The sequence below is a fragment of the Chlamydotis macqueenii genome, chromosome 8 (genome assembly GCF_036417535.1).
Source record: "Chlamydotis macqueenii isolate bChlMac1 chromosome 8, bChlMac1.mat, whole genome shotgun sequence".
NCBI classification, from domain to species: domain Eukaryota; kingdom Metazoa; phylum Chordata; class Aves; order Otidiformes; family Otididae; genus Chlamydotis; species Chlamydotis macqueenii.
Window position 1 is genome coordinate 3,051,619 of NC_141563.1, and position 70,790 is coordinate 3,122,408.

Below are 70,790 nucleotides of genomic sequence, written 5' to 3' on the forward strand. Positions count from 1 at the left end.
CACAGCAGAATCCTCTGCTCCCCATTGCACCCTCAGCCAGCAGAACCCAGAGCTCAGCCAGGGAGCTGCATGACAGTCTTTCTGGAAGAACAGAGTTTTTGGGAGGGGGGTGAAGGTTCTACAAGAAATTGAATAAGATTTTCTCAGAGGTTCTATTACCTCTTTTGAGGCTTGATCCTCTTGTGACTGAGTCTTGTACCAAAGTGTGTCAGATGTGACCTGTCCAGCAGCAGCTCCTCAAAAACCTTTACTGTTTTGTCTTGCTTCAACAGGCCCCCATGTTCAGAGAAAGGAAATGTTCAACAGCAGCTCCATCACTGAGTTCCTCCTCCTGGCATTCGCAGACACACGGGAACTGCAGCTCTTGCACTTCTGGCTCTTCCTGGGCATCTACCTGGCTGCCCTCCTGGCCAACGGCCTCATCATCACTGCCATAGCCTGCGACCACCGCCTCCACACACCCATGTACTTCTTCCTCCTCAACCTCTCTGTCCTTGATCTGGGCTGCATCTCCACCACTGTTCCCAAATCCATGGCCAATTCCCTCTGGAACACCAGGGACATCCCATATGCAGGATGTGCTGCACAGGTCTTTTTTTTTCTCTTTTTTATATCTGCTGAGTACTATCTTCTCACCATCACGGCCTATGACCGCTATGCTGCCATCTGCAGACCCCTGCACTATGGGACCCTCCTGGGCAGCAGAGCTTGTGTCCACATGGCAGCAGCTGCCTGGGGCAGTGGGTTTCTCCATGCTCTGCTGCACACTGCCAATACATTTTCACTGCCACTCTGCCAGGGCAATGCTTTGGACCAGTTCTTCTGTGAAATCCCCCACATCCTCAAGCTCTCCTGCTCAGACTCCTACCTCAGAAAAGCTGGGCTTATTGTGTTTAGTCTCTGTTTTTCATTTGGCTGTTTTGTTTTCATTGTTGTGTCCTATGTGCAGATCTTCAGGGCTGTGCTGAGGATCCCCTCTGAGCAGGGACGGCACAAAGCCTTTTCCACGTGCCTCCCTCACCTGGCTGTGGTCTCCCTGTTTGTCTGCACTGCCATGGTTGCTTACCTGAAGCCCCCCTCAATGTCTTCCCCATCTCTGAACCTGACAGTGACTGTTCTGTACTCACTGGTGCCTCCAGCAGGGAATCCCCTCATCTACAGCATGAGGAACCAGGAGCTCAAGGATGCCCTATGGAAACTCATGCAATTGATGTATTTTCACTAACAACAACCTACCTCCCCTTCTCTGCACGTTTCTTAGAGGTTATCTTATCTGTGATAATTCTACTTCTGTATGATTTTCTATGTTCTATTACCTCTTTTGAGGCTTGATCCTCTTGCGTCTGAGTCTTGTACCAAAGTGTGTCAGATGTGACCTGTCCAATAGCAGCTCCTCAATAAATTATATGTACCGCCTGCAGTGACTGACGGCTGGGTACTTCTGCCAAAGTTGCTGCCAAAAAAAATTTCCAAGGAATTGATCTTTTAAAGAACCTTTGGGCTTTGTGTTCTCCTGGTGTTTTGAGTTATGCTCACAGTAAATTGGGTTCAGCTGGACCAAAAATTGTGGTTTTAAAAGCTCTTTTCTTGGAGTCCAATGACAGTGGAGACGGTGTATGGGCTCCCTATTATCTCCTCAGGCTGCATCATGTATGACTGCACTGTTGGCATGTTCAGTCTCTCTGTAAATTAGTTTAGAGAGGTCAGGACAGGATGGAGACTCACCAAGTGCCTTGGGCTGGGAGTGAATGGTGACTCAGAAGGTGAAACTCCCTCAAAGGTGAAATTTCTCACAAGTGAAGCAGTGAATCAAGGTTCCCACAAACAAGACTCTCCAGTGACATCGGGTCAGTGCCAAACAGGCACAGGGAGGTGAGACTGGAAAGATGTGGGAGCCACCTAAGGAGCCCGAGGGCCAGGACAGCTCAGCAGCAGAGGACCAGCCCAAGGCATTTTAATAACCTCTCTGGTGGTTTTCGGGAGGAGTCCATGAACCTCAGACATGGTGAGGAAGTTGATGAAACCTCTCCAGAATTCAAGGTCAGATGCAAACTCCAAAGTTTCTTGGAGCCTTAATGGGTCCCACTGGGGGACATTACTGACAAAGCCTCCCTGGGGCTGGTGAGAGCAGAAACCTGGAGGCAGAGGTGACAGGCAAAGGCAATGTCGAGGTGGCTCTGATGCTGAGTGAACCTGGGTGTGTCACATTAAGCCAAAGTGTCTCCAGCCCTAAATCCCAGCCCCTAGGAAGGGAGATGCTGTCCCTCACAAGTGGCTCAGGGCTCTTCCTGGGGCACTGTGATCTGGGAAGCTGTGGTGCCAAGGGCAGGACTATGGTACGACACCTCCCAGGCTGCTGGATATGGACAAGGAGGCAAGGACGCCCTAATGCTCTAAGGATAGGGTGTCTCATAGCCATCAGTGGCAGACACAACAGCCATTGACAACGGGAAAAAGACCTCATCATTTTGGGGGACTTTAAGCCTTTCCACGTCCCCCTGCCATCTCCACCACGGGCTGCCCTACAGCATTGCCTCACCTCTGCCTCCTTCCCCACAGGCTGTGCACATCCACCCTGCTACTGCACCTCCCTCTCACCTGAGCATCTTCCTTCCTTTACTGATATCTCTCTGTCCTCCCTGGCCCTCCCGTGAAACACAGAGCCTTGGGCTGATCCAGGGTGACCTGCTGCACAACAGCACTGCTCTTGAGTGACATTTCTTTCTCCTTATGACCACTCTGGACCTTCCAAGATGAACATTAGGGCATTATTTCTTATACTGTATTGCACTACAAAGAACAGCACCACCATCTCTGAAACCACCCTTCAAGAACTCTCAGGCTACTCCTGTATTCTCTGGAGCATCCAGAACTTTGGGCCAAAGAAGCCCTTGTCTTTCAGCTGTCTCACAAAGGTCACATGCACCAGGTCCCAAACACCTTGGCAGCAGACCTTCTCTGGACACTCTCCAATTCCTTCCCACTTTAAAATGGAGATCCCCACACTGGGACACACCTCTGTGTGTGGGGCTACACAACTTCTGAGATGAGAAGGATGTTAACTCAGGTTGTCTGGGTAGCCCATGCTCCTCCTTAATACAGCGTCATATGCAGCTGGCCTTGTTCATGGTGAGCGTGCACCACTGGCTCCTGTGGTGTCCCTCATAGTGTCCAGACCCTTCTCCTCAGGGTCCGTGTCAGGTCTCAGCCTGTCTTTATGAATTTGGTTAATCTCTCCCCTTTGCAGAACTGGACACTACTCCTTGTAAAACTTCCAGAGGTTTCTGTTGGCCCAATCCCAGGTTTTCTCAAGGTTCCTCTGCACTGAGCCAGCTGTTCATGTTTGTGTGCAGATGGCTCACCATGATGGTGGTGTCTCTCACAAGGTAACAGCAGCAGGAGTTGCAGGGCACTACAAATAACACCTCCGGGAGAAACTGTGGGGCCGGGGGGATCTACAAGTCACAAGGCCACAGATGTGTGCTCGGAGGGGAAGTTGCCCTTTATGGGAGAGAGCAGCAGGGGGGCCTGGAGTTCTGCCTGGGGACAATGAGTCATCTGAGAGCTGAGTGGTCAACATGAGAGGGCAGAACAACATGGGCAGCATTGTGGTTGGTGGATGTCTGGTGTGACGCCGTGATCAGGAAGAGGAAGTAGATGAGGCCTTCTGCAGAAAACTACAAGTATCATAGAATCATAAAATCATAGCCTATTTTGGGTTGTAAGGGACCTTTAAGGGTCATGTAGTTCATCCGTCCTGTAAGGAACGGGGACATCTTCAACCAGATCAGGTTGCTCAGTGCCCTGTCCAAGTTGGCCTTGAATGTTTCCACAGATGAGGCATCTACCACCTCTCTGGGCAACCTGGTCCAGTGTTTCACCACTCTCATTGTAAAAAGAAGCCTCATGTTTGCAGGCCCTGGTCCTCATGGCAGACCTGAACTATCCCAGTATTTGCTGAAGGGGCAACATAGCAAGGAGGTTTTTGGAGCACATTGACAGCGTCTTCCTGACAAAGGTGACAGAGCAGCCAGTGAGGTGAGTTGCCCTGTGGGACGTCATACTTACAAACAAGGAAGAGATGGTCAGAAATGTAGAAGCCAGGGGTAAGAAGGTAGAGGTTCCTGAAAGAAAGGGACAAGGCCAAGAGCAGGGCTTCAGGTCAGCAGGCTCTGGCCTACTGAGGGACCTGCCATGATGAATCCCATGGGATATGGCACTGCAGAGAAAAAGGGTGCAGAGAGCTGTTGGATGGTCAAGGGTCTCTCCCAGCTGCAGAACAGCCCACCCCAAGAGACAGGAAGTCATGCATAGTTGTCAGGGGGCTGGCATGGATGAGAAAGGACCTCCTGATTAAAACAAAGCATGAAGAGGCAGCACAGAGAGGGTGGAAGCTGACTGCCTTCCAGCCTCAATGGTTCAGAAATTCTGGGCTGGAGAGAGCCATTTGTGTGTGTGTGTGTGTGCTTGTGTGGGCATGGGGGAACAGGGGGGATGAGGGGATCCCAGGGCTAGCTGCTGGATAGACAGAGGGTCTAAAACCAGCTCCTGGAGGGAACCACACTGTGTGTGTGTCTGCAGAGTGCTATGAACATTTCCCTCCCTTTCATGTCATTGAGTCTTTACAGCATGAAGCTGTATTGATGTTCTTATGAGAGAGATATTTCACGTTGTGTACTGGTCAGTGTGCAATGTATGCTAAACAAAAGACAAAACCACAAAATGAAAAATACACCTCCCAAGAGGAGCTCTCACTCCTGTGGTGTGAGGAGGATGGAGGGCTTTGAGGGGAGGATGTCACAGACTTGTACTACCTACGGTGAGGTTTATCAGAAGACACTTTGGTGAAAGGCAGGAGCACAGGAGGCAAGGAGTGAAAAGAAGAGATGGTCAGGCTCAATATAGGGAGACACTGTTGCAACACGTGGACAGTGAGACATGGGAAGCCATTTCCCGGAGAGTGTGCGCTTCAACCATCCCTGGAAGTTTCTCATACCCGTCTGCATAAAGCCAAGAGCAACCTGGTGTGATCCTGCTTTGAGGAAGCTGTTACTCCACAGATATCTTGACATCCTTGGCCTCACCTTTAATTTACTGGCTCATTTTCCCCCTCACAAGTTCTTCACTGTTACCATCCTCACGGCTTCCAAGACCTCTAGCCTACCCTGCCTGGCTGAGATGGAGTTAATTGTCTTCATAGCAGTCCGCGTAGTTACAATTTGGGGATCTGTGACCAAAACAGTGTTGGTAATGCATCATTGATTTAACTGTTGCCGAGCAGTGCTTGCACAGTGCCAAGAATTTTTCTGTTCCTCACACTTCCCTACCTGGAGGTGGGCAAGTAGTTGAGAGGGGACACAGCCAGCACAGCTGACCCCAACTGACCACGGGGATATTCTGTACCACATGATGTCATGCTCAGCAATACAAGCTGGAGGAAGAAGGAAGAGGCAGATATTTTGAGTTTTGTGCTGGAATCCTGCTTTCCTGAGCACCTGTCTGCCAATGGGAAGTCATGAATGAATCCCTCGGTTTATTTTGTTTCTGGGCACAGCTTTTACTTTATTTGTTCAAGTTTCATCATCTTGACCCAGGAGTTTCTCTCACTTTGCCCTTTCTGATTCTCTCCTCATCCCTCAGGAGAGACGAGTGAGCGAGCAGCTGGATGGGGGCTTAACAGCCACGTTATGGACGTATTTCTGTTTTCACTTCAAAGAGTAACAGTACCATGCTCTACAATTTCTTCCCCTTCTTGATGATGATAAATGTAATTTCTTTACTTTTATTCCTGTCATGCCTTCTTACTTGACTGGGCAGCTGTAACGTAACAGAGTTTAGCCTCTGGTATGGAGTTTTTAGAACAGTGCTTTTCCTCTCACTGCACACTCTGTGTTATAATTTCATGGTAATACCTCTCAGACAATATTGCCCCTCATTCCTTTCTGCTCTCTTTCATCCTTATTTGAACTTTGTGTGAGAGGAGTTTATTTTGCTACCCAAAAATGTCAAGGGACATGTCTCAAACTGGTGAAAAGCACAAAGAAGGGCAAATATTCATGGGATGGACACTGGTACACCACCATTAGCTTTGGAGCTCTGAAGACCTAACTTTTCAGCAGAGTGTCTGGAAGGTCTGAGACCCCTCTGTCTGCTCTGTATGTCAGTACTGAAGAAGATATTACTGCAGTCAGAGGTGTTGTTTTGATTCTCTTCACAGACTAAAGCACCACATGGGTCAGCAGATATTTCAGGACACCTCAAGAGGCATCATAGTCCTCTGGACTGAAAAATGGAGTCTCAAATGTAATGGCATCCCAACACTTGTGTTCAGGGATCTGATCAAAACACCCATCTCCATTTCTGTCATGGTGGTTCAGTTTGCTCAAGTAACCCTTGAGTTGATCCTCATCCACCACTGGTTGTTCACCTCTATAGCAAGAGAACCAACAAACCATAGCCTTCAACACAGAGGGCATCCTCCATGCTCATCCTCCCTGACTGTCTCTCCAGCAGAGCCTCTATTCCTGCATTGCAAAACCCCATGTGAGGAAGCTGTCCCACCACATCTCATTTAATCCTAAACCACCACAGTTGTGTGACAAGCCCTGGGGCTCCAGCTCCTCCTGCCTGTGACCCATCTCCTCCTGGCTGTGCACATTTGGGCCGTAGCGGCTCAGCCGTGGCACCAGGGTGGAGTGCGGACTTCTCAGAGGGAAACCTGAGCAGTGACCCTGACCAGCAGACCGTTGTACATGGAGCTGTGCTGCGCTGCACGTGCAGCCTGGCCTTCACGCCTGTGCTGTGCAGAGCAGAGCCTTTGGCTGCAGGACAACTTCAGCAGCTCATTGTCACAGCGGAGCCTGCGGGCAGCTCCCCCTCAGCGCCGGCCCTTACGCCTCCTGCATGGCCTTGCCTGTATCCAACAATGCGGGAAGGTGTTCTCATGAGAACATCATTTCTGTCTGACTGTAGAGATGGTGAAAAGAGTTTGGCTTTTGAGAGGCATTCCTACAGTAGCTTGATCACAACAGAGGAATGTCGTCTATGGGTGAGGTCTGCATGGCATGCTGTGTGTGGGTCAGAGTCCTCTTCAGTGCCTCATCCCCTGCAGTTCCCACCATCTGGAAGGGACCTAAGGAGGTGACATGCAGGCGCCTATTTAATGACCACTTGAAGAGAGGCAAGAGGAATCCCACTTCCTGGGCATTTGTTGCAGGCATGGGAGGGAGCTGAGTCTCCTTCCAGCCCCAGGAACACAAACTGAGGAGAAGATGCATTCACAAACTCAGTTGAATCCCTTCCCTCAGCAAAGGTAAAGGTGATCCCTGCCCATCTCTATCTGGGTGTCCTGCCTAACAATGTGCCAAGAAGAGTTTATATTTACAGAGACTCTGTCAGTAAAAAAGGAATTACACTGCTGAAAATCAGTCTCTTTCCGCAGCTGAGAGAGGAACCATCAGTGATGGCTTCAGGCTGTTTCCCAGCAGGTTCCCCTGCAGCCCCAGGGACAGCTGGAGGGAGCCCAGAGGGGACAGAGAAAGTGCTGCCTTGGGCTGGGCCTCTGCTGCTGAGCTGGGCCGGGCTCCTGGGATGCAGGGAGCTGCTGGTAACAGGGCAGCGCTGCAGAGAGACAGCTCTGCCCAGGAGCAGCTCCTCTGCCAAGCGCAGCAGGGCTGAGGGCTCTGCCTGCAGGAGCTGAGGGGAGAGGAGCGAGGCAGAGAGAGGTGAAAGGCAGCCTGGGGTGGGAGGATGCCGAGACCTTGGTGATGGAGAAATCTTCACAGCCCTGGATATGGTAGGTCTCTGGATGCAGGGCAATGCAGCTGGAGGGACACCCAAAAGCTATCCCAAAGCATATATGATCTTCAAGGAGGAGTCTCTCATTTTCTCCAGAGCAGAGAGGAGGACGTGCTGCAGAGCAGGAATTCCCTGCCGCTCTGTCAGAGGGACAGAGCATGACGGCTGCCTTCTCCCAGGGATGGCTGCAGGGTGTGAATGTGTGTGTGCAGCCAGGGGTGCCCAGGGCTGTCCTTCAGAGCAGGGTCCCTGCGCCCCAGGGGCTGTGTGCTGGGGCAGGGACTCTGCCTCTGCCAGGCTCAGCACTCAGCCTCCCTTTGTGAGCTCCCCACGGCGCTGGGGAAAGAAGCTGTGGGTGGGAGGAACAACTTCTGGCCGAGCAGGGCCCTTCTGCTGTCGAGAGGGTGCTGTGTGGGTCAGGGCTGCTCACAGCTCCACATCACCACTGGGAAACTTCCAAGGGGATGTTTCAAGAGGACGGTCAAGGCAGGGTTTGCTATAGAGATAAAGAGATTTCCTGAGTGTGTTTTTTTTTTTCCTGCTCTGAGGGTAGGGGACAGATAGCAGGTGAGGAGAAGGGAGGGAAAGAAATAGAAAAGGAGCTGTCAAGCTTGGACAAGTCCTTGAGACTCCTGAGCTGTAACTGTGAGTGGTCAGTTGGTCTGCTAAGAGCCTCCTCAAGTGCCTTCAGCCACTCCTCTGCCCACGGACAGCACCAGCATCACCCTTGCTGCACCCAGCAGGGTTGTCCTGCCCTGGCCTTTGGAACCTCCAAACAGGAACAGGCACCCAGCCAGTGCCCTGCAAACAGGCAGGTGTGTGTAGGGCAGGGTGAGTGCACAGAGGTTGGGATGGGGTCTGTGAGTGCTGACAGGGAAAAGAGATCAGACAGGAAAACAGCTGCCAGGAGGAAAATCTCCAGGCATCACAGTTACGATCAAGGACTGAGGGGAAACTAAAAGAAGAAACGTTGTGGGAGGGAGAATTCAGAAATCTCTGTATCATCCCCTCCAGGGCAGACCCCTTCCTCTGAGCAAGCCCCCTGGCCTCCTCTCCCACCCACCCAAGCCTCTGCCCTCAGGGCTGTGGGGTCCCAGCCATGAACCCCCTCCTCTGCAGCCAGAGCTCCAGCAGAGCCGTGCTGCAGCTCTCCAGCCACGTGCCCACGGCCCTCTGCAGAGCACAGGGGCTGAGAGCAGCTGCCCGGCAATGGTGGTGTCAGGGAGGGGGCACGCAGAGCTGGGGGAGGGGGACGCTGTCCCCAGTGCCCGCCTGCCTCTGCCCTGTCCTCTCTCAGCCCCACCCTGGCTGTATTTGCCCTTGTGCCTCCACCTCTCTGTGGTGTTGCTGCTGGGATCTTGTTCTTGCTATCAGGCTGTCTGGGGAGGGGAGTTCCAGCTGCAGAGTCCCCCCCTGATCTTGTGGGTCCTTTCCTGCAGCTGTGTCCATGGGAACAAGTGTCCCAGCTTTCACCTGTGGGGCTGTGGGCACTGCAGGCTCTGGGGCTGGGGCATCAGCTGCTTTTCCCTCAGTGAGATAGAATCATAGAATGGTTAGGGTTGGAAGGGACCTTCAAAGGTCATCTAGTCCAACCCCCCTGCAAGGAGCAGGGACATCCCCAACTAGATCAGGTTGCTCAGAGCCTCATCCAGCCTGGCCTTGAACGCTTCCAGAGATGGGGCCTCCACCACCTTTCTGGGCAACCTGCTCCAGTGTTCTATAACCCGCATCGTAAAAAATTTTTTCCTAATTTCTAATCTAAATCTACCCCCCTCTGTTTTAAAACCATTACCTCTCGTCCTCTAGCAACAGGCCCTACTAAACAGCCTAGCCCCATCTTTGTTGTAGGCCCCCTTGAGGTATTGGAAGACCGCTATCAGGTCTCCCCGGAGACTCCTCTTCTCCAGGCTGAACAGCCCCAACTCTCTCAGCCTGTCCTCATAAGAGAGGTGCTCCAGCCCTTTTATCATCTTCGTGGCCCTCCTCTGGACCTTCTCCAACTGGTCCATGTCCTTCTTGTGCTGGGGGCTCCAGAACTGGACACAGTACTCCAGGTGGGGTCTCACGAGGGCAGAGTAGAGGGGGAGAATCACCTCCCTCGACCTGCTGGCCACACTTCCATTGTGAAAACACTTACATAAATTTTTAGACGTCCTTCTATGCTGTGAGTTTCCCCCAAGCCTGCCAAACTGTCTCTTACCATCTTTGTGTTATCTGAAATTCCCATGGATAAGCACAGAGATGCTATGACCAAAGAAATGCTGTTGAGCTGGGCTAGAAGTGAGGTGCTGAGCCCTCGAGTAAGGGTGAGATATTTAGTGGTCTGCAGTGGATCCCTGTGCTCTCAGCAGTGTCTGCTGGCATCTCACAAAAACACAGCAGTGTACTTGCCCTTAATCTCAGAATGCTGCAAGCCCAGATCACGTGTGACTGATGGACAGAGCAGCTCCCCTCATTCTGCTCTAAGCCAGAGGCAATCCTCTTCATATGCAGGATTCAGTCTGTTCTCCCTGAGTGCAGAAGAAATACTGAGACTTACATGCTAAAACACTCCTCAAAAAAAAAAAAAAAAAGAGGGATTTTTATCAATTTTTGAGTTTCCATCTGCTTTTCCTACCATCTTCATTTCTGAGAACAGGAAATGCAGATGCTGACAAGCCCTTCTGCATTAGGGGTGATTTCATCTGGCAAAGTCAAACACCAGAGCTGGCCCCTGTTTCCACCATTCCCATGAACTCACTGCTGCAGAGCAGCGCTGACACCTGGGCAGCCAGCGGGCAGAGGCCCAGCTCCTCACGGCACATTCAGCCAGCACCAAACCAGAGCTTCAGCAACAGAGATAAAGGAAGGACTTCAGAAATGGAAAAAATTAAAAAAGGGACAGAGTTTTTAGGAAGGGAAGAGTCTGTACAAAATTTCTTTAATTTGGCTCAGAAAAGTCTCTCTGAGTTTGCAATGACTTTTCCTCCTTACAGGGGTTCCCATGCCCAGAGGAAGGAAATGTCCAACAGCAGCTCCATCACGGAGTTCCTCCTCCTGGCATTCGCAGACACACGGGAGCTGCAGCTCTTGCACTTCTGGCTCTTCCTGGGCATCTACCTGGCTGCCCTCCTGGCCAACGGCCTCATCATCACTGCCATAGCCTGCGACCACCGCCTCCACACACCCATGTACTTCTTCCTCCTCAGCCTCTCCCTCCTTGACATGGGCTGCATCTCCATTATTGTTCCAAAATCCATGGCCAATTCCCTGTGGAAAACCAGGGCCATCTCCTACTCAGGATGTGCTGCACAGGTCTTTTTCTTCTTCTTTTTGATGTCAGCAGAGTACTGGCTTCTCACCATCATGGCCTATGACCGCTACGTTGCCATCTGCAGACCCCTGCACTACGGGACCCTCCTGGGCAGCAGAGCTTGTGTCCACATGGCAGCAGCTGCCTGGGGCAGTGGGTTTCTCACTGCTCTGCTGCACACTGCCAATACATTTTCACTGCCACTCTGCCAGGGCAATGCTGTGGACCAATTCTTCTGTGATGTCCCCCAGATCCTCAAGCTCTGCTGCTCAGACTCCTACCTCAGGGAAGTTTGGCTTCTTGTAGTTAGTCTCTCAGTAGCATTTGTCTGTTTTGTTTTCATTGTGGTGTCCTATGTGCAGACCTTCAGGGCTGTGCTGAGGATCCCCTCTGAGCAGGGACGGCACAAAGCCTTTTGCACGTGCCTCCCTCACCTGGCCGTGGTCTCCCTGTTTATCAGCACTGCCACGTTTTCATACCTCAAGCCCCCCTCCATCTCCTCCCCATTGCTGGATATGGTGGTGGCATCTCTGTACTCAGTGGTGCCTCCAGCAGTGAACCCCCTCATCTACAGTATGAGGAACCAGGAGCTGAAAGATACAGTGCAGAAGCTGATTCAATCAGCTCTTTCTCAGAAGCATTGAGCTGCCCATGTCTCTACAGAAGTGCTTGCAAATTCACCTCAGCGGTCTTCGCTTTGGGTATTTTATCTATGCTAAGCATGTTTGTCCATACCTGCATGCACTCCACTTCACCAGAGGCATGGACCCAGCCTGTCTGACCCAGAGGTCTGTTCACGTGTGTCTGACACAAGGAAATTTCTGCATTCTCAGTGTCTGGAGGTTGGACTCTTCTTCCAAATTTGAGGTCAGGCTGAAGGAATTGCCCCCACAGTGCCGTGCTGCTGTGCTGGGGTTCTCCATGGGATGAGGGGAGGAGGGTTGGGGCAAGGTGTTTGAGAATGGGCCAGGCTGAGCCTTAACATGTGGGTGTCTGGTTCCCTTGGAGATGGTGAACGATCGACATTCCACACAGGGATCTGCCTGGGACTGTCAGCCCACGGCTTTCTCACCACAGCCCCTCACTATGCAGAGCAGGGCCTCCAGCTCAGGGCCATGTGGAGAGCACAGGGAGGGGTCAGGGGCAGAAAGTCAGGTCAGCATGGACACACTGCCCTGGAGAACGGCTCTTTGGGGGCAGGGACATTGCTGGGGAAGAGCAAAGGAGCAACTCTGTGCTTCCAGGAGGGGGTCAATGACCAAGAGAAACCTATTTGTGAATGCACCAGCTTGGGGCATCTTTCTCTATTGCTGGGGAGCTGCAGCAGCCTGAGGAGCCCCTGGGCCAGGAGTCTTTTCCTGGGAGAGGGGCTGGCACAGAACAACTTGTTGGCAGTGGACAAGAAGGATGTCTGGGAGACAGGCACAAGGGACACATGGAGACACTGTCCTCTGTCTCTTCATGCCATGGGTGGCCTTCAGCCCTGAGACACCTCTGTTTTCTTCCTTCACTCTCCATGCTTGGATGGACCTCAGGAAACATCCATGAGCATGGAAGAAGCACAAACCTCCTGGACTGAGTTCCCATCGCTGCAGGGGAAGAGGAAAGATTGTGAGACACATGGGAGTGCAGGGATGCAGTGGGGGTGTGTGGCAGTGTGTGTGTAAAAGAGAGGAAGAAGATGTGAAATGGTGAGGGGTGGGAGTGTGTTATGCTCAAATGAAATATGATCAGTTTTGATGTTGAGGCAGCAGAGGAAGGAGGATGTGCGGTTCAGGGCTGGGACACGGAGCTAAAAAGAGGAGTCAAGAGATTCAGGGCTTGGCATCTTTAGTACCTGACGAGCATTAGCAGGGCTTTGGAAGAAGCTGCACGGGTGATGGGGACCTCACAGCCATTGTGAGTTCAGTCAAACTTGGGACAGCAAGGGGTCAGAGTGAGGTGGGGAAGCAGGGGTGGAGATGGTCTCTTTGTTGAGTCTGCAACCCCCCAACAGAACTGAAATAATTTTCCTTTCTACTCTGGCTGCTGTCTCTTCCAATCAGGCCCCTGAGAAAACATGAGTTCCTTACAGCCACAAGGCTTTTTTCCCATTCCCCACTCTCCATAGAGGCTGGGAGGTGTCCTACTGCTCTCCTGCACTCAGCATCACACACCTTCACTTCTCAGTGCTCCCAGGAATGGCTGTCAGCATCCCATGAGGAAAAGGATGCCCCTGCCCAGGGTATGGGGTCACTACAAGATCATCCTGCTCAATGGAACATGTCAAGGGCTTTCACAGTCGCCTTAACACTGGATTTTCAACCTGTAAGCTGTGCCTCTGACTTCCTACTTCACCAGCTCGCAGGGACAGCAACCTTATCTCCTCATTCCTTCATGGGCTCTTCAGTGATGGCCCTCAGTGGTGCCCACTGACATTCCCAGAAACGTGGTTTGCTGCTGACTTTGACTGCTCTAGAGGCCACTTGAATCCACTTTCGGTGCCTGCAGTTCAGGAACTTGGCAGCAGAGGGCTCATTAACATGCAAAATGCCCTAACAAGCCAAGTCTCTGGACTTAATTCAATTCCTCCGTTCTTAGGTGGCTAATTTGAGAGGCTACAGGAGTGTAGTCAAAGTACAAAGTTCTCAGTGATCAATGTCAGTAAGAAACAATTTATTCTTTACGCACCATGCCATTTTTTCTGCTTATGCATTACGTGCCATCAGCAAACTCCTATTGATACTGATCTGGAGTCCTGATTGAATCTGAATATGTACGGAAGTCAAGACCCTGTATGTCAGACACTCTATGGGCAGTCTTCATCCCCATGTACAACCTCACATGTCTCTCCTCAGCCACCTGGGACTGGCAGCACCTCTGTTCAGATCAGAGCTTTCTCCACTCCAGCCTGTAGCTGCCTGATTTCACCCATTGACACCAGTTTCCACTTGTTTTACTTGGGGAATGACGTGCCCCTGGATACAGAATGATGTTTCTTAATTATAAAGAAACCGAAACTAAATGAATTTCTAGTTCAATTTGAAAAAAAAAATGCACTCCTCTGCTGTATATTAAGCCCACCTTACCTCCTCTGAAGTTTGCTTTCCACCGTGCATGGCCTTAGACCAAAGGAAAATACATTTTGTGCCAAGCACAGAGCCCAGGAGCCCCCAAAGCACTCCCTGGCCTGGACGCAGTTTGTCCATATTTGCTCACAGCATGTCACACTCTGAAGCCATGAACTCCCTCAATTCACAGAGGGAAGCAAAGGGACAAAGTGAGTGAAAAGCTCTTTTTTGAACAGCCTGCGCTAATCGCAGCAGATCTGGGCTATAGAAATGTCTTCAGGCAGGCTCTGCAGCATCGAGACCCACTCATTTCTCATTCTCCTCCAACACTGGACAGCTCGGGTGCCATTATTCATATTTTCCCTTCTCCTCAAGGGAGAGAAATGAGTTGTCTCAACTGAGATGCTTTGGCCTACCCTGCCTGTCCACCATCTCCTGCTCCAGAAATGCTCCCATCAGCCCTGGGTCACATTTCCCAGTCCCATGTGGGGGCTTCAGGTGCCCCTGGGTGTCCTGGAGGCAGTGGCCACCTCTGTGTGGGCAACTGCATCAACCCCTGTATGACGGTATCAGGAAGAACTTGAATCATGTGCAGAAGAGACATCATAGTAACAAATGTGTAAGAAGACTTCATTCTGAGAACTTGGACACTGTTCTGTAGAGTCTCATATTTCTTTTTCATCAACCATGGACAACAACGAACAAGCTGTTGACACGTTCCCTCAAGATTTTCCCTCAAGATTTTCCCTCAAGATTTTCGCTCTGTTTTCTTCTAACTGGTACTATTTGAGGTTTCTCAAGTAACCTCTGATCTGATTCCTATCCATCATTGGTTGTGTTCCTATAGAGTCCTGCCATGAGGCACAATGGCTGAGGAGAATTTGTTGGTGAAATACGAGGCAAAGAGGACATGGAGTATCTCAGATCTATCTCCACCTACTCTTACTGAATTCAGCAGGGTCCACATATTATCTTTATTTCTTCTTTATTTTTTTCTAAACTAGTCACATCTTATTATAATGCCCTTGAACTGCCTTTTGAATTTCAACAGAGTTTTGAAACAGATAATACCTGTGCTTGGAGGATGCTGTCCTTCAAGACCAGGTACACTGAGCTTTGCTGTCCATCAGTGCTGCTGACCATGAGATCCCCACTAAAACTCCCCACAATACGCCAAATTCTGCTCCACTGATGAACAGAATCTGCAGACTTCTACTGTTGTTCCACACTCCTCCGAGCACCTCAGATCTCACTGTTTCAGGGTCACAACAGCCAATCTTCACACCACTGACCAGCTCCTAGTTCTCTGTAAATAACACATCCAGGTTTGCATTGCCCTTGTTGACCCATCTGGCAGCTGTGACAATAAGCTGTCCTAAAGCCACCTGGAGTGTTTGCATGCTGCTGTGTTCCTCTTCCAGAAATGCCAGGATCATTAAAGTCCCCATGGAGGCCCGGGCTCCTACATCCAGAGACTTCCATGGGGTGCTTAGAAAAGATGATGACAGTTACTCCATGGATGACTGTGGCAGTTACTCCACTGAGCCCAACATGAGCCAGCACATTGTGCTTGCGGCCCAGAAAGCCAATCACATCTTGTGCTGCATCAAAAGAAGCATGGCCAGCCCGTCAAGGGCGGTGATTCTCCCCCTCTACTCTGCTCTCATGAGACACCACCTGGAGTACTGCGTCCAGCTCTGGTGACTCTAACATAAGGATGTGGACCTGTTGGAGCAAGTCCAGAGGAGGCCACAAAGATGATCAGAGGGCTGACACACCTCTTCAATGAGGACAGGCTGAGAGAGTGGGGGCTATTCAGCCTGGATAAGAGAATGCTCTGGAGACACCTTCTAGCAGCCTTCCACTACCTAAAGCAGGCCTACAAGAAAGTTGGAGAGGGACTTTTGACAACGATATGTAGTGATAGGACAAAGAGTAATGACTTCAAAAGAAACGGACTAGCTCGAGATGAGATATAAGGAAGCAATTCTTCACTACATGAATGATGAAGCACTTAAAGAGGTTGCCCAGAGAAGCTGTGGATGTCCCCTGCCTGGAAATGTTCAAGATCAGGTTGGTCGGGGCTTTGAGCAACATGGTCTAGTGGAAGGTGTCCCTGCCCAAAGCAGTGGAGTTGGAACTAGGTGGTCTTTAAGGTCCCTTCCAACCCAAACCATTCTATGATTCCTAAAGCAGGCCTACAGTCAGCCTCAGCTCTGTGCCTGGCAAGGTCATGGAGTAGATTCTCCTGGAAACCATGCTAAAGCACATGGAGAGCAAGGAGGTGGTTGGTGACAGCCAACATGGCTTCACCAAGGGCAGATCATGCCTGACCAATTTGGTGGCCTTCTATGACAGGGTGACAGCATTGGTGGACAAGGGATGAGCAATGGATATAAGCTACCCGGACTTGTGCAAGGCATTTGACACTGTCCCACACGACATCCTTCTCCCTAAACTGGAGAGATATGGGTTTGATGGACGGACCACTCGGTGGATAAGGAATTGGCTGGTCAGCCACACACAGGGAGTGGTGGTCAACCAATGGCTCAATGTCCATGTGGAGACGTGCCGTGAGTGGCGTCCCTCAGGGGTCCATGTTGGGGCCGGCCCTCTTCAACATCTTCGTCGGCGACATGGACGGTGGGATAGAGTGCACCCTCAGCAAGTTCGCCCATGACACCGAGCTGTGCGGTGCCGTCGACACGCTGGAAGGGAGGGATGCCACCCATAGGGACCTTGACAGGCTGGAGAGGTGGGCCGGTGCCAACCTCATGAAGTTCAACCAGGCCAAGTGCAAGGTCCTGCACCTGGGTCGTGGCAATCCCAGGCACAAATCCAGGCTGGGTGGGGAATGGATTGAGAGCAGCCCTGAGGAGAAGGACTTGGGAGTGCTGGTGGATGAGAAGCTCAACATGAGCTGGAAATGCGCACTTGCGGCCCAGAAGGCCAACCGCATCCTGGGCTGCATGAAGAGGAGCATGGCCAGCAGGTCGAGGGAGGTGATTCTTCCCCTCTACTCCACCCTGGTGAGATCCCACCTGGAGTACTGTGTCCAGTTCTGGAGCCCCCAACACAAGAAGGACATGGACCAGTTGGAGAAGGTCCAGAGGAGGCCACGAAGATGATAAAAGGGCTGGAGCACCTCTCTTATGAGGACAGGCTGAGAGAGTTGGGGCTGTTCAGCCTGGAGAAGAGGAGGCTCCGGGGAGACCTGATAGCGGTCTTCCAGTACCTCAAGGGGGCCTACAAGAAAGATGGGGAAAGGCTGTTTAGTAGGGCCTGTTGGGATAGGACGAGGGGCAATGGTTTTAAGATAGAGGGAGGTAGATTTACATTGGATATTAGGAAAAAATTTTTACACTGAGGGTTTTAGAACACTGGAACAGGTTGCCCAGAAAGGTGGTGGAAGCCCCATCCCTGGAAACATTGAAGGCCAGGCTGCATGAGGCTCTGAGCAACCTGATCTAGTCAGGGATGTCCCTGCTCCTTGCAGGGGGGTTGGACTAGATGACCTTTGAAGGTCCCTTCCAACCCTAACCATTCTATGATTCTATGATTTGGGAGAATACACGGTATAATGGCCAGAGTCCCGGCAATGCAAATACAAGTAAAGGTAAATATTTCTTCTCCACTCATTAATATACTTCCTGGAAATTCCTGTTCTTGCATGGTGGAAAGACATCATCATTTTAGGAAAAGGATTCAATTATCTCAGCTGTTATAAAGGTATTCATGTGACTTTTAGAAGTTAGAAGCAGTTCTTCCTCCTTCCAGGCAGAGCTCAGCTGTCTGACCAGGGACATAAAGTGCCCCTTGTAGAGGCCCCAGTGTAGCTGAGGTGTTTGCCTGGGACTGGTCGCTGTCAGACAGGACAGGAGGTCTCCTACAGAAGAGCAGGGTGCCTTGTACACTGACTGCATGGGCCAGGCAGAGGGTCCCAGGGCACCTGAACTGGCACCAGGCGCCTGTGTCACTGTACCTGAAGACATCTGTGTCCCTGTAGCTGCATCCCAGATCAGTTTTGGAAATGTCTTTTCCTTCTAAAAACAGAAAACAGTCACAAAATCCCCCCAAAGACTAGTATGTTAAATCAAAATGAACAAAACCAAGGAGAATAAGAACACAAAGAATTTAATAAGATGAAAAGCATATTAAAATATTTCTTCACTTTAGATCTTTGCGTTTACTTCTTCATTGTTTCATTGTTCTGTAAAATTTCCTGCACATTTCTGCACAATCAGGCCTGCAGCATTAATTGATAGAATTTTGTTTCAAGCACAGACCCCAGAGCTCCCCAAAATCTTCCTGTCTTTCTCTGGCCATGCCTCTCCTCACTCATGGCACAGAGTCACAGCAAGGTATCGAGCTCTCTCAGCTGATGGGGGGAAGCAGTTTCAGTGAAACACTCTAATTTTTGGATGACCGTTTCTGCACAAACCTCATCATAGCTGTGTTACAGTGACTTCTTAAAGGAGCCTGTAAGGCATCTGGTCATTCTCTCTTTTCATTCCCTGCAAGATTTCACCTCCCTGTGTGCTTCTGTAGATATAACAGGTATAAATACAGAGATATGCAAATACATATGCATATATATTTATAGACTTGTGTATAAAGACAGTTATTTTGTTCAGAGAAACTACTACATCTATATTGACATAATTCATGTTTCTTCTTCTGCCTCTTGCTCCTTCCTTCCTTCTCTTCAGTATCATTGACTTTGTGGGGAACTCAGGGTGTACAAGCCATCTGAACATCACCTAGGTCAGCTCGATGGACATGAGAATTCTCAGGAGTTCCCTCTCCATCTGACATCATCCACAAACAAGCTGAGTGTTTACGCTGCTCCCTTGTTCATCAATAAAGATATCTACCAGTGTTGCCCTAGGTGTTGGTCGCTGATGGAGGCCACTATAACTGGTTGTACTGTGACTGCATGGCTCAATCAAGTTTCCACCTACCTATGATCCATTCACCCACGCCAGAGCTCAGTGGTTTGGATACAGAGAGACCAGGGGGCCTGTGTTAAAGGCCTTAGTAAAGCAAGGGCCCACTAAGTGACATTATTCTTCATGGAGAAAGCAACCAGGCTGGTCAAGGGTGATTTTTATTTGCCCTTGCTGACTCTTCCCAATCTTGTCCATTTCAGGCCTGGAACCTTCTTCCAGGCAGATTTATTCCACCATGTTACCAGGGAATGAGGTGAGGCTGACTGGGCTGTAGTTCTCCAATTCCTCCCTCTGACCATTCTTGAAGATGGGTGAAACATCTGCCTTTCTGCAGTCAACAGCCTTCCCAGAGGGCCCTGAAATTTCAAGGACAGACAAACAAGGACATTGTCCAGCTTGCCCAGCACCCTTGGGTGTATCGTGTCCTTTTCCATGGACTTGTTTTCTCACATGAGTGGAATGTGCCTCACTCAAAAGAGAGAAGCTGTAATACTTTTTCTTGAGGTGAAATAATAATTAGAAAAAGTTTGACATATTGGATGGAATTTAACAAAGTTTAACAGTGGTTTACCAGGACAAGGAAAAGGATAAGGAAGTCTCTTTTGCCAAGTCATGAAGTTCAGAGTGGATCCTCTTGCTTTAGAAACTCCTTGTGAAACCTAGGTGCTGCTAGGTCCAATCTCAGTTTCAGACTTGGACAATGGTTTATGTCTAATGGAATTATCTGTACAAAGTTTATGATAATTAATATTGAGTAGCTACATGGATTAGTAATGTTTCATTAGGATTAATTCAGCATGCTATCAGTCACTTAGCAGGGATCCTTCCTCAGTAAGGCATCTCCCCTCCTTGGGCAGAGATTTATGCCAAGATGAGATCCCTTACTCTTTTTACCAAAACTAAGATCCCTTAGTCTCAGGTGAGGGATCTCAAACTGTGAGAGGCGTCCCTGCTCAAAGGGAGAGTCACCTGGCATGCAGTCCAGCTGCCATTCAGGGAGAGCTCAAACTGGGCCCATCCTGATGGTAGTATTTATAGAGCAGTTGGCTGCTAGTCAATAGCACAGACAAGATAGACGTCATCATTTTAACTCTGGTGTCTTCTTCTGTACTTTGGTTATCTTGCATTTTTGGGCTTCAAGACCACCTCTCATTTTTTTTTTTTTCTGAGGCACCTTCTCTCCCTTGTGCACGAGCCAGGACCTAACAGCTCGCAGGTTCACTGCAGGCCATGAGTTATCCTTAGTTGACTGACTTAGGCTCCTCAGTCAACCCAAACTAGAGTACAGCTAGGGGTCCAGTGAATCCATCACAGAGACCTTGCTAGTGAAGACAGAGGAAAAAAAGACACAGGGTACTTCAGACCTAGCTCATCTACTCTTCCTAAATTTGAACACAGTGTAACCAGTCGGTCAGAAGAAGTGATTATCCTGCTGTATTTAGTATTGATACGGCCTCACCTTGAGCACTGTGTAGGTGTGGGGCCCACAATTTAAGAAGCATTTTAAGGTACTTGAATGCATGCAGAGGAGGACAACATGGCTGGAAGGCATGTCCTATGAGGAGCGGCTGAGGACAAACTAGGTTTGTCTAGTTTGGAGAGAAGGAGGCTGAGGAGCGACCTCAATGCTCTTTACAGGTTCCTGAGGAGGGAACGTGGAGAGGGAGGTGCTGAGCTCTTCTCCCTGGTATCCAGTGACAGAGTGTGTGGGAACGGCTCAAAGCTGCACCAGGGGAGTTTTAGACTGGACATTAGGAAGAATTTCTTTTCTGAGAGGGTGGTCAAACACTGGAACAGGCTTCCTAGAGAGGCAGTTGATGCCCCATGTCAGTGTTTAAAAGGCATTTGGGCAATACCCTAACAGCATGTTTTAACTTTTGGTCAGCCCTGAAGTGGTCAGGTAGTTGGAATAGATGATTGATGTAGGTCCCTTCCAATTGCAAAATTCAGTTCCATTCAGTTCAGTTCTGTTCTGTTCTGTTCCATTCTATTCTATTCTAAATTCAACTGTGGCCTACTTCACATTTATTTGGGGTTTTTTTAACTGTTAAGGAAGCAGTAGTAGCTCATCTTGTTGCCCTTTGACATTCCTTGCAAGCTTGAACTTTTGGGGAGCTTTAACTGTCCTAAGATAATCCCTATTTCTCCAGACAACTTTTCTAAACTCCACCTTTGCAGCTTGTCCCTGCTTCCAGCTCCTGCATGCTGCCTTTTGGCACTGCAGCTGAGCCGTGAGGTTCCTGGTTAGCCCAGCCAGTTTCCTGAGATGAAGGCTTGTTTTCCTGAGTATCAGGACAGACCTTTCCTGTGCTTGGAGGAAGATGTCCTTAAAGGACTCTCAGCTGTCATAGATTTTTATCTTTCAGAGCTTCCTCTCCATGGGATCTCCTACAACAACAACCCTGAGCAGGCCAATGTCTGCTTCTCTGAGATCTCAAACCTGAGTTCTCTTGCTCTTCTGTCTTACTTCCCATGTGTCGTAGTTTAGCCTCGCTTGGGACCTTGCAAGAGAAGAGTTTTCTAGCAGAGGTGACTCTGCAGTGCCTTGTGCCAATCTCCAGGAACACAAGGGACCACTAAGAATGTCCCTGGGTGGCAGGGCCTGTGATCCAGCCACGCTGTGGACATCAGTGGCGTGGTTTTTCTTTATGTCATCAGGGACATGGGTAGAGGATAAAGGAGAGGAGAACTGTCAGGGCTTGAGAGCACAGGGACATGAGTGGTGACCCTGGTGTGATGTTCCTCCCAATCCTGCAGTACCCCTGGGTGTAGATGGGATGGATCTTGCATACTTGCCGTGGTGCTGGTGTTCAGATGCTGCACACACCAGGCCCCTTTGGGAGGCTCTGGGGTTTCTGGCCAGCCCCTACTCCAGGGGGACATGGCTTTCCTGGAGGTCCCATGCTGTATTTCCAGCCACAAGCAGTTGTGCTGGGCACCCCAGTTACCAGACATGGCACTAGCGACCTTTCTTATGCCATTGAGAGAAAACCTTGAAATAATGTGAGTGCCTGTGACAGAGGGATGTGCACATGCAGTTTTGCAGTGAGCTGAGTTCTACTGAGTATAGAGGATGGGACCTAGAGAGAGATCTGACTCCCCTTCTGGTGCACTCATCCTTTTGGTCATCTGGAAGTCCAGCAGCTGCCTTGGAAATGTGTCTACCAGATGTTCAGGTGCCCTAAACACTGAATGCAGTCTGAGGTGACAAAGTGACCCCATTCTCACAGCCCCACAGCTGACACTCAGGCAGGTGCAGGTGTCCCATGTGTGCTCCATCACAGCTTACAGAGATGTACACAAGTCTTGGACTGTCCCTGGCACCTCCAGTGCCTAGCAGGTGTTTGTGAGTGAGCTGGTCACTGCCACCATCCATCCCCATGGATGATGGTGGGAGCTCAGGGAAGTGGCTGGCCTGTAGCCCCTATTTTGTGCACACTGAGCTGAGGCAAGAGGATTCCTGACTCCTGTGGGTCTGTGGGTTGTATGGGGCAGAGGTGAACCCCACTCCAGGCTCTGGGCTTCTCACCAGAGAGGAGACACCTGTACAGACTCAAATCCCTGCCCTGCGTGGGTAGAAATGACCCCTGCCTGTCCCTGCTGTGGTGTCCTGCCTGGCAATGGGACAGGGATCGGGGTAAAGGCAGGTGGGCATTGACATCTCTCCTGGATGACAACACCATGGAAGGACAAATCTCACTTCCAAAATCAGTCTTGACGATGTTCAGAGAGGGACACTGATTACTTCACTCTGCATCAGCCTACACTCCCCAGGAGAGACAGGGCTGCCTCCCAGGTGCTGTCAGACCTTGGAGCCCCAGGGACATCTCCAGGGAGACCAGGAGGGCAGAGGAAGTGGCACCTTGGGCTGGTCCCCTGCTGCTGAGCTGGGCCAGGCTCCTGGGACAAATGGAACTCACAGCAAACAGGCAGAACCGCAGAGAGACAGCTCTGCCCAGGAGCAGCTCCTCTGCCAAGCGCAGCAGGGCTGAGGGCTCTGCCTGCAGGCACCGAGGGGAGAGAAGCAACGCAGAAAGGTTAAAGTCAGCCTGGGGTGAGGGAACACTGAGAGCCCACGGGAGGAGAAAACTTCACAGCCCTTGACATATTGTCTGGCTGCAGGTCATTGAAGGTTCAGTTTCTGAGGGATTTTGTAAAGCTGGCACCTCCCCCAGCCTGCGGGATCTGTAAGTACCACTCTCAGACCTTCTCTGCTGTAGAGGAGGAGGAGGAGATGCTCCAGAGCAGGGATTCCCTGCTGCACTGCCAGAGGGACAGAGCACGACGGCTGCCTTCTCCCAGGGACGGCTGCAGGGTGTGAATGTGTGTGTGCAGCCAGGGGTGCCCAGGGCTGTCCTTCAGAGCAGGGTCCCTGCGCCCCAGGGGCTGTGTGCTGGGCAGGGACTCTGCCTCTGCCAGGCTCAGCACTCAGCTGGCCCCGGGAGCTCCCTGTGGTTCTGTGGGGAGAAGCTGTGGGGGCAAGGAGTGACCTCTGTCATAGTAAGGTGCTTCTCCAGTTTGAGGGTGCTGCATGGGTCAGGGCTGCTCACAGCCCCAGATCACCCCATTTACAGAGGGTCCTGTTCAAGAAGGACATAAAGGCAGCATTTATCTGAAAGTGAAATGAGCCTGTGCTTTGTGTTTGCTCTTGTTCTGTTTGGTGGGCAGTGGGAGATGGAAATTCATTTCTCTGCTCTGGAGAAGGCACTGAGACACAAATTCTCATGAGGACTTTTCTGAGCAGCTTCTTAGTCCCTGCATCCACAGAGACGTTCCTGGGCAGTGCCCTGTTGCCAGGTGGTTTCTGCAGGGTAGAGCTGAGCACTCAGTGGGTGAGATGGGGTCTGTGACCACTGACAGAGACACGGGGAGAGAGGAACAGCCTCTGGCAGGGACAGCTCCAGGATGCACAGGGAGGGGCAGGGAGTGTAGGGAGCTGCTCACAGAAATGCACTGCGAGGGGGGATGTAGGCATTTCCCTGCAGGGCAGATGCCTTTCCCAGAGAACCCTTCCGGTCTCCTCTCCCCCTCAGCAGAGCAGCCCACCCTTTAACATCATGGAGACTTGGGTATGAGTTGCCTTCCCACCAGCCCAACCACCACAGAGGAGAAATGCTCAAGTGTCCGACCATGTCTCCTTGTCTTCCTCTATTGACAGGAGTTCTTTGGCATGCTCCTCTCTTCTCCGCGCTCCCTTCTTCTTCCCCTTGGATTCACTGTGTCCTGGTTGAGGGTTAATTGGCAGCTCAGACACTGATGCTGGGGGTCCTCTCATGCAGATGTATCAATGGAGGAAAAGCATCCAAATTGCTTCTTATATTTTGCGGTATGGGAGATGTAGCTTGTGGGGCTGGCAATGATCTGACCCTCCCGTCAGGACATCCCACCACTGAAACATTCAGCTGTTTCCCTGGAGGGTCCTGCTGGATGGAGGCTGCTTTCCCCAAGGGCACAGCTCTACCATGGGCTTTCTGTGAAACATAACTGCCCCATGGAGAAGACACCTCTATGCTGAGGTCACGGAAATGCTACTGGGCATCTCTATGCGGGCAGCTACAATGAGCCCTCTGTGTCCCTGGCTGGGCGAGGAGAGATGAGATCCTGCTTGGGTGCGATGAGATGAGGTGAGGAGTTTGCAGGTCTGCACTTGGAAACTGGACTCCTACGCTCTCAGCAGTGTCCGGATACTTTTTGGGGAAATGTCTGTGTGTGAGCCTCCTCCAGGTCAAAGAGGTGCCAGCACAGGTTGGCTGACACCAGCGCTGACGGACAGAACATCTCTCCTCATCCTGCAGTATGGGACAGTTACTTTGTCTAAGGACCTACAAAATTTTTCTCAGAGAAGTCTGCCCTATTCTGTCTTTACCTTTTCAGATAGTGGCTCATCAAAAATATAAGAGATGTCCAACAGCACCTCCATCACTGAGTTCCTGCTCCTGGCATTCGCAAACACACGGGAACTGCAGCTCTTGCACTTCTGGCTCTTCCTGGGCATCTACCTGGCTGCCCTCCTGGGAAACGGCCTCATCATCACTGCCATAGCCTGCGACCACCACCTCCACACCCCCATGTACTTCTTTCTCCTCAACCTCTCCATCCTCGACCTGGGCTGCATCTCCACCACTGTTCCCAAATCCATGGCCAATTCCCTCTGGGACACCAGGGACATCTCCTATGCAGGATGTGTTGCACAGGTCTTTTTCTTCTTCTTTTTGATGTCAGCAGAGTACTATCTTCTCACTGTCATGGCCTATGACCGCTACGTTGCCATCTGCAGACCCCTGCACTACGGGACCCTCCTGGGCAGCAGAGCTTGTGTGCACATGGCAGCAGCTGCCTGGGGCAGTGGGTTTCTCAATGCTCTGCTGCACACTGCCAATACATTTTCACTGCCACTCTGCCAGGGCAATGCTGTGGACCAGTTCTTCTGTGAAATCCCCCAGATCCTGAAGCTCTCCTGCTCAGACTCCTACCTCAGGGAAGTTGGGCTTCTTGTGCTCAGTGTCTGTTTCGCATTTGGCTGTTTTGTTTTCAATGTGGTGTCCTATGTGCAGATCTTCATGGCTGTGCTGAGGATCCTTTCTGAGCAGGGACGGCACAAAGCCTTTTCCACGTGCCTCCCTCACCTGGCTGTGGTCTCCCTGTTTATCAGCACTGGCATGTTTACCTACCTGAAGCCCCCTTCCATCTCCTCCCCATCCCTGGACCTGGTGGTGTCATTTCTGTACTCGGTGGTGCCTCCAGCACTGAACCCCGTCATTTACAGCATGAGGAACCAGGAACTCAAGAATGCCATTAAAAAAGTGATTTCATGGATGTTTCTGAATAGTGATACACTTCTCATCACTAACCACAGATGACTCTGGTGCTTTGTTTATCATTCTTATTGTCATCATTACCCTTATCATGATCTGTGTTCTGATCATTATCGTTATCATTGTCATTATTGTTATTTCTATCATTTCGATTATCATTATCATTACTGTTATCAAGGATGGAGCATGGAAATTGATTTCTCAGTCATTTTTCAGCAGTCAAACACTTCCTGTCTTTCTTCACAGTTGATTCCCACAATGCCCTAGACAAAACCTGATCTTTTTATTCACTGTATTGGTATCATTATATTGTAGATTGTTCTTATATCTTTTCACAATTTTTTCCCCTCACTTATACTGAGGTATGACCTTGCTTTTTTTTCAGTTTTGAGCCTGTATAAAATTCTACCTAATAGTGGGATAGAGCTGGGGGATAGGTGGGATATGTGTCCTAGCACCTCTGTAATAAAATGAAATCTCCCCACTGCAGTGCCTGAAGGTTGTCCTCTTCTTCTAAAGGTGCTGTCATGAACAGGTCCAAGAAACTGGACTCCAAACAGGTCTGTTGCTCTATGGGTTCAGGAGCAAAAACTTTACAGTGACCTTGTGATCAATGGTTGGGTTTAGAACTCGCTCATCAGTGTCTAATCACAGTGGGGAGAGTGAATGCTCACTGAGGTACATACCTGGGGCTTTCCATATGGCAGAGAACCCCTTCAAGAGGGGAATCTGGAGCTTCCTGGAGAGCCCAGTGGATCTCCTGAAGCAGCATGTGCCTTGGGTGGGCAGTGACTGGCACCTCACATAGTGATGGATTGCCCACGGTGGAGTCATCTCAAGGTAAAGTCCTAAACCAAGGCATCCACAAACAAAGACAGACTCTGCAATTGCACAAGATGCAGTGGGGACCCAGCAGGCCCAGCTTGGAGAAAAGTTCCTATCCCCCTCAATGATTTACCCCTGGATGGATCTAGAGGCACACCTGGATACCTGTAGTGTCTTTGGAAATGCTCCATAGACCTCTAAAACCTGCCATATTCAGCAGCCATGATCCCCACCTCGCTGAGTCTTCTCCTAACCCTGACCAGCATGGCCAGTGCAGGGTCACCTGTCCCCAGGCACCACAGCACATTTCCTCCACAGAACAACATCACCAGCTCAGGGCCTGTGGGAAGCATGCTGGTCAGATCAGCAGAGGTGTGAGGAGAGTTTAGAAGGGAGGCGACTAGTGCTGGAACCTTGTGTGAGAAGAAAAATGCCAGTGTTCAGCAAATCCAAGGCAATGTCCAGACTGTGGGTACACTTGCTCAGTCTGCAGAGCCAAAAAAAAATCTTAGAATCATAGAATGGTTAGGGTAGGAAGGGATGTTTAAAGGTCATCTGGCCCAACCCCCCTGCCAGGGGCAGGGACATCTCCAACTAGATCAGGTTGCTCAGAGCCTCATCCAGCCTGGCCTTGAATGTTTCCAGGGATGGGGCATCCACCACCTCTCTGGGCAGACTGTTCCAGTGATCCACCACCATCATTTAAAAAAAAAAAAAATTCCTAATATTTAATCTGAATCTACCTCCTCTTCTCTTCTCCAGGCTGAACAGCCCCAACTCTCTCAGCCTGTCCTCATAAGAGAGGTGCTCCAGCCCTCTGATCATCTTCATGGCCCTTCTCTGGACCCTCTCTAACTGGTCTATGCCCTTCTTGTGTTGGGGGCTCCAGAACTGGACACAGTACTCCAGGTGGGGTCTCACCAGGGCAGAGTAGAGGGGGAGAATCACCTCCCTCGACCTGCTGGCCACGCTTCTCTTCATGCAACCCAGGATGCGGTTGGCCTTCTGGGCTGCAAGCGTGCAGTGTCAGCTCATGTTTAGCTTCTCATCCACTAGCAGACCCAAGTCCCTTTCCTCAGGGCTGCTCTCGATCCATTCTCCATCCAGCCTGGATTTGTGCCTGGGATTGCCACGACCCAGGTGCAGGACCTTGCACTTGGCCTGGTTGAACTTCATGAGGTTGGCACGGGCCCAACTCTCCAGCCTGTCACGGTCCCTCTGGATGGCATCCCTACCCTCCAGCGTGTCGATGGCACCACACAGCTTGGTGTCATCAGCAAACTTGCTGAGGGTGCACTCTATCCCACTGTCCATGCCACTGACAAAGATCTTAAACAGGATCTGCCCCAATATGGACCCCAGAGGAACGCCACTCATCACCAGTCTCCACCTGGACAGAGAGCCATTGACCACCACTCTCTGATTGCTGCTCTGCTCTCATCTACCAGGCCAATCACTTCATCATACAAGTTTCAGTTTGTTAAGCATGATTTCCCCTTGGTGAAGCCATGCAGAAAACTCCTGATCATTTTATTGTCTTCAAAGTGCCTGGTAATTGTTTTCCAGATTTAGCTGTTCCATCAGCCTCCTAGGGATCAAGGTGAGGCTGACAGACCTGCAATTCCCTGGTTCTCCCTTTGTGCCACTCTTGAAGATGGGTCTGACATTTGCTTTACTTTTGTCTCCAGGCACTTCTCCCAGTCACCATCATCGATCAAAGATTATCAAGGGTGACCTCAGAATGACATTAAAAAGTCACTGTTCCCTGACCTGATACTCTTTTACGAAGGGTGCATTTTCCTTGTTCCAACCTTTCCCACTGGTCTCTAGGACCTGAGATTCGTCAAAGCCTTGCTAGTGGAGACAGAGGTGAAGAAAGTGTTCAGTACGTCCACGGTGTCAATGTCTTGTGTAAGCCAGTCCCTTGATCGTTGAGCAATGGGCCCGTATTTTCCATATTCTTCCTTTTGTCACCTATGTACTTATTGAGGCCATTCTTGTTGTCTTTGACATCCCTGGCCAGACTCAATTCCATTTAGGTATTAGCTTTTCTAAATTAATTCCTGCATACTTGGATGTTTGTTTCTCCTAGTTATTCATCTGTGCTTTCACCACCTACATGCCTCATTTTTGTATCTGAGTCAGCTGAGAGCTGAGGGGTCTGCAGGAGAAGACAGAACATTGGCCAGAAGGGTTGAAGCCAGCTCCTGGAGGGAGTCATATTGTCTGTCTGTCTATATAGGAATAACTTTTTCCACTAACACAGCCTGGCACACCAACCTTCATCAAGTCTATTTCCACTGGTGCTTGTTTTTCTTGCTTTGTATCCTCATTTGCTGTTGCAGAGACGGTTGTCACAATAATTCATAGCTGGGCCAGAAATTAAACTAGTATATCCTTTTATTTTCTATGGTATCCTGAAACTCCTCCTGCTGTTATTGTGTCAGACACACCTGAGTGAGGGTGAGCCATGAGCACACAGACATTAACAGCCGACCAAATGGAGCTTGGGGAACCTTGAGTAACTTGGGGAATTGGCCAAGAGAAACCTCTTGAAGTTTACCAGAAGAAGTAGCCAGTCCTGAATCAGAGGGGAGAATTACCCCATTTATTGGGCCAACTGTAAGCTGACATGCTAAGAAGTGACTCTGAGGAGAAGGCACTGCGAGGGATGCCATACAAGCCAGTGGTGCATGCTCCGCATGAACAAGGCCGGCTGGGGCTGCATTAGGAAGAATGTGTCAAATCAGACAACTTGAGTTACCTTCCCCTTCACCTCAGCACTGGTGTGGCTCCATACACAGGTGTGTCCCTGTCTGCAGTTCCACATTTTGGAGGAGTTGGTTAGAGCTGGAGGGTTCCCAGAAAAGGTCTGCCAAGACGGGCTTCAGAGCCTCAACCATATGTTCTGTGTATAGAGGAAGAAGGACCTGGGCATCTTTGGCTCAGCAGCAAAGAGGCTCAGGGCAGTCTAGGGGTATCCTGAGAGTGCTTGAAGGGTGGTTTCAAAGATGGTGGAGCTTTGCATCACAGTAATAAAAGCATGACAAGGAAATAATGGAAGACGGTGCAACTTAGGACGTTGAGATGAGGGGAATAAAACAAAGAAATATCTCTCCAAGGGTAATTCTGTCTACAACAGGTCACCAACAGAGCTCCTGGACCATCCCATCATTTCGTGTTTCAAGCAACAGCTAGAGAGGATGGAAAAATACCAGTAAGGGCAGTGGGATCCTGAAGTGAGAGAGCAAGGTGGGTAAGCAAGGAAGACTGGGAGCGTGCAGGAAGACTGAGAGCATGCAGGGCAAGAGCTGTAGGTGTGAGACCCTCTAGGGCACTCTGTGCTGGAGATGATTAAGAGCTGTGGAAGGGCGAGAAGCCCACAACAGAGAAAAGGTCTTCCTCCACACTGTCTCTGTTACTGGGACAACCCAGGCCTGTGAGGAGACACCATAACTTGATGGGACCAAGACATGAAGGCCTCCTCACTCCACCAAGGAGAGATTCATAAGCATCGTACCACAGTCCTGCACACAGCATCGCACATTCCCACATCACACTGCCCCAGGAAAAGCCCTGAGCAATGTGTGACCCACAGGATCTCCCTTCCCAGGGGCTGGGGGTCAGGCCATGGCCCTTCGTCTTCATGCAACACATGGAGGTTCACTCAGCATCAGAGCCACCTTTACACGGCCTTTGCCTGCCTCTCATCTCTGCCTCCCATTTTCTCCTCTAACCAGCCCCCAGGGAGGCTTTGTTGGTAACGATCCTCAGTGGGACCCATTAATACTCCCTGAGACTGCAGGGGTTGCTTCTGACATTGGCTTCTTCAGGGGTTTGTCCAGGCTCCTTTCAGTGTCTGAGGTTCATGGCCTCAGCACCAAATGCACCGTGGGGCTCATTAAAATGCAAAAGGCCATGTCTCTTCCAATTATTTTCTACAATCCTCAAGTCTTGGGGAGATAATTGGAAAGGTCTCAGAGTGTAGGTAAAGGGGAAGTTTTCATTGAGTAATCAATACAAAAGTATTTTTTATTTTTAAGTTTCTTTTTTTTTTTTTCAATTTTATTACTTTTTCAGTTGTCAGAAGGAGTGATTGCAGCATTGTCCAGTTGATACAGATTCAGGGGATCTTGTAATGGTATCAGGATGGGTAGGACCAGTTCCTCCTGGAGGTCAGACATGGACAACCTGATTCCTGACCCCCTCAGCACTGCCATTTCTCTCATCACCCCCCTGGGAGTTGCATCACTTTTCCTGACATCAGACTTCTCCACCCAGATCTGCAGCTGGAGGTGACAGCTCCTCTGCACCATCTCACACCTGCTTTCCTGAGAGACCTGGCTGCACACAGGCACAGCAGGGTTTCCTTCATTGCAAACCAACAGAAGGAGAGGATGGTAAAGTTTAATAAACAAGGACCACATTTGGCAAATGTATGCTAAGTCTAAGTTGCCTCCAATGAGGTTCACCACCCACAGGGGATAACCTCACTGGAGATGCTTTTCACAGGTAGATACAAACACAGTGAGGGAGCTGGCTGAAGAGATAATCCTGTTGCTGACAGACAAGGCGAGGCTTCTGACTCCTTGAAGCTTAAAGCAGCACCTGGGTACTTGAGAGGGATCTGATTCTGAACAAGGTGCAAGGGCAGGGGGTAACTGGAGAGCAATGGAAAGGCCGTAGGTCCCCTTATGGCATCTGGGCTCTTGGCTCCTGAACCCTTCCTGCATGCTGCAGCTGCATTTTGCTCTGGAGAAATTAAATAGAGATGGGAGCTTGGAAAAACAATTTTGAACTGGTTTCTTTATTGTGTCTCTCTACACAGGAGTCTGGCTCCATTTGTGCATGAGGTATTTGGATCAAAAATCAGGAAGATATGAGGCCAAGAATAATATTATATAAAATGAATTATAGTATAGGAAGTATAAAAAAAAAATTAAAAAAAAAAAAGAAAAAAGATACATATGGAAAAGTATAGTCCTGGCTATTCATTACACAGCTTAGAGGTCCTATGAAGACAATGAATTAGCATGTGTTCAAATAATTTCCGTAGGGCATCCTTGAGCTCCTGGTTCCTCATGCTGTAGATGAGGGGGTTCACTGCTGGAGGCACCACCGAGTACAGAAATGACACCACCAGGTTGAGAGATGCGGAGGAGATGGAGGGGGGCTTCAGGTGGGCAAACATGCCAGTGCTGATAAACAGGGAGACCACAGCCAGGTGAGGGAGGCACGTGGAAAAGGTTTTGTGCCGTCCCTGCTCAGAGGGGATCCTCAGCACAGCCATGAAGATCTGCACATAGGACACAACAATGAACACAAAACAGACAAATGCTACTAAGAGGCTAAACAGAAGAAGCCCACCTTCCCTGAGGTAGGAGTCTGAGCAGGAGAGCTTGAGGATCTGGGGGATTTCACAGAAGAACTGGTCCACAGCATTGCCCTGGCAGAGTGGCAGTGAAAATGTATTGGCAGTGTGCAGCAGAGCATTGAGAAACCCACTGCCCCAGGCAGCTGCTGCCATGTGCACACAAGCTCTGCTGCCCAGGAGGGTCCCGTAGTGCAGGGGTCTGCAGATGGCAATGTAGCGGTCATAGGCCATGACAGTGAGAAGATAGAACTCTGATGATATTAAAAACAGAAACATGAAGAACTGGACAGCACATCCCTCATATGAGATGGCCCTGGTGTCCCAGAGGGAATTGGCCATGGCTTTGGGAACAGTGGTGGAGATGGAGCCCAGGTCAAGCAGGGAGAGGTTGAGGAGGAAGAAGTACATGGGGGTGTGGAGGTGGTGGTCGCAGGCTATGGCAGTGATGATGAGGCCGTTTCCCAGGAGGGCAGCCAGGTAGATGCTCAGGAAGAGCCAGAAGTGCAAGAGCTGCAGCTTCCATGTGTCTGCGAATGCCAGGAGGAGGAACTCCGTGATGGAGGTGCCATTGGGCATCTGATCCCTCTAGTAACAGGGGCCTGAGGAGGAACAGGCAGGGATTAGTGAGGACTCATTTCTCAGAGAATCCCCTCCACACGGCCTCTGTCTTTCCAGGAAGCCCTTCATGCAGCCCCCTGGCTGGAGCTCTGGTTGATGCTGGCTGAGCGGGCAATGGGGAGCAGGGGTCCTTGCTGTGGGGGAGTCAGAACTACTGTGCAGCAAAAGCACAATAGGAAAGAGGAGTGATCTCTGATTAAAGTTTTTTTTTACATCAATGCGCTTTTCAGCATTTTCTCTGCCAATTCACCTGACTGCCGTACAGAGCTAGGGGAGCGGGGCGTGTGTATTTTGTTCCTGTTTCCCCTCTCACATATGAGAAGGTTTTTATGAAGGTGGACATGCCTGGCATTTCTGCTAGTGCTATCTTTCTGCTACAGTGTGAGTCCTAGGAGGCAGAGGGACAGACCCTTAGTGCATAGAGAGGAGAGCTGCTCTGTCCATCAGTCTTGTTCCCAGATGGCCTTGGCTCACACTTCTTTGGTCTGGATGGTGATCACACTCAGAAGTTCCCCTGAAAGGAAATTGGATACTGCTGAGAAAAGTGGAATCTAGTTTGAAAGTGCAGAGGATCTCCACGCTCCCATTCCTGGGGATAATCTGTGTGCTTCTGGACACCTGGATGCTCTGAAAATGAAGTGTCTTTATCGGAGGGTCAGTCATGTATCCCCATCCCAAGGACTCCATGGCCCATTGCCTTCATATGTTAGAGGGAGGATTGGGCACCTTGGACATATCTGCATGGTAGATTTGCAGGAGCAGTTGCTGAGCTGCTAGTGAAACACCCATCTGAAGAGAGAGAAGAAAAAAAAACCAGCAGCAGCGGGGGCAGGTGGAGAAAGAAGGAGAAATGACACTGTGCATATGCCCAGGGCAGCAAGGCCAGGGAGGGACAGAGGGGTACTCAGGAGTCTCCTGTGCTGGAGCTCTGGCTGCAGAAGAGGCAGCTCCTGCCCTGGATCCCAGGGCCCTGAGGGCAGAGGCTCTGCTGGGTAGTGGGGAGAGCAAGGAGGCTTGATTTGGGAAAAGCAGGTTCAGCGAAGGGCTCATAGGGCAGTGCCCTGTGTTCTTTGAGAACCTATTGATCAGTCACTGTCTTGCAAAAAGCCCCTGGAAAGCAGCTTTCCTTCCAGGTAGTTCCTGTCTGGATGTGGTTCTTGAAAAGTGTCCTGGAAATACCCTGCTCTGAAGGACAGCCCTGGGCACCCCTGGCTGCACACACACATTCACACCCCTGCAGCCATCGCTGGGAGGAGGCAGCTGTCATGCCCTGTCTCTCAGAGAGTTAAGCAGGGAAGCCCTACTCTGGAGCATGTCCTCCTCCTCTGCACTGGACAAACTGAGAGAATATTCCTGGAAGATCATATGGGATAGAGTGCACCCTCAGCAAGTTCGCCGATGACACCAAGTTGTGTGGTGCCATTGACACGCTGGAAGGGAGGGATGCCATCCAGAGGGACCTTGACAAGCTGGAGAGGTGGTCCCGTGCCAACCTCATGAAGTTCAAACAGGCCAAGTGCAAGGTCCTGCACCCGGTTCATGGCAATCCCAGGCACAAATACAAGCTGGGCGGGGAATGGATTGAGAGCAGCCCTGAGGAGAAGGACTTGGGAGGGCTGGTGGATGAGAAGCTTAACATGAGCAGGCAGTGTGCCCTTGTGGCCCAGAAGGCCAACTGCATCCTGGGCTGCATGAAGAGGAGCATGGCCAGCAGGTCGAGGGAGGTGATTGTGCCCCTTGTACTCTGCCCTGGTGAGACCCCACCTGGAGTACTGTGTCCAGCTCTGGAGCCCCCAATGTAACAAGGACATGGACCAGTTGGAGAAGGTCCAGAGGAGGGCCACGAAGATGATAAGTGGGCTGGAGCACCTCTCTTATGAGGACAGGCTGAGAGAGTTGGGGCTGTTCAGCCTGGAGAAGAGAAGGCTCCGGGGAGACCTGATAGCAGTCTTCCAGTGCCTCAAGGGGGCCTACAAGAAAGATGGGGAAAGGCTGTTCAGTAGGGTCTGTTGCGGTAGGACAAGAGTTAATGGTTTTAAAATAGAGGGGGGTAGATTTAGATAAGAAATTAGGAAAAAAATTTTTATGATGCAAGTTATAGAACACTGGAAGAGGTTGCCCAGAGAGGTGGTGGAGGCCCCATCCCTGGAAACGTTCAAGGCCAGGCTGGATGAGGCTCTGAGCAACCTGATCTAGTCTGGGATGTCCCTGCTCCTTGCAGGGGGGTTGGACTAGATGACCTTTGAAGGTCCCTTCCAACCCTAACCATTCTATGATTCTATAATCTTTGGGATATTCCTCCTTTTGGATGTCCCTCCAGTAAAACCAGCTGCATTGCTCTCCATTCAGAGACTTACCGTAAAGAGGGCTGTGAAGATCTCTGCCTTACTGAGCTCTTGGCATCCTCCCACCCCAGGCTGCCTTTCACCTCTCTCTGCCTCGCTCCTCTCCCCTCAGCTCCTGCAGGCAGAGCCCTCAGCCTGCTGCACTTGGCAGAGGAGCTGCTCCTGGGCAGAGCTGTCTCTCTGCAGCGCTGCCCTGTTACCATCAGCTCCCTCCATCCCAGGAGCCCGGCCCAGCTCAGCAGCAGAGGCCCAGCCCAAGGCAGCACTTTTTCTGTCCCCTCTGGGCTCCCTCCAGCTGTCCCTGGGGCTGCAGGGGAACCTGCTGGGAAACAGCCTGAAGCTATCACTGATGATCCCTCAGCTGGGCCTAAAGAGAGTTCTTTCCAGCAGTGTACATTCTCTTATTTCTAGCACTGTATTTTTCTTACCATACTCAGATTTAGTTTCCAGAATCACCTTTTCACAGTTCAGATTTAGGCAGGACAGTTTCCCTTTCTCTTCACCATCAGCTGTATTTTCCACCTGTCCTTTGGGTAGAATGGCACTTGTCCCACATACGTCCTTCCTCTGCCTGACCTCAATCAGGGCAGTTGAATGTGGGTTTGATGGCCAAGCATGGGCTTGTAGTGCTACGCGAGACGCCAGGGCTCTGCAGCACAGCTGCATGCAGCTGGCACAGACAGCAGCGGCCCTGTGCAGGAAGCCCAGCCCCATTCAGAGCAGCGGTGTGACGGGCACCAGCCAGGCCATCTCAGACCAATTCAGTGCCTTTGCCCAGTGACTGAATCCCACCGCTGCAGAGACACAAGGTCTGTCCCTTCTCCATCCACTAGACGGATGACAGCACATGAACACAAAACATCTCCCACGGAGGTCTCTGCAAGTGTTCCGTCACTCTCAAACCCTCCTGGTTCTTCTCTCCCCATCAGTTAACCTTCCCATTGATGATACCATCATGGATTCATCCAACAGGTTTCATAATGTTCCTGTATCACAGGATGTCCTCACCCAAAACCGCTTTCAAAAATCCTCTCTTTCTTTGCTGGGCTGGGCTTCACCTCCAGGCCAGACATGCTCCAATGTCCTCAGGCTGAGGAGCACACTGCTGTGGGAGATAAAGAAGCCATTCAAGTCCTCATGGAGAATTTCACGACCAGTGACCCTGGGAGCACCTGGAAGGGGAGCAAATCAGCATGCCAAATATTGTGGAGGTTGCTGGAGGGTCTTGGGACACTTTGGGAAACAGGTCTCTGTAGATGGGGTGTCAGATGGGCCAACAATGGTGAAACTCATTTGCATCTGTTACTCACCAAGAGGGAAGATCTGGTGAGGGATGTGAAAGCCAGAGTCAGCCTTAGTTGTCATGATCGTTAAATAATTGGGAGTCACGTCCCAGTTAGAATTAGGAAGGAAAATAGAAGCAGGAAACTCATGGGAAAGCTCCATGGGAAAAAAGGAATCGTACAGCAGATGGATGCAGGGTAACTACAGTCCGGTCAGCCTCAACTCTGTGCCTGGCAAGGTCATGGAGCAGATTCTCCTGGAAACCATACTAAGGCACATGGAGAGCAAGGAGGTGGGTGGTGACAGCCAACATGGCTTCACCAAGGGCAGATCCTGCCTGACAAATTTGGTGGCTTTCTATAATTGGTAGACAGCATCGGTGGACAAGGGTCGAGCAACAGACATCATCTACCTGGACTTGTGCAAGGCATTCGACACTGTCCCGCATGATATCTTTCTCTCTAACCTGGAAGGACAACTCAGTGGATGAGGAGTTTGCTGGATGGCTGCACTCAGAGAGTAGTGATCCATGTCCAGGTGGAGGCCGGTGATGAGTGGCATCCCTCAGGGGTCCGTGTTGGGCCTGGCCTTCTTCAACATCTTTTTCATTGACATGGACATTGGTATAGAGTGCACCCTCAGCAAGTTCGCCGATGACACCAAGTTGTGTGGTGCCGTCGCCATGCTGGAAGGGAGGGATGCCATCCAGAGGGACCTTGACAGGCTGAAGAGGTGGGCCCGTGCCAACCTTATGAAGTTCAACCAGGCCAAGTGCAACGTCCTGCACCTGGGTCGTGGCAATCTAAGGCAAAAATACAGGCTGGGCGGGGAATGGATGGAGAGCAGCCCTGAGGAGAAGGACTTGGGAGTGCTGGTGGATGAAAAGCTCAACATGAGCCGGCAATGCACCCTTGTGGCCCAGAAGGCCACCCGCATCCTGGGCTGCATCAAGAGAGGCATGGCCAGCAGGTCGAGGGAGGTGATTGTGCCCCTTGTACTCTGCCCTCGTGAGACCCCACCTGGAGTATTGTGTCCAGCTCTGGAGCCCCCAATGTAACAAGGACATGGACCAGTTGGAGAAGGTCCAGAGGAGGGCCACGAAGATGATAAGTGGGCTGGAGCACCTCTCTTATGAGGACAGGCTGAGAGAGTTGGGGCTGTTCAGCCTGGAGAAGAGGAGGCTCCGGGGAGACCTGATAGCGGTCTTCCAGTACCTCAAGGGGGCCTACAAGAAAGATGGGGGAAGGCTGTTCAGTAGGGCCTGTTGTGTTATGACGAGGGGTAATGGTTTTAAAATAGAGGGAGTTAGATTTAGGTTGGATATTAGGAAAAAAAATATAAAAATGGCAGTGGTGGAACACAGGAACAGGTTTCCCAGAGAGATGGTTGATGCTCCATCTCTGGAAGTGTTCAAGGCCAGGCTGGATGAGCCTCTGAGCAACCTGACATGGTTAGAGATGTCCCTGCTCCTTGCAGGGGGGTTGGACTAATTGACCTTTGAAGGTCCCTTCCAACCCTAACCATTCTATGATTCTAAATACGATTGGTTTTAGGAAGCCCTAGAGTTGACCCTTCCAAGAGAGTTCAGTGGCACAACAATCAGCTGTTCCTACTTCAGGAAAAGTGAAAGAAGAAATGAAGAGAATGTGTGGCCACTGCTGGATTTAGTAAGAGGAGGAATAGATAGGTTTGAGGTACTCTCGGCCTTTGTCTTCTCCAGCAAGGTCTCTCAGTTGCGTGTGCCTAAAAGGCAGAGCCCAGCCAAAACACAGCAGTGGATGGAGATGGAGTCAGAGGTTACTTAGGTAAGGTCAGTGCTTAAGAGTCCGTTGCACCAGATGGGATGAATCCTAGGATGCTGAGAGACCAGGATGATGTCATAGCAAGACTGTTCCGAGATATTGTGTGACGTCATAGTGTCTGGAGAAAGCAAGAAGCAAATCTTGCGTCCATCTTCTAAAAAGACCCAAGGACTGAGCAGGGGAATTCCAGGCTGCAGTGACAGAGGCCAGGAGCTGTGTGGCTGGGCAACAGCTCTGTGGGAAAAGGCTGTGGTGGTCCTTCAGTTTCATGAGGCAAAACATGACCCAGCAGAGAAGGTGGCCAACAGCATCCAGGGCTGCATGAGCAGCACCACAGCCAGAAGAAGTGATTATCTCCTTCTGTTCAGCACTTTTTACACTACATCCAAAATAGTTCTGGTCTAGATGCTGTGCAATGGTGATGAGACCTTGCTGTGAGGAGGAGGTTGGCTTAGAGACCTCTTGAGCTGTCTTGCAGCACAGGTGATGGTGCATTTCCTTCCACCACAGGGCTTCCCTTGACCATGCTAGGGAAAGCACTCTGGTTCCTCATGGCCATGGAAGTGAGCAAACATGACTGGTCAGAAAATCTTTCTTGTCTTCTGCAAGTCACCGCTGCTCACATGCAGAGCTGCTTGGCAGGTACTTCCACACATCCTTGATCATGCTCTTTGCTTCATCTGCTGTTCCCTTTTCCCCTCTTTTCCCCCACCAGCGATCTTCCCTTTGATCATCCTTAGCTCCTCCCATACAAACAGCCCTCCTTTCTTTGCTCTTTCCACACTGGTCTTGGCTTGGCTTGCTTTGTAGCTCTTTCTGAGGTGGTCAGCATGGATAATTCTATACTTGAAAGCAATTTCATTGAATTAATACCTTATTTTAGTATTTGTAGTGCCCTGCAAATCATGCTGTTTTCTTGTGAGAGACACCAAAATCAGGGTGAGCCTGGTGCCTGCAAGATTAACAGCTGTCACAATGGAGCATCAGTCTGGGAGAACCCTGAGAATCTCTGGGATTCAGTCAACAGAAACATCCTGAAGTTCACAAGCAGAAGCAACAAGTCCTGCATTGAGGGGAAAGAATAACCTTGTACCTCAGGGCAGGCTAGGACCTGGCTGTCTGAGCAGGGACCCTAAGAAGGAGGGCCCTGGCCCAAGGAGGGATGCCATGTGAGCCAGTAGAACATGCTCACCGTAAGTGAGATCAGCTGGGTAGGCAGCTGCATTAGTAACCATGTGGCCACTCAGAAAAGGGGAGTTACCATCCCCCTTGACTCAGCACTGTTGTGGTCACATTTTGACTGATGCATACCCCTGTTGGGTTTCCTGCTGTAGACAACTTGGGAGGAACTGGAGAGTGCCCAGAAGTGGTCTTCCAAGATGGAGTCTCGTGTACATGGCCTCTGTGCGGATCCTGAGGGACTTGGGCTTTTGCCTGCTGAGACGATCAGAGGCTTCAGCTCCTTGAACAATGGACAGTGGATGGATTTGTGTGTGTGTATGTTTCCACTGAGAGGGAGTTTGGACCAGCCCAAGGCTTTGTGTGTCAAGGGACAGCCAGGGACGGTGGAGAGAAATCAGTAGTGGTAGTGAGATACTCAGATGAGAACAAGAAGAAGAGGATTAGGTGTCCACAGCTTTCAAGGTAAAAGGTGCAGACGTAGGGCAGCAGAGGACAGCCTGTGCCGGAGATTGTTGAGGGAGCTGGCAATGCTGAATACCCTCATCAGAGCTGACATCTTTCTCTCCTTGGCCATGGCTGTTTTCTGTGCCACCTAGGGGAAACTGACAGCACCAGGGCCTCATGGACTCCTCTTCCCCACTCAGGAGCAGGGAGGTGTCACACTCTGTTCTTGCACTTGGCGTTGCACATCATCCCCACATCACACTGCCCCAGAAAGAGTCTCAAGAAACATGTGAGGGACAGGATCTCCCTTTCCAGTGGCTAGGGGTCAGGGCTTGGCCCTCTGGCTTAATATAACACATCCAGGTTTACTCAGCATCTGTTCCACCTCTACTTTTCCTTTGCCTGTCGTCTCTGCCTCCAGGTTTCTGCTCTCACCAGCCCACAGTGACTTTGTCAGTAATGTCCCTCAGTGGGACCCATTAAGGCTCCAAGAAACTTGGAGTTTGCATCTGACTTTGACTTCTGGAGAGGTTTCATCAACTTCCTCACCGTGTCTGAGGTTCATGGACTCAGCCCCAAACCCACCAGAGAGGTCATTACAATGCCTTGGGCTCATCCTCTGCTGCTGAGCTGCTCCAGGCTCCTGGGACGCAGGGAGCTCACGGCAAGGAGGCAGAACGGCAGAGAGACAGCTCTGCCCAGGAGCAGCTGCTCTGCCAAGCGCAGCAGGGCTGAGGGCTCTGCTGCAGGCACTGAGTGGGGACAGGCAGGGCAGAGAGAGGTTAAAGGCGGCCTGGGCTGAGAGCTCACTGGAGGAGAAACCTTCACAGCCCTCTGCACGGTAAGTCTCTGGCTGCAGGGCAATGAACAGGAGCTTCCTGGAGGGGTCTCGTCCAGCTGCCATAGCCCACAGAGATCTCTCTGCAATGTAGAGGAGGAGGAGGAGGAGATGCTCCAGAGCAGGGATTCCCTGGGTCTCTGGGAAGTGCAGTCCAGTGGGTGGGGATGAAGCTGGCTCTTTGTTAAGGAGCTGACAGCTCTTCCCTGGAGAGGGGAGTGTGGAGATCATCTGCATTCTGAAACTGGGTTCCTCTCTTCTGAGCAGCATCCAGTTCCTTTCAGGGGAAGAGCTGAGTGTGCTCATCCTCTGGCTCAGAGAGCTGTGAGCCCAGGGAAGCTGACAGCAGGACGGATGGACATACTGTCTGTCCTCCCTGTGCACCAAGGCTCTGTCCCTTTGCCTCCCAGGGCTCTCACGATGGCACCTGCAGTGTAGCAGAGATGCCAGGGATGTCTGCCTTCAGCAAACCCTCCTCAGGTGGGACAGGAGGCAGGAACAAAAAAAACATAACCAACCCCCCACAGCTCTGCTCTGCAGCCGGGTGAGTTGGGAGGGACAGTGCTGAAATGTCATTGATTTCATGAGGGGATTTAAACAGAGATCACTGCTGGTTCCTACCTGCCTGTTGGTGCACAGCAGCACTGACTCCTCAGGAGCCCACAGCAGAATCCTCTGCTCCCCATTGCACCCTCAGCCAGCAGAACCCAGAGCTCAGCCAGGGAGCTGCATGAAGGTCTTTCTGGAAGGTCAGATGCTGGGAGGTTGGGAGTTTCGTGAGATGTGGAAGAGGTTTTGCTTAGAGCTTTCTGTCCTAACACTTCACTGATTTTTCCTCCTTGGACAGGACCAAGTTCACAAAGGAAGGAAATGGCCAACATCAGCTCCATCACTGAGATTTTCCTCCTGGCATTTGCAGACACATGGGAGCTGCAGCTCTTGCACTTCTGGCTCTTCCTGGGCATCTACCTGGTTTCCTTTCTGAGCAACGGCCTCATCATCACTGCCATAGCCTGCACCACCACCTCCACACCCCCAGGTACTTCTTCGTCCTCAGCCTCTCCCTCCTTGACCTGGGCTGCATCTCCACCACTGTTCCCAAAGCCATGGCCAATTCCCTCTGGGACACCAGAGGCATCACATACTCAAGGTGTGTGGTCCACCTCTTTTTCTTTGTCTGTTTTATCGCAGCTGATTATTATCTTCTCACTGTCATGGCCTATGACCGCTATGTTGCCATCTGCAGACCCCTGCACTACGGGACCCTCCTGGGCAGCAGAGCTTGTGTCCACATGGCAGCAGCTGCCTGGGGCAGTGGGTTTTTCAATGCTCTGCTGCACACTGCCAGTACATTTTCACTGCCACTCTGCCAGGGCAATGCTGTGGACCAGTTCTTCTGTGATATCCCCCAGATCCTCAAGCTCTCCTGCTGAAATGCTTACCTCAGGGAAGTTTGGCTTATTGTAATTATTTTCTGTTTAATATTTGGCTGTTTTGTGTTTATTGTGCTGTCCTATGTACAGATCTTCAGTGTCGTGCTGAGGATCCCCTCTGAGCAGGGACGGCACAAATCTATTTCCATGTGCCTCCCTCACCTGGCTGTGGTCTCCCTACTTATCAGCAGTGCAATGTTTGTCTACGTGAAGCTCCTCTTAGTTTCTTCCTCATCCCTGGACCTGGTGGTGTCATTTTTTTACTCAATGTTACCTCCAGCAGTGAACCTTCTCATCTGTAGCATGAGGAACCAGGAGCTCAAGGATGCCCTATGGAAAATGGCCCAGTGGAGGTGTTTTCAGTGACAACCATCTGCATGTTGTCAGTTCATGTTTCCCAGAATTTATCTTAGGCCTGCAGACTTTGTTTTTCCGTGGAATAATGCTACTTATATATAATTTTCTAGGTTATAGTACTTCTCTTGAGGCTCGATCCTTGTGTGTCTCACCCTTGCATGACACTGTGTCTGATGTGTCTTGTCCAATAGCAGCTCTTCAATGAAACTAGATCTTCCAGATGTAGTGCCTGGACACTGGGATCTTCCTCCAAAGTGAGTCCCTATAAAATATCCATGGAATCAGTCTTTTAAGGAGTCTTTTCTCCTTGTTTTCCCCCTGTGAGTGGGGTTAAGGTCATTGGGTTCCATTGGAGCAAAAGTTCTCTATTTAAAAGCTCTCCTCTTGTTGTACAATGGTGCATGATCTGACCATTACCGAATCACACTACTTCACATACGTCACAACTCATGGCATAGTGCCATCTTTGTGGAAATGAATTTGGAGGGGCCAGGAGAGGATGAGGACTCACCATGTGCCCTTGAAGGTGGAAGAGAACGGAGACACAAAAAGTGAAACACTCTCGAAAGTGAGGTTCTCTGAAAATGAAAGCACAAAATCAAGGTGCGCACAAGCAAGGACTATGCCGTGCCACAGGAGTCAGTGTGGACCCAGTGGGCATGGGAAAGGGAGACTGGAGAGGTGCAGCAGCTGCCTGAGGAGTGGGGCTGGTGGGGGAAGAGAAGGCAGTAAATGCAGTCAGGGTTAGGGATGACCTACAATATGAATGCAGCAGAGCTAGAGATTAACTGGCCTCCGTTTCCTCTATTCCTTGTGGCCAGCACCAGCCCTGGGGCTGGAGGGAAGGCTGAGCTCATTGTCTGATCTCCAGGAGCTGCTGTGCCCTTCAGAGGGGCTGGAGCTGTGGCTGAGTGCCCAAGTGCTGCAGCGCTCTGTGGTGGGCACCGCCATGGGGCCAGGGGAGGTGAGCAGATGTTCTAGCTCAGAGCAGGATCAGCACAAAAGGGTCACATACCAGAATACTCCACAAACTTAAGTTTCACTCCATTTATTCAAATAGATAAGGTAATAACGGATTAGCAGTGATTATCAACAGATTAACAGCAAGATCCACAGTTGCTGGGGAGCCCTGGTTGCAGCGAGGATTTGGAGAACCTGTCCTGGCAAATGGGACATCCTACACAGCAGTGCATCCATTTGTAGGTGAGGTCTCCAAAGTCACTGGAAGAGGGTCCAGCCTTTTATAGTGCTAAATAAACAATTTTCATTATTCTAAAATGTGGAACCACCTGGTTTCGGTTACCCCATTGGCCCCCCCATCTAGAGCTTGGCCAGAGCTCAAGAGAGGAAACAAAGGAGTTGCTGTGACGTAATGCTTCTCTCTTGCATATTTACTAGGTTTTTTTTTCATACAGAGGGCCAAGGAGTTGTTACAAAATGAGGGAGGAGCAGTGGATACACCAGATGGTGTCGCTGCCATTCAGAGGGACCTGGACAGGCTGCTGAACTGGTCTGTGAGGAACCTCGCAAAGGTCAACAGAGAAAAATGTGAAGTCTTTCCCCAGGAGAGGAATAATCCCAGTACACGCTGCTGTCTGACTGACTGGAAAGCAGCTTTGTGGGACAGGGGGACAACAAGCTGAGCGTGAGCCAGCAGTGCATGGTTGTGGCAAAGATCGTCAGCCTCCTGTGCAGCATTAGGAAGAGTGTTGCTGGAGACAGAGGGCAGTTATCCTTCCCCTCCACTCAGCACTGGAGAGAGCACTTCTGGACTGTTGTGTCCGTTACAGGGCTGCCCAGTAGGAGAAGGACATGGACTTAGTGGAGCAAGTCCATCTTAGGGCTGATGAAGATTATTAAGGGACCAAAGCGTCTCTCCTGAGTTCCCAGAGAAAGATGGGGTTGTTTAGCTTGCAGAGGAGAAGGCTTAAAGGGGGAATCTCATCACTCTGAATGAATGCCTGAAAGGAGGGTACAAAGAAGAGAGAGTTCAGGCTCTTCTCGGTGATATCCATTGACAAAACAAGAGGCAATGGGCACAGTGAAACACGAGATGCTCTATCTGGATGCAAGATAACACTCCTTTTACTGTGAAGGTGGCTGATCACTGGGACAGCCTGCTCCGAGGCATTGTGGAGTCTCCATCCTTGGAGATATTCAAAAGCAAATGGGACACTGTGTTGAGCAACCTACTCTACCTGACCTCACCTGAGAATGGGAGGTGAACTAGACAGAGGTGCCTTCCCACCTCATCTGTTTGGTGATTCTGTGATTCTGCAGTGCGCTGCAATTTTCTGAGAACTTTTCTGTTGTACTTCAAAATCACTTTTTCTCTTGCTGCCCATGGGGCAGAGCCTCCTGTAGAGGATGAACTAATTCACTCTATATCCCTGAGGAGAGGATTCACAGGATCACAGACTGGTTAAGGTTGGAATTGGACTTTTGGAGATCATGTGGTCCAATCTCCCTTCTCAACCAAGGACACCCAGAGCCAGTTGCCCAGAACCATGTCCAGGTAGCTTTTGAAAAGCTCCAAGGACGTAGACCCCAGAACTGCCCTGAGTAACCTGTGCTAGTGCTTGGTCACAGTGAAAAAACATTTACTAATGTTCGGAGAGAGTCTCTTCTGTGTCCTTGTGAGCTCATTGCTTCTGCTCCAGTCACTCAGCATCACTGAAAGGAGCCTGGCTCCATTCACTTTGCCCCTTCCCTTCAAGTGTTTCTAGACAGGAACAAAGCCCTCCCTGAGCCATCTCTTCTTAGGCTAAACGGTCCTGTTTTCTCAGGCTTTGCTCACATGTGAGGTACTCCAGTCCCTTCATCATACTCGTGGGCCTTCGTTTAACTCTCTCCAGTATGCCCATGTCTCTCGTCTACTGGGAAGCCCAGCACTGGACTCAGTACCCCAAGGGTGGCTCACCAGTGCTGCATAAGGGAAGGATGGCCTCTCTTGACCTGCTGGCAATACTTAGTCCAATGCATTCATGGATACCATTCATCTTCTCTGGCCCAAGGAAATGTTATAGAATCATAGAATATTTTGGGTTGGAAGGGACCTTTAAAGGTCATCAAGTCCAACCCCCCTGCAAGGAGCAGGGACATCTTCAACCAGATCAGGTTACTCAGAGCCTCATCCAACCTGGTCTTGAACACTTCCAGGGATAGAATCATAGAATCATAGAATCATAGAATGGTTAGGGTTGGAAGGGACCTTCAAAGGTCATCTAGTCCAACCCCCCTGCAAGGAGCAGGGACATCCCAGACTAGATCAGGTTGCTCAGAGCCTCATCCAGCCTGGCCTTGAACGTTTCCAGGGATGGGGCCTCCACCACCTCTCTGGGCAACCTGTTCCAGTGTTCTATAACTTGTATCGTAAAAACTTTTTTCCTAATTTCTAATCTAAATCTACCCCCCTCTATTTTAAAACCATTAACTCTTGTCCTATCGCAACAGGCCCTACTGAACAGCCTCCCCCCATCTTTCTTGTAGGCCCCCTTGAGGTACTGGAAGACCGCTATCAGGTCTCCCCGGAGCCTCCTCTTCTCCAGGCTGAACAGCCCCAACTCTCTCAGCCTGTCCTCATAAGAGAGGTGCTCCAGCCCACTTATCATCTTCGTGGCCCTCCTCTGGACCTTCTCCAACTGGTCCATGTCCTTCTTGTGTTGGGGGCTCCAGAACTGGACACAGTACTCCAGGTGGGGTCTCACCAGGGCAGAGTACAAGGGGCACAATCACCTCCCTCGACCTGCTGGCCATGCTCCTCTTGATGCAACCCAGGATGTGGTTGGCCTTCTGGGCCACAAGGGCGTATTGCCGGCTCATGTTAAGCTTCTCATCCACCAGCACTCCCAAGTCCTTCTCCTCAGGGCTGCTCTCAATCCATTCTCCGCCCAGCCTGTATTTTTGCCTTAGATTGCCACGACCCAGGTGCAGGACGTTGCACTTGGCCTGGTTGAACTTCATAAGGTTGGCACGGGCCCACCTCTCCAGCCTGTCAAGGTCCCTCTGGATGGCATCCCTCCCTTCCAGCATGGCGACGGCACCACACAACTTGGTGTCATCGGCGAACTTGCTGAGGGTGCACTCTATACCAATGTCCATGTCAATGAAAAAGATGTTGAAGAAGGCCAGGCCCAACACGGACCCCTGAGGGATGCCACTCATCACCGGCCTCCACCTGGACATGGATCACTACTCTCTGAGTGCAGCCATCCAGCAAACTCCTCATCCACTGAGTTGTCCTTCCAGGTTAGAGAGAAAGATATCATGCGGGACAGTGTCGAATGCCTTGCACAAGTCCAGGTAGATGATGTCTGTTGCTCGACCCTTGTCCACCGATGCTGTCTACCAATTATAGAAAGCCACCAAATTTGTCAGGCAGGATCTGCCCTTGGTGAAGCCATGTTGGCTGTCACCACCCACCTCCTTGCTCTCCATGTGCCTTAGTATGGTTTCCAGGAGAATCTGCTCCATGACCTTGCCAGGCACAGAGTTGAGGCTGACCGGACTGTAGTTACCCTGCATCCATCTGCTGTACGATTCCTTTTTTCCCATGGAGCTTTCCCATGAGTTTCCTGCTTCTATTTTCCTTCCTAATTCTAACCTAGAGGTGAGACCCAATTATATAATGACAAGGACAACTAAGGCTGACTCTGGCTTTCACATCCCTCACCACATCTTCCCTCTTGGTGAGTAACAGATGCAAATGAGTTTCACCATTGTTGGCCCATCTGACTCCCCATCTGCAGAGACCCGTTTCCCAAAGTGTCCCAAGACCCTCCAGCAACCTCCACAAGATTTGGCATGCTGATTTGCTCCCCTTCCAGGTGCTCCCAGGGTCACTGGTCGCAAAATTCTCCAGGAGGACTTGAATGGTTTCTTTATCTCCCACAGCAGTGTGCTCCTCAGCCTGAGGACATTGGTGCATGTTTGGCCTGGAGGTGAAGCCCATCCCAGCAAAGAAAGAGAGGATTTTGAAAGCGGTTTTGGGTGAGGACATCCTGTGATACAGGAACATCGTGAAACCTGTTGGATGAATCCATGATGGTATCATCAATGGGAAGGTTAACCGATGGGGAGAGAAGAACCAGGAGGGTTTGAGAGTGACGGAACACTTGCAGAGACCTCCGTGGGAGATGTTTTGTGTTCATGTGCTGTCATCCGTCTAGTGGATGGAGAAGGGACAGACCTTGTGTCTCTGCAGCGGTGGGATTCAGTCACTGGGCAAAGGCACTGAATTGGTCTGAGATGGCCTGGCTGGTGCCCGTCACACCGCTGCTCTGAATGGGGCTGGGCTTCCTGCACAGGGCCGCTGCTGTCTGTGCCAGCTGCATGCAGCTGTGCTGCAGAGCCCTGGCGTCTCGCGTAGCACTACAAGCCCATGCTTGGCCATCAAACCCACATTCAACTGCCCTGATTGAGGTCAGGCAGAGGAAGGACGTATGTGGGACAAGTGCCATTCTACCCAAAGGACAGGTGGAAAATACAGCTGATGGTGAAGAGAAAGGGAAACTGAGCTCTCCCTCTTCTATTCCACGTGCTCAGCTGAACACCTCTGCCCTCTGGCCTGAACATCATGACTAGGGAAAAGTTCGCTTGTCCTGCATGTGGGCTTCTGCTGTCCTTTCACCTCCTCAAAGGGATTCCCCACCAGCCCCCAAGAGACACCTTCAGGTGCTGGCCTGTCTCTCAGCACTGCCTCATGACAGCTTGCAGCCGGCTCCATGCAGAGGGATGCAAGATTTGCTTCTTGCTTCCTCCACTCATTATGACATCACAAAATGTCTCGGAACAGCCTTGCTATGACATCATCCTGCTCTCAGAGCATCCTTAGATCCATCCCATCTGGTGCAACGGACTCTTAAGCACTGACCTTACCTAAGTAACCTCTGACTCCATCTCCATCCACTGCTGTGTTCTGGCTGGGCTCTGCCTTTTAGGCACACGCAACTCAGAGACCTTGCTGGAGAAGACAAAGGCCGAGAGTACCTCAAACCTATCTATTCTTCCTCTTGCTAAACCCAGCAGTGGCCACACATTCTCTTCCTTTCTTCTTGACCTTTTCCTCAAGTAGGAACAGCTGATTGTTGTGCACCTGAACTCCCTTGCAAGTGTGAAAAGCTTTGCACAAGTCCAGGGAGATGATATCCGTTGCTCGTCCCTTGTCCACCGATGCTGTCACCCCGTCATAGAAGGCCACCAAATTGGTCAAGCACGATCTGCCCTTGGTCAAGCCATGTTGGCTGTCACCAGCCACCTCCTTGCTCTCCATGTGCTTTAGCATGGTTTCCAGGAGAATCTGCTCCATGACCTTGCCAGGCACAGAAGTGAGGTTGACCACTCTGTAGTTACCCAGGTCGTCCTTATTCCCCTTTTTAAAAATTGGGGTTATGTTCCCTCTCTTCCAGGCATCGGGGACCTCACCAGACCGCCACGACTTCTCAAATATATAATGGTCAGTGGCTTGGCAACTTCATCCGCCAGTTCCCTCAGGACCCGCGGATGGATCTCATCAGGTCCCATGGACTTGTGCACCTTTAAGTTCCTCAGATGATCCCAAACCTGCTCTTCAAGTACAGTGGGTGGTTCTTCTTCCTCGCAGCCCCTGCTTGTGCCTTCTACAGCTTGGGTGGTGGGACAAGAGCCCTTATCGTTGAAGACTGAGGCAAAAAAAGTCATTGAGTACCTCAGCCTTCTCCCTGTCCTGGGTAACCAGGACACCAGTTCCCTTCTGGAGGGGGCCTACATTTCCTTGGACTTTCTTTTGTCCCCCACGTACCTATAAAAGCTCTTCTTGTTGCTTTTTATATCCCTGGCCAGATTCAGTTCTGCCAGGGCTTTGGCCTTCCTTACCTGATCCCTGGCCACTCGCACAGCCTCTCTGTAGACCTCCCAGGCTACCTGTCTCCATTTCCACCCTCTATAGGCTTTCCTCTTCACTTTCAGTTGGTCCAGGAGCTCCTTGCTCATCCACGCCAGCCTCCTGGCCTTTTTGCCCGACTTGTTCTTCATCGGGATGCACCTCTGCTGAGCTTGGAGCAGGTGCTCCTTGAATGTGGACCAACTTTCCTGGGCCCCTCTTCCCTCCAGGGCCGCCTCCCATGGCACTTGGCCCATCAGGTCCCTGAAGAGGCCGAAGTCCACAGTCTTGAAGTCTAGGGTTGAGAGCTTGCCATGTAGTTTCCTCGCTGCCCCGTGTCGTGGTTGCTGCAGCCAAGGCTGTCCTTTAGTTTCACATCCCCCACCAGCCCCTCCCGGTTGGTGAGCACAAGGTCGGGCATGGCATCCCTCCTTGGCCACTCCTCTAGTGCCTGCAGCAGGAAGTTGTCGTCCAGGCATTCCAGAACCTCCTGGACTGCCTGTGCCCTGCCGTGTTGTCTCTCCAGCAGATATCAGGGTGGCTGAAATCCCCCATGAGGACCAGGGCCTGTGACCGTGAGGCTGCTCCTGTCTACCTATACAGCGCTTCATCTGCTCTGTCCTCCTGCCCAGGCGGCCTGTAACAGACCCCCACCATAACCCCTGTCCGTCCCCATCCTCTAATCTTGACCCATAAGCTCTCTGTCAGCTCCTTCTCCATCCCCAGTGTCGTAGTTCAGCCCCAGTGGAGACCAGACTACGCAGTCTCTCTCTCACTCCCCCCCGCTCTCCGAGAGAATAGGAGGAGATTTGGTAAACAAAAGAAAACCAGGACAAAAAAAAAAAAAACCAAACACATGGGTTGAAATTGAACAAAAGTAAATTAAGCAGTAATTACAGAAGAAAATAAAACAGTAATGGAATACAAATACAGTATAATATCTTAAAACAGGTCTCCACACCCAGTTTCTTCCAAGTAGCAGGGAGATCCCTTCAGCACCCTCCTCGCTTATATACTGAGCATGATGTCAGATGGGATGGAATAGCCCTTGGGCTAATTTGGGTAAATGAACCCCAGCTATTAGCTAATTAGTTAACTATCCCAGCCATAGGGGCTACCAGCTTCAGTTCTCCACCCAGCTCAGGTGAATATTAACTCTATCCTAGCCAGAACCAGGACAGGTAGCTCCTATGGCTAGTGCAAGGTGCTAGTAGCAAGAGCCAGTTCTGGTTGCATCACTGCTGCAATTTTTCCTGTTTTATTAAAGTTCATTCTTTGTTGGTCTAGATGATTTTACTATAATACTTTTGACACAATATCAGTCTCTCAGGGCGTGGAGCAGGTAGAAGCAAGGAGGGAAATATAATAGCTAGATAATGACATACAATACTGTATAGTAACCGACATCAAGCACTTCAAATTATTGGCTCTTTTCACCTAAAATTAGATCTCCTTGAGGTACACATCGGACTTTCCCATCCTCCTGCATTACCCACCAAGTACACACATGTTGGCCCATCTGACACCCCATCTGCAGAGACCTGTTTCCCAAAGTGTCCCAAGACCCTCCAGCAACCTCCACAATATTTGGCATGCTGATTTGCTCCCCTTCCAGGTGCTCCCAGGGTCACTGGTCGCAAAATTCTCCAGGAGGACTTGAATGGTTTCTTTATCTCCCACAGCAGTGTGCTCCTCAGCCTGAGGACATTGGTGCATGTTTGGCCTGGAGGTGAAGCCCATCCCAGCAAAGAAAGAGAGGATTTTGAAAGCGGTTTTGGGTGAGGACATCCTGTGATACAGGAACATCGTGAAACCTGTTGGATGAATCCATGATGGTATCATCAATGGGAAGGTTAACCGATGGGGAGAGAAGAACCAGGAGGGTTTGAGAGTGACGGAACACTTGCAGAGACCTCCGTGGGAGATGTTTTGTGTTCATGTGCTGTCATCCGTCTAGTGGATGGAGAAGGGACAGACCTTGTGTCTCTGCAGCGGTGGGATTCAGTCACTGGGCAAAGGCACTGAATTGGTCTGAGATGGCCTGGCTGGTGCCCGTCACACCGCTGCTCTGAATGGGGCTGGGCTTCCTGCACAGGGCCGCTGCTGTCTGTGCCAGCTGCATGCAGCTGTGCTGCAGAGCCCTGGCGTCTCGCGTAGCACTACAAGCCCATGCTTGGCCATCAAACCCACATTCAACTGCCCTGATTGAGGTCAGGCAGAGGAAGGACGTATGTGGGACAAGTGCCATTCTACCCAAAGGACAGGTGGAAAATACAGCTGATGGTGAAGAGAAAGGGAAACTGAGCTCTCCCTCTTCTATTCCACGTGCTCAGCTGAACACCTCTGCCCTCTGGCCTGAACATCATGACTAGGGAAAAGTTCGCTTGTCCTGCATGTGGGCTTCTGCTGTCCTTTCACCTCCTCAAAGGGATTCCCCACCAGCCCCCAAGAGACACCTTCAGGTGCTGGCCTGTCTCTCAGCACTGCCTCATGACAGCTTGCAGCCGGCTCCATGCAGAGGGATGCAAGATTTGCTTCTTGCTTCCTCCACTCATTATGACATCACAAAATGTCTCGGAACAGCCTTGCTATGACATCATCCTGCTCTCAGAGCATCCTTAGATCCATCCCATCTGGTGCAACGGACTCTTAAGCACTGACCTTACCTAAGTAACCTCTGACTCCATCTCCATCCACTGCTGTGTTCTGGCTGGGCTCTGCCTTTTAGGCACACGCAACTCAGAGACCTTGCTGGAGAAGACAAAGGCCGAGAGTACCTCAAACCTATCTATTCTTCCTCTTGCTAAACCCAGCAGTGGCCACACATTCTCTTCCTTTCTTCTTGACCTTTTCCTCAAGTAGGAACAGCTGATTGTTGTGCACCTGAACTCCCTTGCAAGTGTGAAAAGCTTTGCACAAGTCCAGGGAGATGATATCCGTTGCTCGTCCCTTGTCCACCGATGCTGTCACCCCGTCATAGAAGGCCACCAAATTGGTCAAGCACGATCTGCCCTTGGTCAAGCCATGTTGGCTGTCACCAGCCACCTCCTTGCTCTCCATGTGCTTTAGCATGGTTTCCAGGAGAATCTGCTCCATGACCTTGCCAGGCACAGAAGTGAGGTTGACCACTCTGTAGTTACCCAGGTCGTCCTTATTCCCCTTTTTAAAAATTGGGGTTATGTTCCCTCTCTTCCAGGCATCGGGGACCTCACCAGACCGCCACGACTTCTCAAATATATAATGGTCAGTGGCTTGGCAACTTCATCCGCCAGTTCCCTCAGGACCCGCGGATGGATCTCATCAGGTCCCATGGACTTGTGCACCTTTAAGTTCCTCAGATGATCCCAAACCTGCTCTTCAAGTACAGTGGGTGGTTCTTCTTCCTCGCAGCCCCTGCTTGTGCCTTCTACAGCTTGGGTGGTGGGACAAGAGCCCTTATCGTTGAAGACTGAGGCAAAAAAAGTCATTGAGTACCTCAGCCTTCTCCCTGTCCTGGGTAACCAGGACACCAGTTCCCTTCTGGAGGGGGCCTACATTTCCTTGGACTTTCTTTTGTCCCCCACGTACCTATAAAAGCTCTTCTTGTTGCTTTTTATATCCCTGGCCAGATTCAGTTCTGCCAGGGCTTTGGCCTTCCTTACCTGATCCCTGGCCACTCGCACAGCCTCTCTGTAGACCTCCCAGGCTACCTGTCTCCATTTCCACCCTCTATAGGCTTTCCTCTTCACTTTCAGTTGGTCCAGGAGCTCCTTGCTCATCCACGCCAGCCTCCTGGCCTTTTTGCCCGACTTGTTCTTCATCGGGATGCACCTCTGCTGAGCTTGGAGCAGGTGCTCCTTGAATGTGGACCAACTTTCCTGGGCCCCTCTTCCCTCCAGGGCCGCCTCCCATGGCACTTGGCCCATCAGGTCCCTGAAGAGGCCGAAGTCCACAGTCTTGAAGTCTAGGGTTGAGAGCTTGCCATGTAGTTTCCTCGCTGCCCCGTGTCGTGGTTGCTGCAGCCAAGGCTGTCCTTTAGTTTCACATCCCCCACCAGCCCCTCCCGGTTGGTGAGCACAAGGTCGGGCATGGCATCCCTCCTTGGCCACTCCTCTAGTGCCTGCAGCAGGAAGTTGTCGTCCAGGCATTCCAGAACCTCCTGGACTGCCTGTGCCCTGCCGTGTTGTCTCTCCAGCAGATATCAGGGTGGCTGAAATCCCCCATGAGGACCAGGGCCTGTGACCGTGAGGCTGCTCCTGTCTACCTATACAGCGCTTCATCTGCTCTGTCCTCCTGCCCAGGCGGCCTGTAACAGACCCCCACCATAACCCCTGTCCGTCCCCATCCTCTAATCTTGACCCATAAGCTCTCTGTCAGCTCCTTCTCCATCCCCAGTGTCGTAGTTCAGCCCCAGTGGAGACCAGACTACGCAGTCTCTCTCTCACTCCCCCCCGCTCTCCGAGAGAATAGGAGGAGATTTGGTAAACAAAAGAAAACCAGGACAAAAAAAAAAAAACCCAAACACATGGGTTGAAATTGAACAAAAGTAAATTAAGCAGTAATTACAGAAGAAAATAAAACAGTAATGGAATACAAATACAGTATAATATCTTAAAACAGGTCTCCACACCCAGTTTCTTCCAAGTAGCAGGGAGATCCCTTCAGCACCCTCCTCGCTTATATACTGAGCATGATGTCAGATGGGATGGAATAGCCCTTGGGCTAATTTGGGTAAATGAACCCCAGCTATTAGCTAATTAGTTAACTATCCCAGCCATAGGGGCTACCAGCTTCAGTTCTCCACCCAGCTCAGGTGAATATTAACTCTATCCTAGCCAGAACCAGGACAGGTAGCTCCTATGGCTAGTGCAAGGTGCTAGTAGCAAGAGCCAGTTCTGGTTGCATCACTGCTGCAATTTTTCCTGTTTTATTAAAGTTCATTCTTTGTTGGTCTAGATGATTTTACTATAATACTTTTGACACAATATCAGTCTCTCAGGGCGTGGAGCAGGTAGAAGCAAGGAGGGAAATATAATAGCTAGATAATGACATACAATACTGTATAGTAACCGACATCAAGCACTTCAAATTATTGGCTCTTTTCACCTAAAATTAGATCTCCTTGAGGTACACATCGGACTTTCCCATCCTCCTGCATTACCCACCAAGTACACACATGTTGGCCCATCTGACACCCCATCTGCAGAGACCTGTTTCCCAAAGTGTCCCAAGACCCTCCAGCAACCTCCACAATATTTGGCATGCTGATTTGCTCCCCTTCCAGGTGCTCCCAGGGTCACTGGTCGCAAAATTCTCCAGGAGGACTTGAATGGTTTCTTTATCTCCCACAGCAGTGTGCTCCTCAGCCTGAGGACATTGGTGCATGTTTGGCCTGGAGGTGAAGCCCATCCCAGCAAAGAAAGAGAGGATTTTGAAAGCGGTTTTGGGTGAGGACATCCTGTGATACAGGAACATCGTGAAACCTGTTGGATGAATCCATGATGGTATCATCAATGGGAAGGTTAACCGATGGGGAGAGAAGAACCAGGAGGGTTTGAGAGTGACGGAACACTTGCAGAGACCTCCGTGGGAGATGTTTTGTGTTCATGTGCTGTCATCCGTCTAGTGGATGGAGAAGGGACAGACCTTGTGTCTCTGCAGCGGTGGGATTCAGTCACTGGGCAAAGGCACTGAATTGGTCTGAGATGGCCTGGCTGGTGCCCGTCACACCGCTGCTCTGAATGGGGCTGGGCTTCCTGCACAGGGCCGCTGCTGTCTGTGCCAGCTGCATGCAGCTGTGCTGCAGAGCCCTGGCGTCTCGCGTAGCACTACAAGCCCATGCTTGGCCATCAAACCCACATTCAACTGCCCTGATTGAGGTCAGGCAGAGGAAGGACGTATGTGGGACAAGTGCCATTCTACCCAAAGGACAGGTGGAAAATACAGCTGATGGTGAAGAGAAAGGCAAACTGAGCTCTCCCTCTTCTATTCCACGTGCTCAGCTGAACACCTCTGCCCTCTGGCCTGAACATCATGACTAGGGAAAAGTTCGCTTGTCCTGCATGTGGGCTTCTGCTGTCCTTTCACCTCCTCAAAGGGATTCCCCACCAGCCCCCAAGAGACACCTTCAGGTGCTGGCCTGTCTCTCAGCACTGCCTCATGACAGCTTGCAGCCAGCTCCATGCAGAGGGATGCAAGATTTGCTTCTTGCTTCCTCCACTCATTATGACATCACAAAATGTCTCGGAACAGCCTTGCTATGACATCATCCTGCTCTCAGAGCATCCTTAGATCCATCCCATCTGGTGCAACGGACTCTTAAGCACTGACCTTACCTAAGTAACCTCTGACTCCATCTCCATCCACTGCTGTGTTCTGGCTGGGCTCTGCCTTTTAGGCACACGCAACTCAGAGACCTTGCTGGAGAAGACAAAGGCCGAGAGTACCTCAAACCTATCTATTCTTCCTCTTGCTAAACCCAGCAGTGGCCACACATTCTCTTCCTTTCTTCTTGACCTTTTCCTCAAGTAGGAACAGCTGATTGTTGTGCACCTGAACTCCCTTGCAAGTGTGAAAAGCTTTGCACAAGTCCAGGGAGATGATATCCGTTGCTCGTCCCTTGTCCACCGATGCTGTCACCCCGTCATAGAAGGCCACCAAATTGGTCAAGCACGATCTGCCCTTGGTCAAGCCATGTTGGCTGTCACCAACCACCTCCTTGCTCTCCATGTGCTTTAGCATGGTTTCCAGGAGAATCTGCTCCATGACCTTGCCAGGCACAGAAGTGAGGTTGACCACTCTGTAGTTACCCAGGTCGTCCTTATTCCCCTTTTTAAAAATTGGGGTTATGTTCCCTCTCTTCCAGGCATCGGGGACCTCACCAGACCGCCACGACTTCTCAAATATATAATGGTCAGTGGCTTGGCAACTTCATCCGCCAGTTCCCTCAGGACCCGCGGATGGATCTCATCAGGTCCCATGGACTTGTGCACCTTTAAGTTCCTCAGATGATCCCAAACCTGCTCTTCAAGTACAGTGGGTGGTTCTTCTTCCTCGCAGCCCCTGCTTGTGCCTTCTACAGCTTGGGTGGTGGGACAAGAGCCCTTATCGTTGAAGACTGAGGCAAAAAAAGTCATTGAGTACCTCAGCCTTCTCCCTGTCCTGGGTAACCAGGACACCAGTTCCCTTCTGGAGGGGGCCTACATTTCCTTGGACTTTCTTTTGTCCCCCACGTACCTATAAAAGCTCTTCTTGTTGCTTTTTATATCCCTGGCCAGATTCAGTTCTGCCAGGGCTTTGGCCTTCCTTACCTGATCCCTGGCCACTCGCACAGCCTCTCTGTAGACCTCCCAGGCTACCTGTCTCCATTTCCACCCTCTATAGGCTTTCCTCTTCACTTTCAGTTGGTCCAGGAGCTCCTTGCTCATCCACGCCAGCCTCCTGGCCTTTTTGCCCGACTTGTTCTTCATCGGGATGCACCTCTGCTGAGCTTGGAGCAGGTGCTCCTTGAATGTGGACCAACTTTCCTGGGCCCCTCTTCCCTCCAGGGCCGCCTCCCATGGCACTTGGCCCATCAGGTCCCTGAAGAGGCCGAAGTCCACAGTCTTGAAGTCTAGGGTTGAGAGCTTGCCATGTAGTTTCCTCGCTGCCCCGTGTCGTGGTTGCTGCAGCCAAGGCTGTCCTTTAGTTTCACATCCCCCACCAGCCCCTCCCGGTTGGTGAGCACAAGGTCGGGCATGGCATCCCTCCTTGGCCACTCCTCTAGTGCCTGCAGCAGGAAGTTGTCGTCCAGGCATTCCAGAACCTCCTGGACTGCCTGTGCCCTGCCGTGTTGTCTCTCCAGCAGATATCAGGGTGGCTGAAATCCCCCATGAGGACCAGGGCCTGTGACCGTGAGGCTGCTCCTGTCTACCTATACAGCGCTTCATCTGCTCTGTCCTCCTGCCCAGGCGGCCTGTAACAGACCCCCACCATAACCCCTGTCCGTCCCCATCCTCTAATCTTGACCCATAAGCTCTCTGTCAGCTCCTTCTCCATCCCCAGTGTCGTAGTTCAGCCCCAGTGGAGACCAGACTACGCAGTCTCTCTCTCACTCCCCCCCGCTCTCCGAGAGAATAGGAGGAGATTTGGTAAACAAAAGAAAACCAGGACAAAAAAAAAAAAAACAAACACATGGGTTGAAATTGAACAAAAGTAAATTAAGCAGTAATTACAGAAGAAAATAAAACAGTAATGGAATACAAATACAGTATAATATCTTAAAACAGGTCTCCACACCCAGTTTCTTCCAAGTAGCAGGGAGATCCCTTCAGCACCCTCCTCGCTTATATACTGAGCATGATGTCAGATGGGATGGAATAGCCCTTGGGCTAATTTGGGTAAATGAACCCCAGCTATTAGCTAATTAGTTAACTATCCCAGCCATAGGGGCTACCAGCTTCAGTTCTCCACCCAGCTCAGGTGAATATTAACTCTATCCTAGCCAGAACCAGGACAGGTAGCTCCTATGGCTAGTGCAAGGTGCTAGTAGCAAGAGCCAGTTCTGGTTGCATCACTGCTGCAATTTTTCCTGTTTTATTAAAGTTCATTCTTTGTTGGTCTAGATGATTTTACTATAATACTTTTGACACAATATCAGTCTCTCAGGGCGTGGAGCAGGTAGAAGCAAGGAGGGAAATATAATAGCTAGATAATGACATACAATACTGTATAGTAACCGACATCAAGCACTTCAAATTATTGGCTCTTTTCACCTAAAATTAGATCTCCTTGAGGTACACATCGGACTTTCCCATCCTCCTGCATTACCCACCAAGTACACACATGTTGGCCCATCTGACACCCCATCTGCAGAGACCTGTTTCCCAAAGTGTCCCAAGACCCTCCAGCAACCTCCACAATATTTGGCATGCTGATTTGCTCCCCTTCCAGGTGCTCCCAGGGTCACTGGTCGCAAAATTCTCCAGGAGGACTTGAATGGTTTCTTTATCTCCCACAGCAGTGTGCTCCTCAGCCTGAGGACATTGGTGCATGTTTGGCCTGGAGGTGAAGCCCATCCCAGCAAAGAAAGAGAGGATTTTGAAAGCGGTTTTGGGTGAGGACATCCTGTGATACAGGAACATCGTGAAACCTGTTGGATGAATCCATGATGGTATCATCAATGGGAAGGTTAACCGATGGGGAGAGAAGAACCAGGAGGGTTTGAGAGTGACGGAACACTTGCAGAGACCTCCGTGGGAGATGTTTTGTGTTCATGTGCTGTCATCCGTCTAGTGGATGGAGAAGGGACAGACCTTGTGTCTCTGCAGCGGTGGGATTCAGTCACTGGGCAAAGGCACTGAATTGGTCTGAGATGGCCTGGCTGGTGCCCGTCACACCGCTGCTCTGAATGGGGCTGGGCTTCCTGCACAGGGCCGCTGCTGTCTGTGCCAGCTGCATGCAGCTGTGCTGCAGAGCCCTGGCGTCTCGCGTAGCACTACAAGCCCATGCTTGGCCATCAAACCCACATTCAACTGCCCTGATTGAGGTCAGGCAGAGGAAGGACGTATGTGGGACAAGTGCCATTCTACCCAAAGGACAGGTGGAAAATACAGCTGATGGTGAAGAGAAAGGCAAACTGAGCTCTCCCTCTTCTATTCCACGTGCTCAGCTGAACACCTCTGCCCTCTGGCCTGAACATCATGACTAGGGAAAAGTTCGCTTGTCCTGCATGTGGGCTTCTGCTGTCCTTTCACCTCCTCAAAGGGATTCCCCACCAGCCCCCAAGAGACACCTTCAGGTGCTGGCCTGTCTCTCAGCACTGCCTCATGACAGCTTGCAGCCAGCTCCATGCAGAGGGATGCAAGATTTGCTTCTTGCTTCCTCCACTCATTATGACATCACAAAATGTCTCGGAACAGCCTTGCTATGACATCATCCTGCTCTCAGAGCATCCTTAGATCCATCCCATCTGGTGCAACGGACTCTTAAGCACTGACCTTACCTAAGTAACCTCTGACTCCATCTCCATCCACTGCTGTGTTCTGGCTGGGCTCTGCCTTTTAGGCACACGCAACTCAGAGACCTTGCTGGAGAAGACAAAGGCCGAGAGTACCTCAAACCTATCTATTCTTCCTCTTGCTAAACCCAGCAGTGGCCACACATTCTCTTCCTTTCTTCTTGACCTTTTCCTCAAGTAGGAACAGCTGATTGTTGTGCACCTGAACTCCCTTGCAAGTGTGAAAAGCTTTGCACAAGTCCAGGGAGATGATATCCGTTGCTCGTCCCTTGTCCACCGATGCTGTCACCCCGTCATAGAAGGCCACCAAATTGGTCAAGCACGATCTGCCCTTGGTCAAGCCATGTTGGCTGTCACCAGCCACCTCCTTGCTCTCCATGTGCTTTAGCATGGTTTCCAGGAGAATCTGCTCCATGACCTTGCCAGGCACAGAAGTGAGGTTGACCACTCTGTAGTTACCCAGGTCGTCCTTATTCCCCTTTTTAAAAATTGGGGTTATGTTCCCTCTCTTCCAGGCATCGGGGACCTCACCAGACCGCCACGACTTCTCAAATATATAATGGTCAGTGGCTTGGCAACTTCATCCGCCAGTTCCCTCAGGACCCGCGGATGGATCTCATCAGGTCCCATGGACTTGTGCACCTTTAAGTTCCTCAGATGATCCCAAACCTGCTCTTCAAGTACAGTGGGTGGTTCTTCTTCCTCGCAGCCCCTGCTTGTGCCTTCTACAGCTTGGCTGTTGGGACAAGAGCCCTTATCGTTGAAGACTGAGGCAAAAAAAGTCATTGAGTACCTCAGCCTTCTCCCTGTCCTGGGTAACCAGGACACCAGTTCCCTTCTGGAGGGGGCCTACATTTCCTTGGACTTTCTTTTGTCCCCCACGTACCTATAAAAGCTCTTCTTGTTGCTTTTTATATCCCTGGCCAGATTCAGTTCTGCCAGGGCTTTGGCCTTCCTTACCTGATCCCTGGCCACTCGCACAGCCTCTCTGTAGACCTCCCAGGCTACCTGTCTCCATTTCCACCCTCTATAGGCTTTCCTCTTCACTTTCAGTTGGTCCAGGAGCTCCTTGCTCATCCACGCCAGCCTCCTGGCCTTTTTGCCCGACTTGTTCTTCATCGGGATGCACCTCTGCTGAGCTTGGAGCAGGTGCTCCTTGAATGTGGACCAACTTTCCTGGGCCCCTCTTCCCTCCAGGGCCGCCTCCCATGGCACTTGGCCCATCAGGTCCCTGAAGAGGCCGAAGTCCACAGTCTTGAAGTCTAGGGTTGAGAGCTTGCCATGTAGTTTCCTCGCTGCCCCGTGTCGTGGTTGCTGCAGCCAAGGCTGTCCTTTAGTTTCACATCCCCCACCAGCCCCTCCCGGTTGGTGAGCACAAGGTCGGGCATGGCATCCCTCCTTGGCCACTCCTCTAGTGCCTGCAGCAGGAAGTTGTCGTCCAGGCATTCCAGAACCTCCTGGACTGCCTGTGCCCTGCCGTGTTGTCTCTCCAGCAGATATCAGGGTGGCTGAAATCCCCCATGAGGACCAGGGCCTGTGACCGTGAGGCTGCTCCTGTCTACCTATACAGCGCTTCATCTGCTCTGTCCTCCTGCCCAGGCGGCCTGTAACAGACCCCCACCATAACCCCTGTCCGTCCCCATCCTCTAATCTTGACCCATAAGCTCTCTGTCAGCTCCTTCTCCATCCCCAGTGTCGTAGTTCAGCCCCAGTGGAGACCAGACTACGCAGTCTCTCTCTCACTCCCCCCCGCTCTCCGAGAGAATAGGAGGAGATTTGGTAAACAAAAGAAAACCAGGACAAAAAAAAAAAAAACCAAACACATGGGTTGAAATTGAACAAAAGTAAATTAAGCAGTAATTACAGAAGAAAATAAAACAGTAATGGAATACAAATACAGTATAATATCTTAAAACAGGTCTCCACACCCAGTTTCTTCCAAGTAGCAGGGAGATCCCTTCAGCACCCTCCTCGCTTATATACTGAGCATGATGTCAGATGGGATGGAATAGCCCTTGGGCTAATTTGGGTAAATGAACCCCAGCTATTAGCTAATTAGTTAACTATCCCAGCCATAAGGGCTACCAGCTTCAGTTCTCCACCCAGCTCAGGTGAATATTAACTCTATCCTAGCCAGAACCAGGACAGGTAGCTCCTATGGCTAGTGCAAGGTGCTAGTAGCAAGAGCCAGTTCTGGTTGCATCACTGCTGCAATTTTTCCTGTTTTATTAAAGTTCATTCTTTGTTGGTCTAGATGATTTTACTATAATACTTTTGACACAATATCAGTCTCTCAGGGCGTGGAGCAGGTAGAAGCAAGGAGGGAAATATAATAGCTAGATAATGACATACAATACTGTATAGTAACCGACATCAAGCACTTCAAATTATTGGCTCTTTTCACCTAAAATTAGATCTCCTTGAGGTACACATCGGACTTTCCCATCCTCCTGCATTACCCACCAAGTACACACATGTTGGCCCATCTGACACCCCATCTGCAGAGACCTGTTTCCCAAAGTGTCCCAAGACCCTCCAGCAACCTCCACAATATTTGGCATGCTGATTTGCTCCCCTTCCAGGTGCTCCCAGGGTCACTGGTCGCAAAATTCTCCAGGAGGACTTGAATGGTTTCTTTATCTCCCACAGCAGTGTGCTCCTCAGCCTGAGGACATTGGTGCATGTTTGGCCTGGAGGTGAAGCCCATCCCAGCAAAGAAAGAGAGGATTTTGAAAGCGGTTTTGGGTGAGGACATCCTGTGATACAGGAACATCGTGAAACCTGTTGGATGAATCCATGATGGTATCATCAATGGGAAGGTTAACCGATGGGGAGAGAAGAACCAGGAGGGTTTGAGAGTGACGGAACACTTGCAGAGACCTCCGTGGGAGATGTTTTGTGTTCATGTGCTGTCATCCGTCTAGTGGATGGAGAAGGGACAGACCTTGTGTCTCTGCAGCGGTGGGATTCAGTCACTGGGCAAAGGCACTGAATTGGTCTGAGATGGCCTGGCTGGTGCCCGTCACACCGCTGCTCTGAATGGGGCTGGGCTTCCTGCACAGGGCCGCTGCTGTCTGTGCCAGCTGCATGCAGCTGTGCTGCAGAGCCCTGGCGTCTCGCGTAGCACTACAAGCCCATGCTTGGCCATCAAACCCACATTCAACTGCCCTGATTGAGGTCAGGCAGAGGAAGGACGTATGTGGGACAAGTGCCATTCTACCCAAAGGACAGGTGGAAAATACAGCTGATGGTGAAGAGAAAGGCAAACTGAGCTCTCCCTCTTCTATTCCACGTGCTCAGCTGAACACCTCTGCCCTCTGGCCTGAACATCATGACTAGGGAAAAGTTCGCTTGTCCTGCATGTGGGCTTCTGCTGTCCTTTCACCTCCTCAAAGGGATTCCCCACCAGCCCCCAAGAGACACCTTCAGGTGCTGGCCTGTCTCTCAGCACTGCCTCATGACAGCTTGCAGCCAGCTCCATGCAGAGGGATGCAAGATTTGCTTCTTGCTTCCTCCACTCATTATGACATCACAAAATGTCTCGGAACAGCCTTGCTATGACATCATCCTGCTCTCAGAGCATCCTTAGATCCATCCCATCTGGTGCAACGGACTCTTAAGCACTGACCTTACCTAAGTAACCTCTGACTCCATCTCCATCCACTGCTGTGTTCTGGCTGGGCTCTGCCTTTTAGGCACACGCAACTCAGAGACCTTGCTGGAGAAGACAAAGGCCGAGAGTACCTCAAACCTATCTATTCTTCCTCTTGCTAAACCCAGCAGTGGCCACACATTCTCTTCCTTTCTTCTTGACCTTTTCCTCAAGTAGGAACAGCTGATTGTTGTGCACCTGAACTCCCTTGCAAGTGTGAAAAGCTTTGCACAAGTCCAGGGAGATGATATCCGTTGCTCGTCCCTTGTCCACCGATGCTGTCACCCCGTCATAGAAGGCCACCAAATTGGTCAAGCACGATCTGCCCTTGGTCAAGCCATGTTGGCTGTCACCAGCCACCTCCTTGCTCTCCATGTGCTTTAGCATGGTTTCCAGGAGAATCTGCTCCATGACCTTGCCAGGCACAGAAGTGAGGTTGACCACTCTGTAGTTACCCAGGTCGTCCTTATTCCCCTTTTTAAAAATTGGGGTTATGTTCCCTCTCTTCCAGGCATCGGGGACCTCACCAGACCGCCACGACTTCTCAAATATATAATGGTCAGTGGCTTGGCAACTTCATCCGCCAGTTCCCTCAGGACCCGCGGATGGATCTCATCAGGTCCCATGGACTTGTGCACCTTTAAGTTCCTCAGATGATCCCAAACCTGCTCTTCAAGTACAGTGGGTGGTTCTTCTTCCTCGCAGCCCCTGCTTGTGCCTTCTACAGCTTGGGTGGTGGGACAAGAGCCCTTATCGTTGAAGACTGAGGCAAAAAAAGTCATTGAGTACCTCAGCCTTCTCCCTGTCCTGGGTAACCAGGACACCAGTTCCCTTCTGGAGGGGGCCTACATTTCCTTGGACTTTCTTTTGTCCCCCACGTACCTATAAAAGCTCTTCTTGTTGCTTTTTATATCCCTGGCCAGATTCAGTTCTGCCAGGGCTTTGGCCTTCCTTACCTGATCCCTGGCCACTCGCACAGCCTCTCTGTAGACCTCCCAGGCTACCTGTCTCCATTTCCACCCTCTATAGGCTTTCCTCTTCACTTTCAGTTGGTCCAGGAGCTCCTTGCTCATCCACGCCAGCCTCCTGGCCTTTTTGCCCGACTTGTTCTTCATCGGGATGCACCTCTGCTGAGCTTGGAGCAGGTGCTCCTTGAATGTGGACCAACTTTCCTGGGCCCCTCTTCCCTCCAGGGCCGCCTCCCATGGCACTTGGCCCATCAGGTCCCTGAAGAGGCCGAAGTCCACAGTCTTGAAGTCTAGGGTTGAGAGCTTGCCATGTAGTTTCCTCGCTGCCCCGTGTCGTGGTTGCTGCAGCCAAGGCTGTCCTTTAGTTTCACATCCCCCACCAGCCCCTCCCGGTTGGTGAGCACAAGGTCGGGCATGGCATCCCTCCTTGGCCACTCCTCTAGTGCCTGCAGCAGGAAGTTGTCGTCCAGGCATTCCAGAACCTCCTGGACTGCCTGTGCCCTGCCGTGTTGTCTCTCCAGCAGATATCAGGGTGGCTGAAATCCCCCATGAGGACCAGGGCCTGTGACCGTGAGGCTGCTCCTGTCTACCTATACAGCGCTTCATCTGCTCTGTCCTCCTGCCCAGGCGGCCTGTAACAGACCCCCACCATAACCCCTGTCCGTCCCCATCCTCTAATCTTGACCCATAAGCTCTCTGTCAGCTCCTTCTCCATCCCCAGTGTCGTAGTTCAGCCCCAGTGGAGACCAGACTACGCAGTCTCTCTCTCACTCCCCCCCGCTCTCCGAGAGAATAGGAGGAGATTTGGTAAACAAAAGAAAACCAGGACAAAAAAAAAAAAAACCAAACACATGGGTTGAAATTGAACAAAAGTAAATTAAGCAGTAATTACAGAAGAAAATAAAACAGTAATGGAATACAAATACAGTATAATATCTTAAAACAGGTCTCCACACCCAGTTTCTTCCAAGTAGCAGGGAGATCCCTTCAGCACCCTCCTCGCTTATATACTGAGCATGATGTCAGATGGGATGGAATAGCCCTTGGGCTAATTTGGGTAAATGAACCCCAGCTATTAGCTAATTAGTTAACTATCCCAGCCATAAGGGCTACCAGCTTCAGTTCTCCACCCAGCTCAGGTGAATATTAACTCTATCCTAGCCAGAACCAGGACAGGTAGCTCCTATGGCTAGTGCAAGGTGCTAGTAGCAAGAGCCAGTTCTGGTTGCATCACTGCTGCAATTTTTCCTGTTTTATTAAAGTTCATTCTTTGTTGGTCTAGATGATTTTACTATAATACTTTTGACACAATATCAGTCTCTCAGGGCGTGGAGCAGGTAGAAGCAAGGAGGGAAATATAATAGCTAGATAATGACATACAATACTGTATAGTAACCGACATCAAGCACTTCAAATTATTGGCTCTTTTCACCTAAAATTAGATCTCCTTGAGGTACACATCGGACTTTCCCATCCTCCTGCATTACCCACCAAGTACACACATGTTGGCCCATCTGACACCCCATCTGCAGAGACCTGTTTCCCAAAGTGTCCCAAGACCCTCCAGCAACCTCCACAATATTTGGCATGCTGATTTGCTCCCCTTCCAGGTGCTCCCAGGGTCACTGGTCGCAAAATTCTCCAGGAGGACTTGAATGGTTTCTTTATCTCCCACAGCAGTGTGCTCCTCAGCCTGAGGACATTGGTGCATGTTTGGCCTGGAGGTGAAGCCCATCCCAGCAAAGAAAGAGAGGATTTTGAAAGCGGTTTTGGGTGAGGACATCCTGTGATACAGGAACATCGTGAAACCTGTTGGATGAATCCATGATGGTATCATCAATGGGAAGGTTAACCGATGGGGAGAGAAGAACCAGGAGGGTTTGAGAGTGACGGAACACTTGCAGAGACCTCCGTGGGAGATGTTTTGTGTTCATGTGCTGTCATCCGTCTAGTGGATGGAGAAGGGACAGACCTTGTGTCTCTGCAGCGGTGGGATTCAGTCACTGGGCAAAGGCACTGAATTGGTCTGAGATGGCCTGGCTGGTGCCCGTCACACCGCTGCTCTGAATGGGGCTGGGCTTCCTGCACAGGGCCGCTGCTGTCTGTGCCAGCTGCATGCAGCTGTGCTGCAGAGCCCTGGCGTCTCGCGTAGCACTACAAGCCCATGCTTGGCCATCAAACCCACATTCAACTGCCCTGATTGAGGTCAGGCAGAGGAAGGACGTATGTGGGACAAGTGCCATTCTACCCAAAGGACAGGTGGAAAATACAGCTGATGGTGAAGAGAAAGGCAAACTGAGCTCTCCCTCTTCTATTCCACGTGCTCAGCTGAACACCTCTGCCCTCTGGCCTGAACATCATGACTAGGGAAAAGTTCGCTTGTCCTGCATGTGGGCTTCTGCTGTCCTTTCACCTCCTCAAAGGGATTCCCCACCAGCCCCCAAGAGACACCTTCAGGTGCTGGCCTGTCTCTCAGCACTGCCTCATGACAGCTTGCAGCCAGCTCCATGCAGAGGGATGCAAGATTTGCTTCTTGCTTCCTCCACTCATTATGACATCACAAAATGTCTCGGAACAGCCTTGCTATGACATCATCCTGCTCTCAGAGCATCCTTAGATCCATCCCATCTGGTGCAACGGACTCTTAAGCACTGACCTTACCTAAGTAACCTCTGACTCCATCTCCATCCACTGCTGTGTTCTGGCTGGGCTCTGCCTTTTAGGCACACGCAACTCAGAGACCTTGCTGGAGAAGACAAAGGCCGAGAGTACCTCAAACCTATCTATTCTTCCTCTTGCTAAACCCAGCAGTGGCCACACATTCTCTTCCTTTCTTCTTGACCTTTTCCTCAAGTAGGAACAGCTGATTGTTGTGCACCTGAACTCCCTTGCAAGTGTGAAAAGCTTTGCACAAGTCCAGGGAGATGATATCCGTTGCTCGTCCCTTGTCCACCGATGCTGTCACCCCGTCATAGAAGGCCACCAAATTGGTCAAGCACGATCTGCCCTTGGTCAAGCCATGTTGGCTGTCACCAGCCACCTCCTTGCTCTCCATGTGCTTTAGCATGGTTTCCAGGAGAATCTGCTCCATGACCTTGCCAGGCACAGAAGTGAGGTTGACCACTCTGTAGTTACCCAGGTCGTCCTTATTCCCCTTTTTAAAAATTGGGGTTATGTTCCCTCTCTTCCAGGCATCGGGGACCTCACCAGACCGCCACGACTTCTCAAATATATAATGGTCAGTGGCTTGGCAACTTCATCCGCCAGTTCCCTCAGGACCCGCGGATGGATCTCATCAGGTCCCATGGACTTGTGCACCTTTAAGTTCCTCAGATGATCCCAAACCTGCTCTTCAAGTACAGTGGGTGGTTCTTCTTCCTCGCAGCCCCTGCTTGTGCCTTCTACAGCTTGGGTGGTGGGACAAGAGCCCTTATCGTTGAAGACTGAGGCAAAAAAAGTCATTGAGTACCTCAGCCTTCTCCCTGTCCTGGGTAACCAGGACACCAGTTCCCTTCTGGAGGGGGCCTACATTTCCTTGGACTTTCTTTTGTCCCCCACGTACCTATAAAAGCTCTTCTTGTTGCTTTTTATATCCCTGGCCAGATTCAGTTCTGCCAGGGCTTTGGCCTTCCTTACCTGATCCCTGGCCACTCGCACAGCCTCTCTGTAGACCTCCCAGGCTACCTGTCTCCATTTCCACCCTCTATAGGCTTTCCTCTTCACTTTCAGTTGGTCCAGGAGCTCCTTGCTCATCCACGCCAGCCTCCTGGCCTTTTTGCCCGACTTGTTCTTCATCGGGATGCACCTCTGCTGAGCTTGGAGCAGGTGCTCCTTGAATGTGGACCAACTTTCCTGGGCCCCTCTTCCCTCCAGGGCCGCCTCCCATGGCACTTGGCCCATCAGGTCCCTGAAGAGGCCGAAGTCCACAGTCTTGAAGTCTAGGGTTGAGAGCTTGCCATGTAGTTTCCTCGCTGCCCCGTGTCGTGGTTGCTGCAGCCAAGGCTGTCCTTTAGTTTCACATCCCCCACCAGCCCCTCCCGGTTGGTGAGCACAAGGTCGGGCATGGCATCCCTCCTTGGCCACTCCTCTAGTGCCTGCAGCAGGAAGTTGTCGTCCAGGCATTCCAGAACCTCCTGGACTGCCTGTGCCCTGCCGTGTTGTCTCTCCAGCAGATATCAGGGTGGCTGAAATCCCCCATGAGGACCAGGGCCTGTGACCGTGAGGCTGCTCCTGTCTACCTATACAGCGCTTCATCTGCTCTGTCCTCCTGCCCAGGCGGCCTGTAACAGACCCCCACCATAACCCCTGTCCGTCCCCATCCTCTAATCTTGACCCATAAGCTCTCTGTCAGCTCCTTCTCCATCCCCAGTGTCGTAGTTCAGCCCCAGTGGAGACCAGACTACGCAGTCTCTCTCTCACTCCCCCCCGCTCTCCGAGAGAATAGGAGGAGATTTGGTAAACAAAAGAAAACCAGGACAAAAAAAAAAAAACCCAAACACATGGGTTGAAATTGAACAAAAGTAAATTAAGCAGTAATTACAGAAGAAAATAAAACAGTAATGGAATACAAATACAGTATAATATCTTAAAACAGGTCTCCACACCCAGTTTCTTCCAAGTAGCAGGGAGATCCCTTCAGCACCCTCCTCGCTTATATACTGAGCATGATGTCAGATGGGATGGAATAGCCCTTGGGCTAATTTGGGTAAATGAACCCCAGCTATTAGCTAATTAGTTAACTATCCCAGCCATAGGGGCTACCAGCTTCAGTTCTCCACCCAGCTCAGGTGAATATTAACTCTATCCTAGCCAGAACCAGGACAGGTAGCTCCTATGGCTAGTGCAAGGTGCTAGTAGCAAGAGCCAGTTCTGGTTGCATCACTGCTGCAATTTTTCCTGTTTTATTAAAGTTCATTCTTTGTTGGTCTAGATGATTTTACTATAATACTTTTGACACAATATCAGTCTCTCAGGGCGTGGAGCAGGTAGAAGCAAGGAGGGAAATATAATAGCTAGATAATGACATACAATACTGTATAGTAACCGACATCAAGCACTTCAAATTATTGGCTCTTTTCACCTAAAATTAGATCTCCTTGAGGTACACATCGGACTTTCCCATCCTCCTGCATTACCCACCAAGTACACACATGTTGGCCCATCTGACACCCCATCTGCAGAGACCTGTTTCCCAAAGTGTCCCAAGACCCTCCAGCAACCTCCACAATATTTGGCATGCTGATTTGCTCCCCTTCCAGGTGCTCCCAGGGTCACTGGTCGCAAAATTCTCCAGGAGGACTTGAATGGTTTCTTTATCTCCCACAGCAGTGTGCTCCTCAGCCTGAGGACATTGGTGCATGTTTGGCCTGGAGGTGAAGCCCATCCCAGCAAAGAAAGAGAGGATTTTGAAAGCGGTTTTGGGTGAGGACATCCTGTGATACAGGAACATCGTGAAACCTGTTGGATGAATCCATGATGGTATCATCAATGGGAAGGTTAACCGATGGGGAGAGAAGAACCAGGAGGGTTTGAGAGTGACGGAACACTTGCAGAGACCTCCGTGGGAGATGTTTTGTGTTCATGTGCTGTCATCCGTCTAGTGGATGGAGAAGGGACAGACCTTGTGTCTCTGCAGCGGTGGGATTCAGTCACTGGGCAAAGGCACTGAATTGGTCTGAGATGGCCTGGCTGGTGCCCGTCACACCGCTGCTCTGAATGGGGCTGGGCTTCCTGCACAGGGCCGCTGCTGTCTGTGCCAGCTGCATGCAGCTGTGCTGCAGAGCCCTGGCGTCTCGCGTAGCACTACAAGCCCATGCTTGGCCATCAAACCCACATTCAACTGCCCTGATTGAGGTCAGGCAGAGGAAGGACGTATGTGGGACAAGTGCCATTCTACCCAAAGGACAGGTGGAAAATACAGCTGATGGTGAAGAGAAAGGCAAACTGAGCTCTCCCTCTTCTATTCCACGTGCTCAGCTGAACACCTCTGCCCTCTGGCCTGAACATCATGACTAGGGAAAAGTTCGCTTGTCCTGCATGTGGGCTTCTGCTGTCCTTTCACCTCCTCAAAGGGATTCCCCACCAGCCCCCAAGAGACACCTTCAGGTGCTGGCCTGTCTCTCAGCACTGCCTCATGACAGCTTGCAGCCAGCTCCATGCAGAGGGATGCAAGATTTGCTTCTTGCTTCCTCCACTCATTATGACATCACAAAATGTCTCGGAACAGCCTTGCTATGACATCATCCTGCTCTCAGAGCATCCTTAGATCCATCCCATCTGGTGCAACGGACTCTTAAGCACTGACCTTACCTAAGTAACCTCTGACTCCATCTCCATCCACTGCTGTGTTCTGGCTGGGCTCTGCCTTTTAGGCACACGCAACTCAGAGACCTTGCTGGAGAAGACAAAGGCCGAGAGTACCTCAAACCTATCTATTCTTCCTCTTGCTAAACCCAGCAGTGGCCACACATTCTCTTCCTTTCTTCTTGACCTTTTCCTCAAGTAGGAACAGCTGATTGTTGTGCACCTGAACTCCCTTGCAAGTGTGAAAAGCTTTGCACAAGTCCAGGGAGATGATATCCGTTGCTCGTCCCTTGTCCACCGATGCTGTCACCCCGTCATAGAAGGCCACCAAATTGGTCAAGCACGATCTGCCCTTGGTCAAGCCATGTTGGCTGTCACCAGCCACCTCCTTGCTCTCCATGTGCTTTAGCATGGTTTCCAGGAGAATCTGCTCCATGACCTTGCCAGGCACAGAAGTGAGGTTGACCACTCTGTAGTTACCCAGGTCGTCCTTATTCCCCTTTTTAAAAATTGGGGTTATGTTCCCTCTCTTCCAGGCATCGGGGACCTCACCAGACCGCCACGACTTCTCAAATATATAATGGTCAGTGGCTTGGCAACTTCATCCGCCAGTTCCCTCAGGACCCG

At 50.9% G+C, this 70,790-nt stretch overlaps 3 protein-coding genes across 3 annotated transcripts; all 3 read left to right on the plus strand.

The window, feature by feature from the left end:
- The first annotated feature begins 295 nt into the window (after window positions 1-295).
- LOC147599867 (olfactory receptor 14C36-like) lies at window positions 296-1,225 on the plus strand. Its single transcript, XM_086753700.1, has one exon. It carries the CDS (start codon window positions 296-298, stop codon window positions 1,223-1,225), a length of 930 nt encoding a protein of 309 aa, XP_086609826.1.
- A 9,572-nt stretch (window positions 1,226-10,797) lies between these two features.
- LOC147599868 (olfactory receptor 14J1-like) lies at window positions 10,798-11,733 on the plus strand. Its single transcript, XM_086753701.1, has one exon. The coding sequence runs from the start codon at window positions 10,798-10,800 to the stop codon at window positions 11,731-11,733; it is 936 nt and encodes a 311-aa protein (XP_086609827.1).
- Window positions 11,734-24,988: 13,255 nt separating this feature from the next.
- Window positions 24,989-25,948, plus strand: LOC147599869 (olfactory receptor 14A16-like). Its single transcript, XM_086753970.1, has one exon. It carries the CDS (start codon window positions 24,989-24,991, stop codon window positions 25,946-25,948), a length of 960 nt encoding a protein of 319 aa, XP_086610096.1.
- The last annotated feature ends 44,842 nt before the right edge of the window (window positions 25,949-70,790 follow it).

Excerpts from the sequence above, each read along its gene's own strand:
- LOC147599868 (XM_086753701.1), top strand. The coding sequence starts at position 10,798 with ATGTCCAACAGCAGCTCCATCACGGAGTTCCTCCTCCTGGCATTCGCA.
- LOC147599867 (XM_086753700.1), top strand. The coding sequence starts at position 296 with ATGTTCAACAGCAGCTCCATCACTGAGTTCCTCCTCCTGGCATTCGCA.
- LOC147599869 (XM_086753970.1), top strand. The coding sequence starts at position 24,989 with ATGTCCAACAGCACCTCCATCACTGAGTTCCTGCTCCTGGCATTCGCA.